Genomic DNA, 66035 nt, shown 5'->3' with positions numbered 1-66035 from the left:
GACAATCTTTGTGAAGTAAGAGTCTGTGTGTTTAAGGCAAGATAGAACCATATGCATTTAAATGTCCTACGTTTTGTTTCCATTTGGGTATTGTCCCTGGCTTTTCAGCTTGAAAACTCTCCCACAGTAAAGCAAATAAGCTGTCAACTTTGCAGCTGTGACAGAAAGACTAGGCCCAATAATTCCCTAGAGCTTGACCAGTAACTTAAACCCCTCAGGCACAGACTCATTGGTGGAGTATGACTAATGCTAGACCATTACAGGCCATCACAGGTCTTTAGCAGCACCTCCCTCTTTCCCCCAGGGTTTCATGTTTTCGTATACCCAATAAAGCAACACTTGAGGAAACTTTCTTCCTCCACTGACCTAATGGAACTAAATTAGGGATTGCCACATGCTTTCTGTATTTCATACTTGCTAACCATATGGTTTCTCTTGCAACTACTCAGGCAAAAGCAGCAGTAAATGATGTGTGCATAAGTGGACACAGTTTGGCTCAAATGAAACTTTATTTATAGATCAGACTTTAGACTCTGTCCTTTCAAAGTACACAAAATCCCTCATAGATCACACCAGAAGGATTTGATTTGTAGCTCCCACTAAGTGAATTGAACTTTATCTTAAATACATTAGTAACAGATTAAATCAACTGAAAAACTCCCATGAGCCTAAGCCTGAAATGACTTTCTTTGCCTTTATGAAAGAACATTAATGGAATTTTTGCCCAACCCCTCAATACAAATGTAAATAGTGTCAGTCACCTAAATTGTTAACCTGTACAAATCAACAATCCATGTACTATGGTGTAAAAAAACTGCCCTATGCGTGTATACTTTCTCTCAACAGTATTTTGAATTCGATACCAGTGGCTAAATTAATGGTAATAGCAGTATATCTAGCATACGCCCCATGGGGATAATGTGTAATGTCCTTTAATAAAATAATAATGGTGCCTTTGAAGTGAACCAGGGACATGTCCGTGGATATAAACTGTAGATGTATGAATGGTTTTTGAACTTGCACGCAATTCTAGTGCCACTCTAAGACAATTAGTTCTTATGACATGGTCCCACTCAATCCCTATCCCCCATGAAGGGCTAACTGAAAGTAAGGGTGCTGTGACAAAGTTTGGTGAAGAAAGCAGAGGATCCTAGCTATGAGAAAAATAGCATCTTTCTTGTCTTTCGTAAGCATCCTTGTCTCCAGGCCCTTGTTACAGGCCCTGGCAGCCTGTCTTTTGTCCCTACAGTTTTTCTCCTTTTCCCAAGAATGTTAAATAAATTTAATCATACTGTATATTTTTACCTCCTTGAATGAGAATTATTTCAGTTAGCATAATGCATTTGAGATTCATCCATGTTGGTGCATGGACATTTTATTACTAAGAAGCATTTACTTAATGACAATATGAACATCCATTCACCAGTTAAGGGATATGTTGATAGTCTTGGTTCATTGCTTTCACAAACATTTATCTGCAGGTTAAAAAAATCAAGCTTTAATAGCAAGGAAGGGAGAAGAAACAGGAAAGCTTCTCCCAACACAGTCAGGTATAGTTCTGCAGAATACGAGCAGATAAGATGGGTGCATTCCAAGAGAGCAAGGTCACTGCTCTCTGAGGAGTCTGAAGAGAAGGAGGGAAACACCAGGAGAGATCCTTTGGAGAGGAAGAAGTAAAGCTATCTCTCTTTGGTAATGGATGTAGGAATCCACTTAACACCTATTCTAAATGACCATTTAATTTAGCTTATTTTCAAGGTACAAGATCAGCATACAAAAATCAATTGTGCTTCTAAATACTGTCAATGAGCAATCAGAAAATAAATCTAACAAAAGTCTATTTACAAAAGCATAAAAATTATTAGGACTAATTTTAACAAGTGGAAGATTTGCACACTAGAAACTAGAAAATACTGGTAAAATAAATTTTAAAAGGTTTCAAAAAACCTGAATGAGAAGACTTGATATTACTAAGATGATAATACTCCTCAGATTTATCTACAGATTCAATGCTATCCCAATCATATTTTAAAAATCAAAGCAGGTTTTTATAGAAATTGAAAAATCATCCTAAAGTTTATATAAAAATGTGAGTGATTTAGAATAGTTGAAATAATCTAGAAAGTTAAAGGCAAAACTTGAGGACTCGCACTTCAGGGTTTCAAAATTTAGTACAAAGCTATGCTAATCAGGACAATCTAGAAATATAATTTTATAGGTATGGTCAATTAATTTTTGACAAAAATGCCAAAATAATTCAATAGTATTTTTCCCCAACATATGGTGCAGGGTATTTACACACCAAAGAATGAAGGTGGATCTTGCCTCATACCACACACAAAAATTAACTTGAAATCCATCATAGACATAAATATAAAGAGTTAACATTATAAAACTCTTAGAAGAAAATGTAAAAGTAATCCTTTATGACTTTGGTTAGTCACCAAATTTTGACGTATAACCCAAGAACAACAACAAAAATAAAATTGATTTGATAAAATTAAACATTTTTTATGTTTTTAAGGCCCTCATCTAGAAAATACATGTAACTCACAGATTAGAAGAAAATATTGGCAATCATATTCAGATAAGAGTATACATATAAATATAAGATAACTTATACAACTCAACATAAAAAGACAAATAATCCAGTTAAAAAATGGGCAAATGATTTCAATAGACATTTTTTCCCAAGACAATATATAGCCAATACTCACATGAAAAGATGTTGATAGTATGGAGCACAATAACTTTAGTCATAAAGGAAATGTACTATTGTAATGAGATACCATTTCATACCACTTGATGGTAGTGGAATTTGTATGGGTTTGGAATGTCTATACAGAGCCCTGGAAGCACACTGGGCTAAGCTTTGTGTTACTAACCTCGAGGTCAGCTGTTCAAGCCTACCCAGCGAGTCTCTGGGAAAGAAATATGAAGCAGTCTGCTCCCGTCAAGTTGTATAGTCTGGGAAATTCAAACGAGCAGTTTTAGGCTGTTCTGTAGTGTCACTGTGGATTGGAACAGATTAGATGGCAGTGGGGAGTACACGGGAGCCCTATGGTTTAGTGAGTTGAACTCCTAACAGAAAGATTAGCCTTTCCAGTCTACTAATCCAAGGGGGAGAAAGAAGAGTCTAGAAGGTAGTCTACTTCTGTAAAAACTTAGTCTTGAAAACCTCTAGGGCAGGTTTCTTCTGTCCTATAGGGTCACTATGAGTTGCTGTAAACTTCACAGTAGTGGTGGAGACCAAAAACCAAACAAGACGCATTGCCTATGTCCCTATAGCAACTCTATAGGACAAGGTAGCAGTGCCACCTTTGAGTGTCTGAGACTGTAACTGTTTAAGGGAGTCAAAGAAAGTCCTGTCTTTCTCCTTCAGAATGGGTGGTGATTTCAAACTGCTGGCCTTGTGGAGCACAGTCCAATGTGCAACCACTATGCAACCAGGGTTCTTCATCAATTATCCATGGATAAAAATAATGTGCTATATCCATAAAGTGGAATATCATTGGGTAACAAAGACAAATTAAATACGTGTCCTTGCTATATAGCCCAGATAAATCTGGCAAACGTTTGCTTCATGGCATGTGCAGTCACAAAGGATCACATATTCCATTTATAGGTGAATCTAGAACTGGCAATTCTATTACAGCAGAAAGATTGGTGACTGTTTAGGGCAGGGGAAGGGTCCTGGAGAGTCACTGCTGACGGGTATGAGATAATTAAACTGTTGTGAATTTATATTGTGGTGATAGCTGTACAACTGAATGAGCAGACTATAAACACTATTGAATTGTACATTTTATGGTATGTGAATTATATCAAAATAGCCTGGCATCATTGCTTTCCAAATGTTGCAAGTCTGAAAACCCTGTGGTGAAGCTCTGCTCAGAACACGCGGAGTCACTGTGCATTGTAACTGACTTGACCATTATGGGTGTTTGGATGCCCTCCTTTGCTAACCCACGTAAGTTTTTCCCCCTCTGAGCAACTGATCGGGCACATTTCTGGGTCTCTTCCTTCAAGACCTCATTCATATCATTTCACCTGAAATCTCCAACATGCACTTCACCTCCAAGACACAGGGAAACAAGGCTGTGCATTGTAGTGCAACGTGGCAGGTGTCTGGGGACCCAGATGCAACTCCATCCTTAGAGCCAGTAGCGCTTGATGCTCCAAAGCGTAACCTAAGTGTGATGTCAGATCTGTCAGAGCCCATTTGAAAAGCATTCGTAACTCCACAGCAGCCTTGACTCCCCCACCCGAGCTTCTTCCGTACACAGGAGGCTTTGCCCAGAGCACCGGCTCATTAGGAATTTGGACACACCCCCACCTTATGATAAAGCACATTGTGTATTTCTCAGCCTCCTTGCCTGTGGATTCTGACTCTGAGCCTATCTTTTCTGCTACTTCCACAATCAAAAATGTATGGGGAAGCATTTCTTTGCCTTTTCTTATTCAATTTCAGGCAATGGCCTTGCTTATCTGGAATATCTCCTGCACTTAGACAGCAGTCTGATTCGAGCTTCTGGTTAGCCATTATTCCCACACATTTTTAAGACAACTTGTAGAATATACTGAAAAGTCTACAAGATTAAACATGGCATTTTATCTAGAGCTTAGCATGTGTACATACTCCAAGCCATACATGGTCATGTAACAGCATCTTCTTATGCTGGCTCGTTAATTGAAATTGCCGTGAGGAATAAGGCGATTTTCCTCGCAACAATATCATGAGGCAAAGTATAATTTTTAGAAGTAAAAACTATGTTTAGGTTTCCTTATTTAGGAATATCTTACTGATTTTAATTTGTCCATTAAGAAGTGATGGTCACTTTTCTGTAGTTATAAGGCACAGTTTGCCTGGTAGCTTGCTTTATTCTTCCCTTCCCCTCACTTTGAAAACCATATATCTGTTGTCCACTGTCAGGTCCCTAAACATTGCAGTCCCTTCTCTGAGTTGTATGGATCTTAAGGCATTCTGTGTTTCCAGGGCTGGGCACACAGCAGGAATCTTGAAAGCATCTCTTGACAAGGTTGCTGAGAGCCTTAGTACATGTTCTAGAATGAACTTGACTCACTTGTCTGGCATTCCTCTCTGTGAGCAAAGACCAGCGTTGTTCACTGAATGTCTCTGGAACTCTACCTGCTGCCTTCTACCTGGCTCTGCTCCTCCCTTTAGTGGGGTTTGTATCCTCTCTCCTGATTCCAAGTAACCTCAACTGACATCTACGGCCACCTTAAACAACAGTCTTTGCTGTGCTTAAGTGGCCAATATATCTCTGGACCTTCAAAAATGAAGCTTTATGTCAGAGATAGGATGCATCAGATCTTAGTGAATGAAGGATTCCATATCAGGATCAAATGAATCCCAGTGGCATCTACTAGGATTGAGTCATTTGCCCTTCATGGCGAAAGAAATAGCCTTGTGTCCTTGTGGAGAGCGGGGATCATGGTCTTCTTTAGAAAAGTGAAGGATTTCTATACTCAACTGTCCAAGAGGGAGGTGCTTGTGCTGCCCTGAGGCGGCAAGAGTCTTGTGCTTCTCTTGGGGTCTTCGCAGGACTGGTGGCATGTCGGATCACAGATGCCCCGCCATGGATGCCCTGCCACAGTGGGCTCTTTGGTCATTCATTCCAGAGCTGCTCTATAGAGACTTGAAGCTTTCTCTGGAACCACAGATGTGGAAACTGCAAGGGCCATTGCTTCGTGGAGGCTCCTGCCAGTCAGTGCTGCCGGGGCAGGAAGTGGCCTAGAAGAGTCCTGTGGCTGTGAGTGAGGACATGAAGTGTGGAACTTGAGGTGGAGGGATGATGGGGATGGTGTCTGAGGTGGTCTCCTCTGACTCACTCTCTCTATCACTCAGGTCCTCAGCAAGTGATGGGATGATCCTGACCATATTTTCCTTAAAATGCACCTGCTTCTTCTTGGACAGGGTGTCTGTGGACTCCAGGGTGTCTGTGGACTCTAGGGTGAGTTCCATCATGGTGTCTGGGGGCTGGCAGGTGCCCTTTTTGGTACTCTTCAAGATGCTCTTCATATGTGTGAAGAAGGAGCCCGTCCCCTCCTTGATGACCCCATGGAAGGTGTAGGTTTGCTCCGTGTTCCCAGAGCCAGTAGCGCTCACAGTGTTGCTGCAGGGATCAGTGTAGCGCTCTGGGGAGGATGGCCCCTGAGGGGCTGCTTGGGTCTTCTTGTGCTTGCTCAGCAGGAAGTAGGCCAGGCCAGTGATGATGAGCATTGAACCTGGAAAAGAGTTGCGAGATCAGGGGTGCTAGATGGAGTGTGGACAAACCCAGAGGCACATCACCCAAGCCAATTTGTCAAAGGACCAAAGAACATGCTATTGTGTGTCCATAACCAGATTCCTCCCTTATGATATGGGTGCGTACATCTGTGCATACACACACACACACATACACACACATACACCTCCATCTCTCTCATAGACAAGACTTGGCTCCAGACCAGGCCATGTGAATAGCACAGTGACCACATGCCAGGGATCCTAGGCCCAGATTAGAAATCTGAGGAAAGTCTCTGTATGGATCCTGAGGCTCCCTTCTTAGTCCTCTGCCTGAGGTTCTGTTTTGTTGAGCATCCATTTAGTCCTGCTGCGTAGCCTCCTTTACCATGCTCAGTGTCTCCTGCTCAGGGAAGTTTATTGGACTGAACTTGTGATGTCTTCCATGTTCTAGCTTGCTTTCTGGACCCATTGCTGGACTTAGCTGCCTTCGATTCACAGGAATGAGACTACCCCATTCACTTCGGCCTCCTCCAGTCCTTTGGGTGCAGCTACCACAGTATTTGCTCTTGTTGTGGGCCAAGACCAGGACCATGCAGCTCTCTATCTCTTATGTGAGTCTTGCCCCATCTGAGAAAGACGAGGTGGAGGAGGTTGTACTGCCTGCCAGAGCCACCCCCTCCTGTGTACCTGTGGTTCTCCAAGGAACAAAGGGTCTGGCTCATTCTGGCATTGGCCATAGCCGAATCCTTCTTTGCCTGGAGGACTGGAGCAGAGACAGCGTCTGGGAGAGGTTGTGGCCAGCTATATGCCAAGAGGTTTCAGGAAGGATGAGGACATGCGCCTCTTAGTTCAGACTCCATGAATGGCCGGCCTCATGCACTTTAGATGGGCCATGAAAGGAGGGCTATTTTTAGAGAGATAAAGGAGGAAAGAGGAGCAGAGGTTTTAGAAGAAAAGCCCATGGAGAAAAATTAAGCAGGGGGAGCATTGGATTGAGGTTCTGGAGAACTGGTAAGGTTTGTAAGGGAAGTAAGGTGTACAGAGTGAGGTCTTTGGGGATCAGTCATGGTTAGTGACTGAAAAACTAGCTTGACTTGGTATGCACTGGGTAGACTAACAGGGTTTGGATAGAGAAGGGACTCATTTCAAGTCATCTGAAAGCTCTGACCACAGAGTGTGAGGAATGAAGAATCTCTCCATGTGGGGGAAGCCTTGTGACATTTCCACAAAGGTGGTTGCCTTTCAGGATGCCCTTGTCCCTCTGCCATGTTGGAGGGCATCTGCTGGCTTTTCATCCTCATGCTCCTGGCCAGGGTACTAGCAGAGTGTCTGATGTGGATGTGGAGCCAACTTCATAGCAGATCTGTTTCCCTGAAGGAGACCAGCAAAGAAGGCTGGTTCTTTCTACTCAGAGGTCACAAATTCCAAATGCCCATACCTGGAATTGTCACATGCCAGATGAGAACTGGATGGAGAAAACAGGCCACGGATAATAGCAGGTAGGCTAGAAATTTTTGGAAGCAGCCCAGCCAGTTGGCCTTCTTTCTTGCCCAGTAAGCCAGAGAGCCTGGCTGACACCTAAGGGAGGGAGTCACAGTGTTAGCAGGAGGTAAACATTCCCAGAAAGCCCTTGAAATACCAGAGATTATTTTTACTCCAAGATCTGCTCCAACTCTCCATGGAGGCCCTAAGCAGCTGAGGCTGAGCTCTTCTGTGATGGTGCACACTGTGGTGGACCCCGGGCCTGGAGTCCTGGGAGTCCCAGAGGTACTCACTGTGGGTACCATAGCTGGGGGCTTGCCAAGTCTCTGCGGTGAATCCACAACCTTCCTAAAAGCTTACATAGATCTGCACTTCTGGCCCAGAAAGAAGGAAATGGAATCTTCTCTTACCCTTTCTGTTGAGATAGTAGAACAGTGAATGGACTCAAGGCTCTCTCTTGAGCCAGAAGTGGCTCTATATGGTGTAAAATACAGGATCATCTGCTGGGAGGGTGTACAGATGGCACCCTACACAAGGGGTTTCAATATGTGGGGTTTCAGGGAGCTGAGACCCAATCTTGCCTCATGCCTGAGACCACATCTTTCTAACTTGCACAGAGGTGTGATAGGAAGTAGGTTTCACTGAGTGGGCCTTCAGGTTTCAAAGAAGGAAAATACCTGTCTCATCTTCATCTCCTCTGATCTGGCTTCAAGGGGACACCTCAAATTTGTCCAGCTACATCCCGACTATGCAAACTTTATAGGTTTGCTGGCTAATGTGAAGCCAGAGTATCTCCTGCCAGGTCTTATTCTTGCTAGCCAAACTCCAGGCCAGAGAGTGGGATGTCCCTAGTAGGTCAAAGGCCCACATTAGAGGCAGAATTCCTCACATCCCATGCCCTAGGAAGTCACAGAGATTACGTGGTAGTAGCATACGGGTAGCAGAGACAGGGAAGACATTTGTCTCAAGATTTGGTGAGCCTGGAAGGCAGTCAATGACCTTTCAAGGTGCAAGGACAGTTGGTTTGAGGTCTGGCTCTCTCACTGACTACCTGGTGACTTTCTGTATAGGTTTCCTGAGCCCTTGGTAGGACTGATACGAGACTATTATTGAGCTGTCCTATAGCATGATTGGTAACTCCATGGTCATTGGATCCTTATGATGGTGGGTACTCCTGTCCTTAAATGGAGTATGAGGCCGTAGTCCCTGACCTCTGTGGCACAGGCAGGTGTCAGAATGCACTTGAACTCAGCTCTCTTGTCCCCAGTCATAGCCTCTATGGAGTGTTTTCCAGGTTTGTAGATGGTTTGGACTTAGGCTCAGAGACTGGCTGTTTTTAGTGGGGGGTGAGGAGGGGTGGGGACTGGGGTCACATCAGGGATTGTGAATGGAAGCAGGCCCTGAAGGAAGATGTCAGTTCCCTGCTTGGTTGGAAGTAGGGACAGAGCATGGGTGAACCTAAGTTACACTGACAGCAAACCTCTGGGCTAGTGATGCATGGACCCTCAGGAAGGAGACACTGGGTTCAGAACAAGAGATTCCATGGGTCATGGTTTCACTCAGTATGTCTGAAGCTGAGGGGTGGGTGATGGGGGAGATGCTACTTAAGGGATACTTACTGGAAGCAAATGGCCAGCATCTGAGCCACGAAGTAGGCACCTTCACACACAGAGAGGGCAGTTCCTGTAAAACTGAGAGTGTAGACTTGTGAGTGTGACATGTAGTTGTCTCTTTACAGCCTTTGTGACCCCTTGGCCTCTGCAGCTGACTGCTAACCCATATTTCTTAGCATGGGGCCATACTTCAGCCAACAGCGAATATCTACCAGGTTGTCTGGGAAATCAAGACTCAAGCTAGACTGGTAGTAGTGCAAGAAGTGGCAGGGGAGCAAAACTGAGAGATAAATGAGATAGAAGATTCTATTGAGCAAGAGAGGCTACCTTCACCCCAGGATCCCAGTGAGGACCCTGGCAGGGGGTATACTCTGCCTTCTGGTATGACCTCTCGGCCCACTTGTGCAAACCTTGAAGCTGGATCCCCTCCCAAGTCCTTTTCTCTGCATTTCTCTCATGGTGCAATCTGATACTTGGATCTATGAGTACTGTTCCTTAAGTGCCTTTAACATGTCCCCATTCTTTTGGGCATCACTGGCATCATAGAAGGTCAGGCGATACTCCTTGGTCCCCTGGCCTCTGGGTTCCACAGTCTCTGTCTCCTCATTCTTCACTGTCACCACAGAGCTGAAACCGGAATCTGATTGTATTCTTCTCACTAAAGAGACCCTGAGGTTTCTCATGCTCCAATCATGGTGTAGAGACTCTTTAGCAAGAATCCACCAGAGAATATACATTCCTGGGCCATCTTAAAATTTTCATATCAACATTTCTGGGAATGAAATTTACACTTGTCCACAGAATGGGAATTTTCTGGAATATCTTTTATGAACCTAGAACTTCTGCTTTCCCTGACTACCCAGAAGGTACTGGGTGTGGCTTGTCCTTTGCAAAAGCTAGCCTCTCTTACAAAAATAAAAATGAAAATATACCCTTGTCCAAGTTATCTAGAGTTACTGTACTGGAAATACCACATGTGGATTATCCTCTCAGTAGCTCTACAGTAATACTTCATTTCTCTGTTGGTTCTCAGTTTAGGAGCAAGGTCTTTATCTCTTTTCAGCACCTTTTTGAAAAAATCATTTTACTGGGGGCTCGTACAACTCAGCACAATCCATATATCCATTCATTGTGTCACGCACATTTGCACATTTCCTGCCATCATGCTTTTCAAAACACTTTCTTTCTACTTGAGCCCTTGGTATCAGCTCCTCATTTTCCTCCTCCCTCTCCCACCCTCCCTCCTTCATGAACCCCTGATAATTTATAAATCATGATTATTTTGTCATGTCTTACACTGACCGATGTCTCCCTTCACCTACTTTTCTGTTGTCCATCCCCCGGGGAAGGGGTTAGGGGTTATAGATAGATCATTATGATTAGTTCCCCTTCTTTCCCCCCACCTTCTTCTTCTCCTCCTGGTCTGGCTACTCTCAATATTGGTCCTGAGGGGTTAAGCATAAGGGGATTCCTTATGTTTCCAGCTCTTTTCTCTACCCATGTATATGCTCTGGTCTAGCTGGATTTGTAAGGTAGGATGGGAGTCATGATAGTGGGAGCTAGGAAGCATTAAAGAACTAGAGGAAAGTTGTATGTTTCATAGGCACTAGACTGCACCCTGACTGGCTCATCTCCTCCACACGACCCTTCTCTAAGGGGATGCCCAGTTGCCTACAGATGGTCTTTGGGTCTTTACTCCACACTCCCCCTCATTCACATTGATATGATTTTTGTTCTTTCCTCTATTTCTTTCTATTTTCCTCTTGTCCCACTCTCATGCTCAGCTCTCATTCAGGTTTCAGCAATTCATCTCCGTTACATTGCCCTTGATCAAGCCCTACCAGGCCTCCTACATCTCCTCACCATTGATTTTAGATCACTTGTTCCCTTGTCTCTGGGTTTGTTAACATCCACTTCCTTTTCCCCGCCTCCACGTCTCCCATGTCCCCCCAGAACTGTCTGTACGGTTGTTTTCTCCTCCAGATTGTTTATCCCTTCTATCTTATCTAGATAGAACTGCAGAGATAATAATATGCACAAAAAAACCAAAACAGAGCAAAACAAAGCAACAAAAGAAACAAAACAACAAAACCCCAACAACAACAATAAAAGCCTATAAAGAGTTCAAGGTAGGTTGTTGACCTTTAGAAGTGTTTTCCAGAGTCTGATGGGGTGCCACGCCCTAGTTCCAAAGTCTATTTTTGGTATTCCCTTGGAACGTTGTTGCTCTGTTCCTCTTGCTATTCTGTTGCACCTCCTTAGTGTTTTGCCTCGGTGTGGTGGGGTCAGATTGGGTGCAAGTCCCACACTGTGTCTCTAGTGTTGTCCCCTGTAGGGCTATGGGCCAGTGAGGGATGTTGTGTCTCGTAGTGGAGCTGGTCCTATGGTCCTCTCTGTGCATTGGCTGCTCAAAGCAGGAATATCGTCCTCAGGGCTTGGTGGGCCAGGATGTGCTCTACTCTCTCTTCCTCCCCCTTCATTTGCTCCGGTGTGCTCCCATCAGACATGTTCCTCTCCCTGAGCTGTAACTTCAGTGCTGTCCTCTGAAGTGAATTTTCTGCGGTGCCCAATATTCCTTAGAGATTTTCATGTGTCTTGGTATCTATCTGCCCCTAGACAAGGAAATTCCCAGCACAGAGTCTCTAGGTCCAAACGAAGTGCTCTGCTTTTAGCTCCTCTGGGAGCATCTGCCTTGGAGCTCTCTACCTAAATTAGTCTGGTGTGGGTCTGAGTCTGAGTGAGTTTGAAGAATGTAGTAGGGGCTTATTGGAAGAGAAGAAGACACTAAGCAAATGTGGAAAGGAGATGCAGAGAAGAAAAAAGGGGGAAACAATTACAATTTAGTTCTTGGGGTGGTGCACTTAGCCATGAACCTGCTTGGGGCTGCAGATGCAGAGAAGCCAGGGACAGATTTGTTCAGGGGGATGTGCTACAATTGACTTTTGTTCCTGGGGAAAAGGGTTGCAGTGACTAGAGTACTCAGAGAAGACGATGCTGATGTGTGTCTGTGGAGCAGAGGCTAGATGGTGATAGAAGACAATAAAGTGAGGAAAGCTGCTCTTTGATGGGTCCTTGAGGATGAGTGGCGGTAGTCAGGGGCAGGGAGTGATGGATGGAGTGAGTGGCCACTCTATAAGAAATTCAAGAGCAGAGCATTGCTGAGGAATGAACCAGCTCACAGGGAGGGGAGGGGACACAAGATTAGAAATGTCTTGTGATATTTCAGCATAGAGTGACCAACCTGGCATAGTAACTCCCCTGACTCAAGACAGTGGTATAACAGGAAAAATAGGCAGAAAGTATTTCACATTAACTCCTCAGAGGACCTGCTTGTCACTTTAGGATAATCACTTTTGACTTCTTATCCAAGATGATATTAGGGATAGAATGGTGAATTTATCAATCATATGAAGAGGAGAAAGTCCTGGGGTGACTTCTAGACACAAGGGAGTGAGGGGATAGTGTACAGTCAGTGAGGACAGAGACACAGAGGGAGATCAGGGTGAGGAAACAATCTCTTCTAGCTAGTGGGCACTCCATGGCTTGTGGCAGACTTTCCAAGGTAGAATTGGACAGCAGGAAAGATCCTGGGAAGTTCTCTCTCTGCTTCATCTTCCTGCTGTCCAGTCACTTGGAGAACTGCTAGAGACACCACCGCCAGACCCACAATACTCTGCACCCACTGACTAGTGATGTTCTGGCATTCCACATTATTGCATGAGTCTGAAGATCAGCTTATTGATTAGTGTTGGACTGGGCTGGGAGGTTTCTTGATATTTAATGACTTGTTGATATGAAACTCTTTCTTACACATCCATGAGTGTCTCTGGATTTGCTTCTCTACTCAATCTGGCCTAACACAGAGAGTGACTAGTGGATTTAGGTTCTTGACCTAGTAACTTACTTCTGAGAATTAGGTAGTGAAAATCCTATGGATCACTTCAGAATATTGTCCAATATAGTCATGTCATCAGAAAGGATTAATTGCTAGAAAAGTTTAGTAAAATAGAGGATAAAGGAAAAGGAGAGAAACTCTCAATGAGAGCGACTGACATATTAAACAATGGATGAAACCATATTAATGATAATGAAGATGGTACCGAATCAGGGCATCTTTCATCCTGTTACACATGCAGCCATCTCCAGTCAAAGCCAAATTGATGGCCACAAACCACAATAATGACAATTCTGTGGCAGTGTGGACAATAAGCGAGAAAGGAGGAAAACGGTAGGTGTGACCCAGGCAAGCCAAATCACAGGCTAGAGGGAAGGACATTTTCAGCCTTGAGGTCTTCTGAGCAGGAGGATGTGCAGGGTGAAGGAAGGAGAGGATCTGAGGACACACTGACTCATGGCACTGCAGGATATGGAGTTTTGCCGGAGTAGGCAACACAGACAGTAGCCCTTTGGTCTACCTGGCCTGTCATTACATATCACTGCTCAACTAAGTGGTGCTGAAGAGAACCCGAGTTCTGCATTGCCAGAGAGATACTACTTTTAGCTCCACGGCCCTCAGGAGGGCTGCCGAGGGGCTAGGCCCTAGCCTGAGTGTTCCCTGTGGGATGGAAAAACCTAGCCCAGTGATTTCCTTCCTGCTAGGGAATTTTGACTTGTAGAGAAGACAAGGCATAGCCAGGGATCAGAGAGACCCACATTGAAGCTTATTGCTCCAGTGCTCTGTGATGTTCATGTGGTCTGAGGGGTTCTCTGAATGCTCTGATTTGTAAAAGTCGGACAACATATACTTCTTATAGAATGGTAGTAATGTTTAAATCACACAATATAAATATTTAACTGTGCACAGCATGTAGAGGAAAGCAAATATATATTCTCTTATTCTGATACTGCTCTATTTAAACTAGAGCTTGGTTAATATTTATTTAACAAAGGAGTGATTGAAAGGATAAGCAAATGGATAGAGCTGGATGAAATGGATGGATGAATGAGTTTATATATATATATATGGCTATAAGTATGGCTTAACAAAATAATGTATGATTGTATATATGGATAGGTAGGTGGATGCTTAGATATATAGAAAGATGAAAAGATAGGTATATGGATGGATTGGTGGATAGGTGGGTGAGCTGATGCATAAATGGATGGATGAGTGAGTGAATAGATGCATGGATGGATGGATGATTTGATTGACTGATGGGTGACTGAGCAGGTGGATAGAAGGATAACTGGTTGATTTGGGGATGGTTTGACTAAAGCTCAGGTCAGCCCAGGGGTTCTCCTAGAGACTTCTCAACTCTTTTCATCTCTGTGATAGGAAGGAATTGGCATGGGAAAGAGAGGAGGCCTCCTCTGATCAGTTCTGAGTAGAGAGGTGCTCCTACACGGCAATCATACTCACAGCAAATAGAAAGCCAAGCTGGTGAATTGTCCCTGGAGGAAAGTCTCGGTGCCCACGCCGATCAGCACTAAGGGAGAGAAGAAACAGAGTGTGTTCCCAGTTATTCCTTGCCATAGCATGGCCCATGAAGTACGCAACTTCACCTGGGGTGGGAGATCCTTTTTTAAAAAAAATCATTTTATTGGGGGCCCATACAACTCTTATCACAATCCAAATATACATCAATTGTGTAAAGCACATTTGTATATTCATTGCCCTCATCATTCTCAAAATATTTGCTCTCCACCTAAGGCCCTGGCATCAGCTCCTTATTTTTTCTCCTCCCTCCCTGCTCCCCCCTCCCTCATGAACCCTCGATGATTTATAAATTATTATTTTGTCATATCTTGCCCTGTCCGACAGGGAGATCCTTTGGAGGGTTCCTTGACAGTGAAGTGAGCCTTCCCAGGGATCCAGGTCAGAACAGGCTTCCTCCCCCCCAACCCCCACCACATAGCACTGGGAGCTGAGGCAGGGGAGGTGCACCACGAGAAGAGGGAACTTCTTGCTCCCTGGAAACCACAGACAGAACCCCATAGGTCTTCCATTCTGGGCTCCAGAATCTGCCTATGGATGAGAACTTTCCCTTTCCACCCCCTGCCTGGATCCACATTGTTACTGTTTTCACAACTTTGGGCTTTGTATCACTTGCTGATTTGTTTGCTACATCAACATTCTCGGCTTATTACTTTGTATAAGATGCTAAATCCTGTGTTGTTGTTGTGTTTTCTTTGTGAAATGACAGAATCCCACTTCTGCAAGGCATTCATTAAGGATTCGAATCCCACTGTCCTGTGAGATGAACATCTAAGCTTCCATTGATTGGTTTTGTCCCGGGCCAATTTCATCGCAGATGTAGGCTTTGTAGACTGACTTGCTCCTCATCCCTATTTTATAGGTATTCTATTGCTCCGAGGACTTATCTTAAGCCATCCCTGATAAAGACATCCCACAACGCAGGCTGAGGAAAAAGTCCAAGAGATGCTCCTGCACTTTCCAGTAGGTGGCATTGACCCCAACCAGATCTCTTTATATCCCGAAGTAGTTATGTCACCATAGTGATATAATGGGTTCCATATTTGGCTAGGCGCCTGTGGGTGGCCCTTTGTCCTTTCCACTCATGGCTTCCTTTTCTTGGGCTATGGTACTTTATTTCTTGGCAGAGATATTACACGAACCTCATCACCCAAATGTCCAAGGGCCTCCCTGCTCTCAGTGAATTGTCAACCCATTCGGAGTATGTGGCAACTGCTGCTGAGATGCTACCTAATGAGAAGCTGGTCCTCCCCCACTTGAGCTGGCGCCAGCACTCCTTACTTCTGGGGGATTTGTGGAAGTAGCCAGTGGGAAGGAGGCAGGAAGGGGAGTGAAGTTGAGCATTTCCCGCAGTGATGGATGGTTCAATTGCTCCCTGAGCTTCAAAGTTTGTCTCATCCTTCTCAGGTTCCAGCTGCTTTGCAGGTTCCCACTGGGGGAGGGGCTGTTTATGTCAGGCACACATGGCTCTGCAGTGTTGACATAATTATACTGTCCAAATTCACAAAGCACTTAATACTTATATACAATGATGACAAGTCCCAACTCCCCACAACAGCTCATGATACAGGGAGTCTTTGTCACAAAGGAAGAAATCTATATAAGGCTACAGTCCAGTTAATAGCTGAGTCACTTAATTTCTCTGAACCTCAATTGCTTCGTCGTGGTTACAAATGGTTATAAGGATTCAATAAGTGGTTTGATGCCAAACATGTCACAGTGGTTTAATAAGACTGTTTTTAAAATTTTGAGTATACAGATTCAGACAGGAGTGGGGAAAGTCTTCCACTAGGGCTCATGTTTATATGACTTGTGTTTTGTACTTCGTCAGGACTCTGTTCAAGTTTGTAGTCTGTAGTTTTGTGGAGTCCCTGGATAGTGATAAATAAACTCTGGCTGTGTCGTGGGTTAAATGTTAGGTTGCTAATGGCAAGTTTAGCAGTTTGAAACCACCAGCTGCCCCAAGGTAGAAAGAGGAAACTTTCTGTTCCCATAAAGGTCTACATTCAAAAACCCATGGGTGCAGTTCCACTCTGTCTTACTGGGTTGCTACGGGTCGAAACAGACTCGATTGCAGTGAGTTTGGTTTTGGGTTTGGGACAGTGATAATGGTTCGGATGCTTGTCTGCTAACCAAAAGATTAGTGATTTGAGTTGACCCAGAGGTACCTCAGGAGGAAATTCTATCAAACTACTTAAAATATATATTTATTGAAAACCCTATGGTGTATAGTTCTACTTCTGTACAAATGAGGCTGTTTTAGTGTGAGACTCCCAGGTAACTATTTTTGTATGTCAGATGACCAGTAGAGGGCAGTCTTGGGATTGAGGAACCTTGGTGTTTGCGCCACTTGGAAAGTTACTTTGATGCCTCTCGTGTGCTTTCGTGTGAAACAAGACTCAATGGTAAAAGGAGGGTTAAAAAGGCAGCACTGGGTTTACAGTGAATAAACAAATAAGCTAAACATGGTAACTGGTCTGGAATCGCAGTTCCATCTGTTACCACCCGTATAACCTTAGGAAAGTACTTTTGGTGTTCTCCATGACTAGGGAAGGGAGTACTGGTGACGTAGTGGGTTACGCATTGGTTTAATAGCCATAAAGTCAATAGTTCAAAACCAAGAGGAGAAAGTTGAGGCTTTCTACTCCTGCAAAAACTTGCAATCTTGAAAATCCACAGGGGGTCATTCTATTCTGTTCTATAGGTTTGCTATGAGTTGAAATCAACTCAATGACAGGGAGGGAGTTGAGCTGATGCCCAGGAAACAAGCCTGCACTTGTCTGGAGGAGAAGAGCTAGAGTAGAGAAGTAGAGATATGTGTATTAGAGTCAAAAGTATGGAGTGCTAGGCTGGGAGATCCTCAAAGGGACCCTCATCTACTTCTCCTGGGATGCTATAAGGTAACTTGACCCTGAGTCATCCGCTGTCTGCCTGCTTCTGCTTGTTCTGAGGCTCATGCTTTCAGTGCCTAACCATGCCAAGGTGAGGCAACTTTGATGGCTGCTAAGTCTTCCCTTTTGCTCCCAGATCTATCTGCCTGTGTGCTTAGCTCTCTGCCAAGGCCTACATAAGCTACATAGACATTGCTGACCAGCTTGTGGAGGTGACTTGGGACTAGGACCTTCTGAATTGAGGTCAGAGATGGGGTTTCTCCATGGATGCCCTTGATCCAACAGGAGCAATGAGGTATAGACCGAGAAAAGTGATACATGGGAAACAGCACCCCAAGATGTAAGAAAAGTTGACCAAGTACTCTGACATCAGAGGAAGGAAGGATTAATCCTGGGACTATCAGGAAAGACTTTGTAAAGAAAATCCAAACCAGGTGGACTAGAAAAATCAGGTAGGAAATGGACATTACACATGGAGAAAGCATGACATATCAGAAAGGGGACTCCCTATGACAGAAAGCTGTCCAGTCTAGAGCCGAGGGCACAAAGCCCATTGCAGGTTAAGGGGCAGTACAGTTCAACTGTGAGGTTCTTCAATACCAGACTTCACATGGTGGGTCAAAAGAGACCCAAGAATAGTTAGAGGCAGTGGAAGAATATTTTACAAAGTGGTATTTTATAAATCTCTGACTTCAAGCAGACTGGGTAAGAGTTTCTGTAAATATTTTATGAGACTGAGGACAGATGGGAGACAAGGGCAAAGGGCCAACACACAGTTCTGGATTTTCTTGGCCTCCCTACTCCTATCTGCAGTGTCTTCTGCATACATTAGCAGGTGCTAGATCCTTTTTTGACTCTTTCTTCAAGCAAAGATATGGACCATGCCCTGGTTTAAGGTTTGGTTGATACTCTCTACTTGTCTGCCAGCCTTGGATTGCAATATTTAAAGATCCCATGGGCAAAATATTGAATGATACAGGAATCATCAAAATAAAATAAAAGAAATCTATAAAGTCACAAAAGAAATATATAAAATACTAAAAGAACTAGTCGACATTCAACCATTTCAGGAAGTAGCATATGATCAAAGACTAATGCTACTGAAAGAAGATATCCAAGCTACACTGAAGACATTAGCCAAAAACATCACCCCAGAAATTGACAGAATACCAATTGAAATGTTTCAACATGCTGATGACACGCTGGAAACACTCACCCATTCCTCTAAATGTAGAAAACAGCTAACTGATCAATCAACTAAGAGATATCCACATGTGTACCCATTTCAAAGAAAGGTGACCCAACAAAATATTGATATTATTGAACATTATCACATGCAAGTAAAACTTTGCTGAGGATCATTCAACAATGGTTGCAGCAGTACATTGACAGGGAACTGCCAGAAACTTAAGCCAGATTCTGATGGTGGAACAAGGGATAGATGTCAGATGGATTCGTTATTGTTAGTTTTTTTGGTTTGGGTCTTAGTATATTTCTCTGCATATGAAATCCAGGATAGTTAAATCTAGAAACAGTAACCGGATTAATGATATCTTGGAGTATGGCCGGGGAGGTTGCGGGGAACTGGAGAGCTCCAAACAATGAGTACAAGAAAGAAGAAAATACTGTAAAATTGTGGTTATGATTGCATAACTCTTCTTGATATAATTGAATGATTGAATTGCATGATTTGTAGACTATGTGCCCATAAATTTTTAGACAAAGGAAAACACCCCAGACGCTATATCTTTTGGGGTCCTAAAGTATTGAAGGTAAACAAGCAGCCATCCAGCTGAGAAACAACAAATCCCACATGGAAGAAGCACACTAACCTTTGTGATCACAAGGTGCTGAAGGGATCAGTTATCAGTCATCAAAGAACAAAAAATCATATAATTGTGTGCTCACCTCTCCAATACAATCGCTGAAGACAAATGGGTGCATAAACAAATGTGGTGAAGAAAACTCATGGTGCCTGGCTATCAAAAGATATAGTATCTGGAGTCTTACAGGCTTGAAGGTAAACAAGTGGTCATCTAGCTCTGAAGCAACAAAACCCACATGGAAGAAGCACACCAGCCTGTGTGATCACGTGGTGTCAAAGGGATCTGGTATCAGGCATCAAAGAACAAAAAATCATATCATTGTGAATGAGGGGGAGTGCGGAGTGGCAACCCAAAGCCCATTTGTAGGTAACTGGACATCCCCTTACAGAAGGGTCGCAGGGAGGAGACAAGTCAGTCAGGGTGCAATATAGCAACGATGAAACATACAACTTTCCTCTAGTTCCTAAATGCTTCCTGCCCCCTTCTCCCCCACTATCATGATTCCAATTCTATCTTACAAATCTGGCTAGACCAGAGAATGTGCACTGGTACATGTAGGAACTGGAAACACAAGGAATCCAGGTTGGATGATCCCTTCAGGATTAGTGGTGAGAGTGGCAATTCTGGGAGGGTGGAGGGTGGGTGGGGTGGAAAGAGGGAATGAATTACAGGGATCTACATATGGCCTCCTCCCTGGAGGGCAGACAACAGGAAAGTGGGTGAAGGGAGACATCGGACAGTGTAAGATATAACAAAATAATAATTTATAAATTATCAAGGGTTCATGAGGGAGGGGGAGAGGGGAGGGAGGGGATAAAAATGAGGAGCTGATGCCAGGGCTTAAGTGGAGAGCAAATGTTTTGAGAATGATGAGGGAAACAAATGTACAAATGTGCTTTATACAATTGATGTATGTATGGATTGTGGTAAGAGTTGTATGAGCCCCCAATAAAATGATTGGGAAAAAAAGAAAAACACCATGGTTTGGGTTAGGTGCACCTTAGTCCTTAAAGTAATATCCTGGCTTTCAGCACATTAAGGAACTCTTGTGCAGCTGAATTACCTGATGCAATGTATTGTTTGGTCTCTTGACTACAGTTTCTGGGAGCATTGGCTGTGGAACTAAGCAAGAAACTTCAACAGTTTTTTTGGTTTGCCATGATGTTACCTATTGAGCCAGTGGTGAGGATTTTGGTTTTCTTTACATTGAGTTGTAATCCATACTGAAGACTTCTATTCTTGATCTTCATCAGTGTGTTAGTCAGGGTAGACTAGAGAAACAAATTCATCTACACTCATAAGAGAGTATAAGAGAATTTTATATAATGGGTAATTGTACATTAAGAAAGCATTCCAACCCAGTCCAGTCCAAGCCCATAAGTCCAATATTAGCCCATATGTCTGGCACAAATCTATAAAGTCCTCTTCAGACTTATGAAGCACAAACAATGACGCTGAATGCAGGACTATCACAGGACAGTGGGTAGAAAGTCTTTGGATCCACGGGCATTGTAAGCATCTCAGTGCTGGCAAGGGTCTCTATGTGGCTTCTCCAGGTCCATGGTTCTGGCTGAATCAGGGTAGGTCCGAGTGGCTTCTCCTCAGGGATGTCTCATAGGGAGTCAGCCTTGTGTCTTGTCAGGAGAGTGTCTCCAAGGGAGTGAGGAGAGAGAGAGAAAATGTCTCCTGTCTCCACTGAGGAAAATACAGGAGTTCCCAGAATTCTCAGGAGAAGGCCATGCCTACACAGAGGCCTCATTGGCTATGATCCTGTTGACAGACTACACTCTACCCCTTCATTCTTAATCCTCTCAAGTCTCAAATTGACACTAGATGATGTAACTACCAAAATCAGCAAGTGCTTCAAGTCCTCCTTACTTTCAGCAAGCAAGGTTATGTCATCGGCATAGCAAAAATTATTAATTAGCCTTCCTCCAATCCTGATACCACATTCTTCTTCATATTATTCACCTTTTCTGATTATTTTCTCAGTATACAGATTGAGTACGTATGGATACAACCCTGACACACACCTTTCCTGGAGTTTTTCCTTGTTCTACTTACATAATTACCTCTTGATTTATGTACAGGTTCCCTATGAGCAGAATGAAGTGCTTTGGAATTCCCATTTTTCTCAGGGCTATCCATCATTTATTATGGTTCACACAGTCGAAGTCCTTGGCATAATCAAGTAAATATCTTTCTTATATTCTCTAATTTCTTTTTTTTTTTTTCAGGCTCAATTCACTTTATTACATTTTGTATAAAATTGACTATGTGGTAGCCACAGCTGGAGCCTGGGTCCTCTGCATGGAGACTCTGGTGTGGGTCTTCACAAGATGGTCAGTGAATTCCTGGTAGGGAGACTTGGTGAACACGGTCTCTTTCCAGAGGTCAGGGGTCAGATAGCTGTACGTCTTGGAGATGGCATCAAAGGTGGCTTTGGCAAAGTTGCCCAGGGTGGCTGTGCAGCCCCTAGCCGACGTGTAGCAGTCATCAATCCCTGCCATCATCAGCAGTTTCTTGGGCACAGGGGCTGAGACGATGCCAGTGCCCCTGGGGGCAGGGATGAGTCGCACCAGCACAGACCCACAGCGGCCGGTCACCTTGCAAGGGACCGTGTGGGGCTTGCCAATCTTGTTGCCCCAGTAGCCTCGCCGCACCGGGACAATGGACAGCTTGGCCAGGATGATGGCCCCTCGGATGGCGGTGGCGACTTCCTTGGAGCACTTGACACCCAGGCCAACGTGCCCATTGTAGTCCCCGATGGCAACGAAGGCCTTGAACCTGGTGCGCTGGCCGGCTCGGGTCTGCTTCTGCACAGGCATGATCTTTAGGACCTCGTCCTTGAGAGCCATCCCCAGGAAGAAGTCAATGATCTCAGACTCCTTGATGGGCAGGGAGAACAGATAGATCTCCTCCAGGGACTTGATCTTCATGTCCTTGACCAGACGACCCAGCTTGGTGACAGGGAGCCACTCCTTGTCTTCGGCTTTGCCCCCGCGAGCCCCGCGGCCTCGTCCACGGCCCCGACCCCGGCCGCGACCCCGTCCTCGCAAGCCGCTGCCGAAGCCTCCGCAGAAGCCGCCGCGAGCTGCCGCTCCCGGGCCCCCGGGGCCTGCAGGCCCTCCCGCTGCACCGGCGTCATCCGCCATTTGGTGTTTTCTCGGAGAAGAAGCATATTCTCTAATTTCAACCAAGATTTATATGATATCAGCAATGATATCTTTGTACCACATCATTTTCTGAATCCAGCCTGAAGCTCTGACAGCTCCCTGTCAATGTACTGCTGCAACCTTTGTTGCGTGATCCTCAAGAAAATTTTGCATGTGTATGATGCCAATGATATGTTTCTATAATTTGAACATTCTCTTAGTTATCTTAATTTTTGAATGGGTACAATATGGATCTCTTCCAGTCAGTTGGCCAAGTAGCTGTCTTCATCTCCTGGCACAGATGTGTTTACAGTGCATCATCAGCTTGTTGGAACATTTCAGTAGATATTCCATCAATTCCTGGAGTTTGTTTTTGGCAAATGCCTTCAGTGCAGCTTGAACTTCTTTCAGTTACTGGCCTTGCTCAGTGACTCTGTTTTTTTCTATCTTCTTTTAATGCTTCCTGTATCATTCAATATTTTGTCCATAGAATCTTTCACTATTTCAACTTATATCTTGAATTTTTCTTAAGTTATTTCAGTTCATAGTATGCTGAGTGCTCTTCCTTTTCAGGGTTCTAATTCTGGGTCTTTGCACACTTTGTTATAGTATTTTATTTTGTCTTCTCAAGCTGTCCTTTGAAATGTCTTATTCCGCTCTTTTACTTCATTTTTTCCTGTGGCTTTAGCTACTCTATGAATAATAGCCAGTTTCAAAGTGACTTCTGCCATCCTTTGTGAGCCTTTCTTTTTTCCTGTCTTTTAAATGATCCTTTGCTTTCTTTATGAATGATGTCCTGGATGTCCTGTCAGAGTACACCGGTCTTCAGGCATTAGCGTGCAATGCATCAAACATATTCTTGAGATGTTCTCAAAATTCAATTGAGATAGGTTGTATTTTGGTTCTTGTGGATGTGTTTAAAAATTTTTTATCTTTAACCTGAATTTACATATGAGCAATTGATGATCTGTTCTACCATTAGCCCTTTCCCTGGTTTTAGCTTTTGATATTGAGCTTCTCCATCATCTCTTCCTACAGATGTAATCAGTTTGATTTCTGTGTATCCCATCTGGGAAAGTCCATGTGTAAAATCTCTTTTTTGTGTTATTGAGAAACGGTATCTGCTACAAACAGTTATTTGATCTTGAAAGTTTTTCTAACATCATTTCTATCACCAAGATTATTTTCCAATTACTGTTCCTTCCTCTTTGTTTACATCTTCTGGATTCCAATCACCAATAATTTTCAATGCATCTCGATTGCTTATTTGATCAGTTTCAGACTGAAGACTTTGGTAGAATTATTCAATTTCTTCACCACTAGACTTTTTGGTTGGTGCATAAATCGGAACAAAAATGGATTGGATTTCCTTTAAGAAGGATAGAAAAAACCTATCGCAGTTAGCATTGTACTACAAGACTGATTTTTTTCATTTTCATCAAAGAATGCAAAGCCATTCTTCTTGATTGTATCATTCCAGGTATAGTAAATCATCTGAAAATCATTCAAAATGGCCAATGCGAGTCCGTTTCAGCTCACTAATGCCGATATATTGATCTTTATGGATTCCATTTTATTTCTTATGACTCCAATTTTCCTAGATTTATACTTTGCACATTCTAAGTTCTGATCATTAGCAGAATTTTTCAGCTATTTCTCCTTAGATTGAGTCATGCCCCATACAGCAAAGATCCCAAAGGCTCCAATTCCACAGGCTTTACCCCACTCATGTGACCTTGGTCAACATCATTCTGAGAAACAGATCCTTCTCAGACATATTTTGACTGCTCTCTGACCCGAAGGGCCCATCCTCTGGCACTTCCTCCAATAGCTTTCTTCTTCCTCTCATTAGACCTTCAGTATCAAACAGAAGCAGAAAATTATCATAAATTGTGACAGAAGATGAGCCCATCAAGTTGGAAGGCACTCAGAATATGACTGAAGAAGAGCTGCCTTCTCAAAGCAGAAGCTAAAATAATGACATGGATGGAGTAATGCCTGCAGGTATAAAACCTTCTGGGACTTCATTTACTGTTGGAGCATGACTCAAAAAATGAGAAGAGACTGCTGCGAACAGCAAACTTGAAATACATGAAGTACGAATCTAAGAAAATTGGTAGTTGTTAAAAATTAAATGGAACTCATAAAATTTGATATTCTAGGCATTAGTGAACTAAAATGAATTGGTATTGACCATTTGGAATCAGAAAATAATATGGTTTACTATTCCAGGAAAGATATAATCAAGAGGACAATGCATTCATTGTCCAAAAAGACATTTCAAGATCTATTTTTTTAACCTCAAGCTTCATCTTGAAGTACAATGCTGTCTGTCTGTGATAGGATAATATCTATCCCCATATAAGGGCTCTAGTTAATAGAACTATCATTAAAATTTACATACCACTAAAGCTAAGGGTGCAGAATTTGAAGAATTCTACCATCTTCTTCTGCCTGAAATTGATGAAATATGTAATCCAAATATATTGGTAATAATTGGTGATTGAAACATAAAAGTTGGAAACAAATAGAAAGGAGTGGTAGTTTTGTAAAGTATGGTCTTTGTGATAGAAATGATAGAATTTGCAATATCAATGACTTATTCATAGCAAATACCTTTATCAACAACCTAAACAGTGACACTTATGGACTTCTCCAGATGTAAATACACAAAAGACAAATTGACTACATCTGTGGGAAGACAAAATGAAGAAGCTCAACATCAGCAGCTAAGACCAGATCAGGGGTCATCTGTGAAACAGGCCATCAATTGCTCATATGTAAGCTCAGGATAAAGCTGAAGGAAATTAAAACAAGTCTAAGAAAGCCAAAATATGACCTTGAGTCTATCCACCCTGAATCTTGAGAACATCTTACAAATATATTTGACACATTGAAACTAATGATCAAAGTGGATGTGAAATGACACTCTGAAGCTTGCTCTTAATCATAGAGTACCCAAGGCAAATTGAAGAAATGATGAAGCCAAAGAGGTGAACAGAAAATTTCAAAGGGCAGCTTACAGAAAGTCAGATCTTATAGTGAAATATGCAGAAACCTAAGTTAGAAAAGGAAGAGCACACTCAGCATATCTGAAACTGAGAGAACTCAAGAAAAACTCAAGCTTTGTGTTGCAATAGTGAAAGATTCTCTGGGCAAAATATTGAATGATGCAGAAGCATCCAAAGAAGATGGAAGCAATACACAGAGTCGCTGCCTCCAAAAGAACTCGTCTACATTCACCCATTTTAAGAGTAGCATATGAGCTCACAGCAATGGTATTGAAGGCAAACGTTCAAGTTGCATTGAAAACATTAGTCCAAAATAAAACTCTTGGAATTGATAGAATGAAACTGAAATGTTTCAACAGATTGATGAAGTACTAGAAGCAGTCACTCATTTACGCCAGGAAATGTGGAAGACAGTTACTGGGACAACTGATTGGAAAAGATACATATTTGTATCCATTCCAGAGAAAGGTGCCCCAACCAATTGCTCAAGTTACAGAGTATACAAGTATAGAGTATACAAGTAAAATTTTGCTGATGATCATCCAACAATTATTGCAGCAGAACATTGACAAGGAGCTGTCAGAGTTTCAGGACAGATTCAGAAGAGGATGTCCACCAAGGGTTATCATTGCTGATGTAATATAGATCTTGGCAGGAAGTAGACAATACCAGAAAGATGCTTATTTGTGATTTATTGACTATGTAAAGGCATTCAAGTTTGTGGACCATAAGAAACTGGATAGCCTTGAGAAGAATGAGAATCCTAAAACACTTCATTGTGATCATGCAGAACTTGTACATAGATCACAACAGTTGTAGAAACAGAATGAGGGAATACTGCATCATTTAAAATCAGGAAAGGTATGTTCAGGGTTGTATACTCTCACCAGAGAAGCTGGATTATATGAATAAGAATGTGAAATCAGTATTGGAGGAAGGCTTATTATCAACCTGCAGTATGTAGATGATACAACCTTACTTGCTGAAAGTGATGAGGACTTGAGGCACTTGCTGATGAAGATCGAGGATTGCAGCCTTCAGTATGATTACAACTCAATGTAAAAAAAAAACAACCTCACAACTGGACCAGTAGGTAACATCATAATAAATGGAGAAAGATTGAAGTCGCTAAGGATTTTACTTTGCTTGGATCCACATCCCATGCTCATGGAAGCAGCAGTCAAGAGATCAAACAATGCACTGCATTGGGCAAATCTGTGGCACAAGACCTTTAAAAAGTGCTGAAAAGCCAGCCTATTACTTTGAGGATTGAGGTGTGCCTGACCCAAGTTGTCATATTTTCATTTGCCTCATGTATGTATATATGAGACTTTGTCTCAAATCCTTTGAACATGTTGTCAAGAGAGAGCAGTCTCTGGAGAAGGCCCTCATGCTTAGTAAAGGAGAGGGGCAGTGAGAGGCAATGACCCTCAAAGAGATGGATGATGCAGTGACTGCAACAGTGGGCTCAAACATAGGATCAATTGAGAGGATGGCACAAGAGACAGGCTAGTGATTCATTCTGTTGTGCAGAGGGTCGCTACAGGTCAGAATGAACTCTACGGCAACTAACAACCACAACCACAACCAAGAGTTACAGTCTCAGGAACTCACAGGGGCATTCTGTCCTGTGTGATGAGGTCGCTATGAGTCGACATAAACTGGAGGCAGTGAGTCTATTTTTTTTTGAGGGGGGAATGTGGTTGTTAATCATTAGGTATGATCAGTCTGAATTTAGGCCATTCTGATAGGTACAGCATGGTATTTCACTATGGTTTTAATTTGCGTTTATTCATTGGTATTGGTACTGAGCATCCTTCCTTTTGCTTATTTGTTATTCACATCTCCTCTTGGTCAAATCTTTTAACTTTCAAAAATTAATTTTTTTGTTGTAGTTCTTAAAATATTCTGCATGTAAGTTCTTTATGAGCTATATTGTGGTAGTTACATAATCTGTTTTCAATTTGAGACTTAAGAATGAAGGGCTGGAGGTTAGCCAGTCAGTCAATCAGGTTGCGACTTGATGACCTCATTTAGAGGCACTAAGGAGATAAATAGCTCTCGGTAGGTGGGACACACACTCACTCCCTGAGAGACATTCCTGTTGAGAAGACACATTTGGGTGGGGGATGGCTAGTCAATGGGACTGACCTGGGGTCGTTCACCACGCCTCCCACAGGAATCCTTGAAAAGGCAGGAACAGAGAGGGAGAGGGGCTTGTCTGGTCTTTATTGGAGGAAAACTTGGGAGAGAGATCTTTGCATGACCCTGAGCAGTCTCTGCCAGGCCACGTGGTCAAAGGGAATCCTATGGGTGCCGCTTAAAACCTGAAGCTTCTTTTAACTCACATTAAATTCACTTGGATCATGAGCCAGGCTTCGACGTGAATTCTTTCTCGTGCGGAGCCAAGGACTGAGGTTGTAATCTAGCCCGGAGAGAGAGACCTTACACATGGTATATCAGATTTTATCACTGCCTTAATTTTTTCATAATCCTGATCAATAACTCCAGTGACCAACAGCACACTGAGAATTTAGGTTAGACTTCCCTAACAAACATCCCATAGTTCTTCTGGGTAGCAGACCCCAATTACCACTCTTAATAATTTCTGATTTAATCACAGCTTTTTAGCTTTTCCTCACAACTCTGATCAACTCCAGTATCAATTTGAATTCCTTGAATACTTAGGTTAAATCTTTCTAATAGAACTGTATTACTCTTTCAATAAGAGGCTCCTGCTTTTTAAAATCAACAAACTGCTGTAAGCGTTTCTGAGCCTTTTCTTGGTTGGTCAAACTTCCTGCAGCGAGAACAGAGGCTGGGGTTTTGCGAGTTTGGCTAGGTGTGGTCTCCTGCTGTGGGGCTGGGGGATACCTGCTATTTCTGCCATTCAAAGATTCTTTGCTGGGTTAAGCAGGGGCATTGCCCTCCAGGCTCTGTTGTGCGGAACTTGGATCAAGCTCCTTCCTCTAGCTCCCCGCTAGGAAGCCCTTGATAACTGTTCTTTACTGTTGAATCTTGAGCAACATTGAATCACCCAGTGAGTTCCCTTCCTACAGGAGGTGCAAAGTTCAGGTTCTTTGAAACCCGATCTCAATGGCCCTGGCCCATGCGCAGATGCAGGCCACAGCCCACCACTCTCTGAGGCCAGGGTGATTTGCCAGTGCTGCCTACACTCTATTTAAAGATGACCTGTTTTTCTGCAACTAAAGCACTTTCTTCTTGGTCTGGTGTAATTTGCCAAGGCAGCTGCCATGAAGTTAGTCTTGTATTCATCTGTCTCTACACTCCTGTATATTCTGATATAATCTAACAGCGTGCTCTGTTCCCAGTATGGACTCAAGTTATGTTTACAGTGTTTATTAGAGAACTCATTAGATAGCTTATGCAGTAGGCCTCTTATTGCCTGAATACTCTTTACACATTTGGAAATAGAATTTTCCAAACAGGACACAAAGTCATTCCATCATTTCGCTGTCTTATAGCCGTGTAACTAGGCTTTCTCTCTTCTGTTGGAATGACCTTTTCCCAGGCTCTTAGGCAGTGTTTGTACTATTGTCTGTTCAGTAAACTGTAGTTGAGACTCAACTGTGATATAATTCTCATCCCCTAGCAATCGATGAATTCCTAGATCTATCTCATCCTCAGCATTCTGAGTTTGTGAATGGGCTATAACATCCCACCACATATGATATTGTAAGAAATCTGCAGGGTAAAGACATATTTTCACCAGGGCTCTCCAGTCAGCAGAGGTCCAGCTCTCAGACTCTGCTAAAGTCCTTATCATGTTAATTAAAAAATGTGAGTCTGGGCCATAATCATTGACTGCCTGCTTGAGATCTGTTAGCAACTCACAGGGGAAGGCACTGTGAATTCCTGTGGGTGTTTCCCTAAGGCTCTCTGTTAACTAACAGGATAAGATATTCTAAATCTCCTTCCTCTGAAATCCCTCTTTCTACCCTTGAAAGCAAAGGTGATTTCCAATACTTTGCCTCTTTGCTTCTATTTCTGAGCTGGTCTTAACAGGTATATCTTGAAGTTCCATTTCTGGAACTTAATCTTCTATGTTAGCTCTCTTCGTTTGCAATTCTATGGAACTAATCACTCTATCGCCAGCACTGGCTTGGTTAATTGTTTTATAATCTCCAGTCTTTCCTACACCAAATTCCAGCAGGGGAGCAGATGATTTTACTATGATGTCCCCTCCTGACTCAGACTTAGTTTTTTCAGCTCTGCCTAAAATCTTCTCATCTGGCTGATACCCATTTTGCCTGCCTCTCACCAGATTTAAGTTTGGGTATCTTAGATGCTTCTCACTACTTTTATGGTCTTGTTTCTTTGCTTCCCCAACCTTTGAAAACAAGGGAGCTTCCTGGAATTGCTCAATAACCTCACTTTGGATCCTGGAATTCCCTCCCTGGAGCGCTCTATCACCTTTAGACCTTAGGCTGCAGTCCCACAGGGCATATAGGCTTTGGCCATGAAGAGGCCTTAGATGACAAATCAATCCCTGCGTCTTCAGTTTTTCTAAAGATTCATCACCTAAATCATGCTCATTCTGAGACTTTAGCTTGTTTTTCTAGATTTTGGATAGACACAAGACTTCTCACTAGACTGATAATCCTTATTCTCTTCCTCTTAAAAAGAGTTCTCTTCCTACTGCACTGTGATGGGGGAAAGGCCTGCCCCCACAACGAATCATGAGTTTGATAGGCTCAATTGTAAGGTTAAATATATATATAAAGAATATATATTCGAATAAAGTCATAGAGAGCATGAGAGGTAAAGGAGAGATTGAAATAATGGAGTCATACACATTTCATGGTAGCATGCTCACCTCAGCCTCACTTGGTGGTCCATGTGGAGAGAGAGACCAGAGGGTAGGAGAGAGGGGAAGGGGAAGGAGGTTAAGGTAAAGGGAACAGGAGAGCGAGGGCAGGGAGAGGAAGGGGGAGCCAACAAGACCTCTTTATTGCTAACCAAGCCTTATATATCTTTGGGGAGCATTCAAGCCCACTAATTACAGGTAAAGACATATGTCACAGGAAGGGGTTGTGCTATAGGTAATACAGTAATGTGAGGGGGGTGATCTAGGGGTTCATATGCTATTGGAAGAGAGGGGAAATAAGGGTATACATGTGACAAGATGGGCAGACCCTAGATTCATGATGACTGGCCTTACTTTGGATGTCACTGAGCAGGTTTGACTTGTTCTCTGGCTCATTATAAGAACCATTATCATTAGAGTGTAAACCTAATCTACAGGGACCAGACTGATGGTCACAAGCCTTTAGTGAGAAGTAGCCCATTGTCCTTAACAGCAGGGAGTGGGTTCTACTTGTGGTGGGACCAGACAGTAGTCTGGCAACTGACTGCCTTCAGGGAGGTAACTTGACAATCATTTACCATTAGCTTCAAGCAGTGTCCTGAGTCTAACATATATTTGGGGGAGATGACTTGGGAGAAATCTTTCTGTTTCCCACACACATGGAACTATGACAGAGCCCTGGACCTGAAGGAGCCACCTGGAGACCCCGGCCACCTCTGAGATGCTTCCAAAGCCACTGAATCCACAAGGCTTTCCACCCACTGGCCTGCGATCTTCCTGCATTCGGCATTATTGCGTGGCTGCGTGAGTCTAAAGAGGTATTTATGGACTATTATTGGATGTATGGACTAATATTGGACTTATGGACTTGATCTGGACTGGGTTGGGATGTTTTCTTATTGTAAAATTACTCTTTATATAAAGCTCTTTCCTGTACATATATAGATGTCTATGAATTTGTTTCTCTAGCTACCTGGACTAACACATATATAAATAAAAAAATACATTTCTCTGTCTATGGTTTGTCTTCTTATTCTTTTAATAGTGTATTTAGGATGGTGACAATTTTTATTTTGATGAATTTAGTTTATCAATTTGTTCTTTTTGAATTGTGCTTTTGATGCTATATCTAAGAAATCTTTGACTAACCCATCACTAAAGTTTTGTCCAATGATTTAGAAAAAGTTTATAGTTCTAGGTTTTACATTTTTGTATATAGTCAATCTCATGTAAATTTTTGTGTATAGTAAGATGTATAAATGTAAAGTTGATTTTTTTGGCATGTGGACATTCAGTTGATATAGTATTATTTTTAAAGAAACATATCCTTCACATATTGAGCTTGGATCATTGAGATAAGCCTACAGAAATCTATTTATTTCTTCAGTGAACACAGTAAGAAAACCACAAGGAAGAACAGTAGCCCTATTCTTCATTTTATCAATGCTTTTCAATATTGCTCTTGATGATTTCCTTTTCTAATTTTGCATTTGATTTACAAAGTTGTTTTAGTTATTTTTGGATCTTTGGGTTTCCACTTGAATTTCAGAAGTAGCCTCTCAATTTTATATATATAAAAGCAATACAACAACAAAAATCAATCTAGCTTGGCTTTTGATAAGATTACATTGAATCTATAGAGTAATTTAGACAGAATTGACATTTTAACAGGACATAGATCTCACACTATATCCAGAGAAAGGATTAAGGGAAGATTTTTTTATGCTTTCGTATTATCAATAGCATATTTAATATTCTTTCATTTTCCCACTGTTTATTGTTATTATATAAAAGCACAGTTGTTTTTTTATGTATTGGTCTTATTTCTTGTAACCTTACTAAACTCCTTATTAGTTCTAGTATCTTTTGGGGGATGTGCAGATTTCACCAGATATTTTCCAGAAGATAGTGTTATTTGTGAATAAATAATTTTGCCTCTTTCTTGTCAATCTGTATGCTTCTATTTCTCTACTTGCTCTATTGAATTGACTAGAACCCCTAATACAATATTGACTACAAGTGAATATTCTTATTTGGTTCCCAATCTTGGGAGAAAAACACCCAGTAAGTGTGTTTATTATATTAAGTAACTTTATGTGTTTAGTAAAGACTCTTCATTAAGTTGAAGTCCTTTCCTATTGTGACGTAAGAGCTTTTATTTTTAAAAAGTAGTAGATTTTATCAAATGCCTTACTGTATTTTCACCACCAGTCTCCTATCTGTCAGTTTGTCATACTGTAGTGGCTTGTTTGTAGCTATGATGCTGGGACTATGCTGCTAGTGTATCAAATAACAATAAGGTCACATACGGTGAGCAGGTTTCTAACGAGTTTCTAGACTTAAGACATACTAAGAAGAAAAGCCTAGGAATATACTTCCAAAACTTTATCAGTAAAACTCCATGGGCTTTTCTGCTTGTAAAAATACAGTGGTTTTTTTTTTTTTTAACACTGGATTTTGAAAAGACAATCCTTCCTTTATAGAGTGGACTTAGCTCCCTTGTTAAAGATGAGTTGAACATAGATGTGTTCGGTATTCTTAATTCTATTCCACGAGTCTTTGTGTCTATCAAAGGACTCCAGGTGGCTCTGTTAGCTAGTCAAACATGGGCAAAGTGAAAAGAGGTTCTAATGTTTCCCCACTTGCCTCTCCAGCACAAAGGCAGGTAAAGAGCAGATAAGACATATGCCTTTATCAAACGTGAAAAGATTGGGTGGGGATAAAGAGGATTTTCACAGCACCCCAATTGCCGAATAGACTCTTGGGTTTGCGGTCTGGAGTGCAGGGGTACAGGGACACAATGGAAAGAGGAGGTACACTACAGAGAACCAGCCAATAGCAGAAAACCAGTTGGAAACCCAGCCAATGTTGGGAGGTCCACCATTAGCACACTAAAACATTCAGCTCTATATTCTACCAGACCTTTTAGACTAGCTAAGGGCCTTTGGAGTTATTTTCCAAAATGCTCCCTTCGATAAACTCTTTCTGTTCAAACTTTTTCTCTGACTCTGGTCTGAATTTTGTCCCTAGTCTGATATCTTTCCTGCAAGTGAGACAAAAACCGAGGCATGAAGAGGCTGGACACCTCCAGTGACCTCCCAGTAACAGTACATTGGGTTAGGCTTTGTTAGCCCAGCCCATTAATTACTCTGAAGGAGAAAGAAGAAACTGTCTTCGGTAAAGATATACAGTCTCAGAAACCCTGCACAGGTTGCTATGAGTTGGAATCTCCTTTACAGCAGTTGGTTTATGTGCCTAGTGATTTACCAGTACCGGGCTGCTTTGATTACTGTATTATAGCTGTTTTAAAAGCAGGAAGTGTGAATCATTTGTTTTTCTCAATTTTGCTTTAGCTGGAGACTCTGATGTCTGATGGCAGCATTCCGGAGGACAACAGCAGACATTTCTTCTGATCACAAAGTTTACTCTGCCTCTCTTCCTGCCCAATTTCTCTGTGATTAAGTGACATCAGCTTGGCAAAGCTGGCACCTTGCCCATTGGAGTTATCCACATCAACCAGAAAGATGTGCAGGATTCATGTCTACAAAATTTATAGATGGCCCCCCAAAACATAATACTGTGGAATTTCCTTTGTCTTGGCTTTCTCTCTTACCCGTCACCCCTGCTTTCCCTGCAGGCTTCCGGCAGCAGAAGCAGTGCCTGTTGAACCAGAGCCTGCCACTCTTTCCTCTACAAACTCTACCGTGCTTTGTTAGTGGGTCTCATTTTCTCTTCCTTTCTGTAATTGCGGCTCTCGTGGTCTCTATACCTTTTAGGTCAGCTAATTCTCTGGCTTCAGACAAAAGGGCCAGCTCTACGCTTTCTTTATATGGCAATCCCAAACCGCTTTCACTTAATTTCCTGTTCCCTACAAACCTCACCTCCCTCAATAAATCTGTTAATCAAAGGTCTCACTCTGTCTCTGCACAACCCAACAGAGGCTTTTGCCATTTCACATAAAATTGAAAAGATCCTCATCAAAGAGGAGAAACACACAATGGAATTTCATATTCTCATGGACTCCAGACTTTCTGGAGCTATGGGTGATGGATGAACCCTTGACACTATTGCCCTGAGATCATCTTAAACCAAAAATATTCCCTGACGATTTTGAAAAAATCAAATGAGTTAGATTTTAGAGGCAAGGATGTCCAGACAATTTGACATATTTTGGACATGCTGTCAGGAGAAACGAGTTGCTGGAGGACATCATGCTTGGTAAAGCAGAGGGCCAGTGAGAAAGAGAAAGGTCCTCAAGGAAATGGACTGACGCAGCTGCAGCAATGGGCTCAAGCAGAGGCACACTTGTGAGGACGGCGCAGGACCAGGCAGTGGTTCATTCTGTTGTGCATCGGCCACACTGTGGATTGGAACCACCTCAGTGGCTTCTAACAACAGTTAAAAAGTCTGCTTTGAGCATTATGTTTGTTTAAGAATTACCTGATGAAAATGATAACAGGTAATAGAAATATTAAATCAAAAACATAAGGAATAGTGAGTTTATGTTAATAGAGGAGGTGAGAGATAGGAAATAGAGAGCCTGCGGGCAGAATGAGGGTGAAAGCCCTATGACCAGAAGCATTGGGGGTGGCAGGATCTCTGGAACGGTGATTTCAACAGCCTACGGCAATCTAATCTTAAGCCTGTGGCCATAAGATCCCTAGGCTGACTCTGAATTCCAAGGTCATCAAACCCAAGACTTTTGCAGACCTCTGTATGCTTACTTCCTTGTCCAGGTCCAGACAAGACCCAGTTGAGAGGAGAGAAAGAGCAGATGTGTTAGTGTGGGCTGACTAGATAAACAAATCCAGAGACACTCATGTGTATAAGAAAGAGCTTGATATAAAAGAGTAATTGTATATTGAGAAAACACCTCAACGCTGTCCAGATCAAGTCCATAAGTCTGATATAGCCTATAAATTCCTATTCAGACTCACACGATACATGTAGTAATACCGAATGCAAGAAGATCACAGGCCAGTGGGTGGAAGGCCTTGTGGATCCAGGGGCAATGGAAGCATCTCAGCACTGTTAGGAGTCTCCATTTGGCTCCTTCAGCTCCAGGGCTCTAGCTCCATCAGTGTAGCTCCATATGTCTTGACAAAGCAGAGTGTGGGCCTGGCCTCCAGTGAGCTATTTATCTCCTTAGTGCCTCCAAATGAGGTCATCAAGCTGATTGACAGGCTAAACTCCACCCCATTCATTTTTAATAGTCTCAAGTTAATACCAGATTATGTAACTACCACACCAGGTTTATGATTGGGCCTGAGAAATGTGACCAGATCTGGGAATGGTCCATTTGTAACCTGGAGATGCAGATAGGCCAAGTACCTCACACATCATCAAAACCCCTAGAGATTTTTCATTTGTGACAACTCACTCACGTTCCTACCTGCTACATCAGGTGCTTCTCTTTCCCTTTCAAATAAACTTGGCTTTCTGCTTGCCATCTTGTAATCCAAGAGTTCCTTCTTTGATTTGAGAGCTCTAAAGCCCCTGGACTCATCAGCTTAGTTACAACAGAGGAATAACGCATAAAGGAGGAGTAGAAAGCGTGCACAACTTGAAGAATATAGTCAGTGGCACTCAATTGTACATGTAGAAATGTTGAATTGTTGTATGTCTTTCTGAGTATATTCTCAACAACAACAACAAAACAAAATTTAAAGCAAAAGCGAAGCCTGTGGGGTTTGTTTGTTTTTAAACATTGATTCATTTGTTTCGAACTCTGAGTCACTTGATTAATCAGGAGGGATTAGTCACTGAAAGAGGACATCATGTTTGTCAAAGTTGAAGGCCAACAAATGTGATAAAGACCCTCAGTGAGCTGCATTGGAACCATAACCCCAACGATGGGCCTAGTCTTCAGGATGCTGGTGGACTTGATTTGACTAGAATTGGCGGATGATTATGAGGTTGATGTAGAACTAGCCAATAGTTTTCTCTGTTGTACATAAGTTCATTGTGAGTCAGTTGAATCAAAGACAGCTATCTTCTTTATATTTTCTTCAGCTATTAAGATAATATGGAGTTTCTCTTTTTGCTGTTTAATATGATGAATGAAATAGATTTTTATATATTAAAAAACCTATATATTTGGAATAAATTTCACTTGATGATTTATTATTGTTGGTGCATTAAAATTTTTCATTTCATAAAATTTGCTTAGAATTTTCCATCTATGTTCATAAAGGATGCTAATTTTTATTATATATTTATTATTAAATATATATAAAATATATAGATATTAGTGTTTGCATCCGATAGTGCTAGTCTTATAAAATGACTCAAGGTATTTTCTCTCCTTTTTAATTTCCTTGAAGCGTTTTTGTAGTATATGTATAACTTATTGTTTAAATGTTGGTAGAAATAACCCGAACCATCTGGGTTGATATACCTACATTTTGGCAATGACATCAGTTTATGTGGAGGGATCTATAGACCAACCGGTTTGTTGATACTATTGAGAATATTGTCTCTCATTTAGAAGAATGAGAGATTGTGAGACCCACAGGAGAAATTTCTTCTAGGTTTCCATTAAGGAGCATCTGTGGTCTTTGCTCCTTATTCGTTTTCTGTGTTCAGAAGGACTGTTGTAGCTTTCTAAGTGTCAAAATATACTGATCATCTTTTCACTAAAGGGTTCTTTTTACATATGCCAACCATATAACATGACCTATAGCACAATTGTCTGAGTTCCTTTTCTGCTTGGGTAGTGATTTCAAGTTGGGCTACTAAAGGCAAGGTCAGCGGTTTGGAACCATCACCCACAACATGAGAGAAATACAGGGCTTTCTTCTTCCACAAAGAATGATAATTTCAGAAACTCACAGGGGAGGGGCAGTTCTACCCTGTCCTATAGGGTAATTATGAGTCAACATCAATGCAATGGCAGTGAGATATTATTTTTTTGTTTATGACCCTCTTCAAAGAGTTTAAAAAAAATCAAAACAAACAAACAATCTGAGGTCAATATTTCAGTCCATCAAATAGAGAATATAGCTACTGTTTTCTTTGTGGCTTGATCACTACACCACTGTTGAAATAACCAGGTTCTGTAGGCTGGTCTAATGGCTCAAGCTCTAAATATGATGGAAAATGTAAACAATGTACGGTTTTTGCAGGCTAACTCCCTCCTTGCTTCTTAGCTTTATTGAACCTGTGTTGCCGTGCTCCTTTCCTAAACTTTCCTTATTCTAATCTCTCTCAAGAACTGTCCTTCATACCCATGCTTTGTTCCTTTTCCTGCGTCCCGCATATCACACGCCCCCCTCCACTTCCCAAATAACCAGAACCAATTGTTTTCCATTCTTGAGTGGTGTAAATAGTTATTGAACTTGGCTACTAAATATAAGGTAGGAGGTTCCAGTCTACCCAAAGTCACCTTGGAAAAAGACCTACTGATTTTACTTTTGTAAAACCAGCTATTAAAAATTCTATCAGCACAGTTCTACTCTGTACAAATCGGACCACCATGAGTGGAAATGGAATTGATGACAACTGGCATGACTTAGTAACTGATTACCTATGTTCTAATCAGTTTTCAGTTTTAGTCATTATTTACTCAGTCCTCATGGTCCTAGAGAGTTGATACAAATGCTGGCCCCATTTTACAGCTGTGAAAAGTGCAGCTTAGATAGTTGCCTTGGTTGGTTTGCTCAAAGCCTCACTCCTCCTGTAAGTAGGAAACAGGACTTAAACTCAAAACTGTTGACGCCTCGCCTCAGAAATGTCACCCTGATACACATTTATTAGCTTATCTTCTTTGCAGACGATATCCTTCTTTAGAGAGGTCTACCCAAATATGTCGACACTGTACAAAGCAGCAAGTCACAAAGTGCTTGCCAAATAAGTGCACCATGACGGGAGTTCCAGATTAAGAAGGAGGATGTTGGCGCAAAGAAATGAAGAAAAACAGTACTTGAATCAAATCATATCATCTTTTAGTGGTAGAAGTATAGAAAAGAAAAAGGATATCTAATTTACTTGCAGGGAAAATTGGACACTTTTGAAAGGAAAAGTCAACATCAACCAGTATCTGAAAACCCCATTTAGTCTTGCATAGGCAAAAATATCATCAGTGTTGTGTGTTGGATGCTTTAACAGGAAATAATCACAGGAAAACACTTAACAGGAGTCGATATTAGCACACGGGCCTAAAATGGTTGGTTTAGAAACACTTGGGAGTTTGTTTTGTTTTGCATGCTTTGAAAGTCAAACAAGGCATTTATTAACCTCTAAAAATAATGAAAACATGAGTTTTAAATGCTTCTCTGCTCTTATTCTATATTAATAAGCCAAGTATGGAGTGTGTCAAGGAATGGTGCCATTGGGAATGTATAGAGGTAAGCTAATGGGTTAAAAAGCTAGAACAAATTCAAGGCCAAGTGATTCCTGTTAGAGTCATCATACTTGCTTTGTGATAAAGGAAATGCTACATTAAAAGTAGGACTTGCTCACAACAATTTGGTCTCAGTCCCACCCCATTCCTTCTTGTGTCCTTGTGCTCCTTCTCTTAGGATTTGTGTTGCCAATTGCCCGTGGACATTCTGTTACATTACAGCTGTGTGGTTTGGCAGGCTACAGTTTCGACACCAGACCTGCTGTTTACTGTTTGTGAGATCTCTGCCAAGAGACTTGCACATTATGACCCTCAGCTTCTCATTTGTGCAATGAGTCTCCAAGAGGCATAGCAGAATAATGACAAAAATCCTTTGTCTTGTGTCTCTAGATCCATAAATGGAAGCTCCTAGTAATTCCCTCTGGAAATGTGTTCTGATTTGTCTGTTTGTCTTCAGAAGGGTCTTTGAGTAGGTCCTAGTAGTGCTAGATACAGAGACTGAATAGCTGGACCCTTGACTATCTGCTTCAATGTAACTGAGCCCATCCTCACCATAACCCTCTCTGCCTGTGTCTGTGATCAGGATAACTGATGGTGAGGACTTGTGATAGTTATATAATTTCATGTTGACTTGAAGTATAGGGGTGGAGTCTAGCCTGTCAATCAGGTCACGGCCTGATTGTGCCTCCTTGTGGTTGTGACCTCCTCATAAGGAGGATCCTGGCAATCTCCCCTCCCCTCTCTGCCTTCACCTTCCTACTGGCGAGCCATGTGGAGACCTGCACATGCCCTACAATACTTCTACTGCCATTGGATCCCTAAGACCTTGTACCCTCCAGCCTGTGATATCCCTGCACTCTGTACCATTGCACATGGTTGCGTGAGTCTGGAGAGGGACTTATGGACTAGTATTGGACTTGTGAACTTGATTTGGACTGGGCTGGGGTGTTGTCCTTCTATATAACTATTTCTTGATATAAAGTTCTCTCTTTATCAGTTCTGTGAATTGGTTCCAGTACTGTGTCTGAGCAACAGAGGTACTCAAAGATCTCATAACCTCCCTCTCTAACAGCATTGCTAGGGCAGGTAGGTAATGCAAGTGAGTCAAGCCAAACAAAGGTAAGACAATGCAGTAGGGAACTCTGATGACCTGAAATATACAACTAGTCAATATTCATAGGATTTTCTAATTAAAAAACAAAACAATCCTTCCACAGAATGTAGTCTGCCATGACTCGTTTACTCATGTGGCTTTGGAAATGCTCCATCAGTGCTTTCAAACCATTAGTGATGTGAAGCTGGACATGGCGTGGAGGCAGGAAAGAGCCATGGGGAAACTGGAATATGGAGGTGAGAGAAACTCAAAACAGAGTGTCCAAAATGAAATTGGGCACACAGTCCTAAGGAAGCTGCATACAAAGGGTGGGGCGGAGGGAAAGAGACCGTCATCAGTGAGCTTTGCAAGGCTCTCTGAAGGCACAGTCATGGCGTCTTTGACTTCCCTCACAGCTCCAAAGCAGAGCTGGCTGATCCAGGCAAATAACATCCCAGGTGACATGGGGCCCATGCTTTCTCTAGCCTCTTGGAGATAGTGGAATGAAATGCCACTTTAGCTTCTCCATGATCTCTGCAAAGTGCCAGCCTCTTTCTCTCTAGATGCAGCACCCTGCAAATGAAGTTTGGACTTCTCAACAAAAGATTTCAACAAAAAAGAGGCTTAGAGGAATAAGGAATTTGCAAAGCTTACACACTGGAAGCAGGCCAGGTGGCCAGTGATGCTGGAAGAAACTTGGGATTTGCCCCAGAGGACCAAAGCCTCTCTCTGAAGCGTCCCACTTCCCACTTCCAGCCCAAGCTTTAGAAAACCCAAGCAAGGTTATTTGAAAGCTAGCTGTTAGGATAAAGCTTGTGGTGTCCTTTTAGCCTGGATCTTCCATCACAATCAACAGCACTCTTCCTCCAGCATCAATAGCAGCCTTTTGTGCAGAGGGACCTAGTTGTGGTTAAGAGAAGGGCTATGTTTGGGGAAGGAAGGGCTGCATATTCTTCCACTGGCTGAGATAACTCAGACTCCCAAACTGTCTTTAGGGACTCCATTAGGAGGATAGAGATACCATCTTGAAACAGCCTTCCAACTGGAGGTAGCTCTCAGCTCTGGTGGAGTGCGACTGCCTCTCATTCATTGAGGTGGGATGATGGGGGAGAGTTACCCCAATATCTGATGCCGAGAGAGGTATATTTTACATATTGGAAACCAAGACCTGGTGGGGTGTGGGTAAGGTGAACGCAAAGTCAACAGGGGTATTAGGGACTCAAGCTGCTAGCAGGATGAGCTGTTGGGGATCTCAGAAGTCATTCTCTTATGTGTAAGTGATGATGTGTTCCGAAAGGGGCTGAAGGTGATCCTCTATCCTGTCCATCTCTCAGACCCTCAAGAGAACACTTGAGACCCCTCTCTGTGCAGGCTAGGCAGAGCTTTCTACCTGTGATGCAGAGAAGACTGTGTTCAGACCCTGGCCTTACTCAATAAAGAATAGCTCTCCCTCTGACTGGCAACATGACCTGAGTAAATTTCCCTTCCCTAGTTAAATCTGTAAAAGGTGAAGTGGGACCCTTCTAATCCTACAATCCCTTCATCTTCTAACCAATAGCTGAGATCAGGGGTGGGGCCATATATACCATAAACTAAACTCACTGTCATATATACCATATATGGTATATATGTGCCATATATACATACCATATACCATAAACTAAACTCACTGCCATCAAGTTGATGCTGACCCATAGCAACCCTATAGGACACAGTAGAATTGCCCCTGTGAGTTTGCGAGAGTATAACTTTGTGGCACTAGAAAACCCTGCCTTTCTTCCTCGAAGTGCCTGGTGGTTTCACACTTTGGACCTTGTGGTTAGCAACCCAATATATAATGACTATGCATCAGAGTGCCTCAGGCTATATACAACATGAAAAATCATTAATTTCAGCTAACATCACATGCCTCACCAAAGAAGTAGTTCCAACCCTCACATTAAACCCCCCAAACAAACTCAGCTCCATTGAGTCAATGCCAACTCCTAATGACTCCATAGGACAGGGTAGACCTGCGCCTGTAAGTTTCCAAGACCGTAGTGTTTTATGGGACTAGAAAGGCCTGTCTTTCTTCTGAGGAGTGGCTGGTGGTTTTGAACTGCTCACCTTGCCATTCGCAGCCTAGTGGGTACCGCCAGCAGGGCGAATTGATTAAATGTTTGACCAGCATGACCTGTGAATGATGTTCTACATATTAAAATGGCTCTTGGCAGGAAAAGTTCCCCCATCCTTGGCCTAGATGCTCACAAGCAGGGTCAGTGACCCCAGGCCAGAAAGCCCTGGGAAAGATGTCTATTTCTACTGAACTTTGGAGGGTGTCTTGGTAACTTTCCCCAGAGGCTTACACTCTCAGTTACATTGAGCTACCTGTGTTCATGAATCCTTGATCCTCCCAAACAGTCTGGACTGTAGGTCTAGTGATTTTCCTTAGACAGATCAGAAAGTCCAGAAGTAAAGAGCCAAGGGGCTCTCCCACTAAATGACAGCCTTGGGACTGGAGTCAGTACTGTGTAAGTTAAAGCTTGAGACCATTCCCATTGGGCATTAGCCACATATAAGCTTTTGTCCAGTGAGATGGAAGGGTATTAATAGGCACTGGAAGTCTCTTCCTTGTGTAGAAGAAAGAGCCATGTTAAGAAAGGCCAGCCTAGGGACCATTCCCCTCAAAACCGCAGTGGGCACGTGACAGAGACATTTTTGTTAATTGGGTCAATGGATGGATTAGGGAAGCCTGCAATCTCCATGTCCAGCCCTTCACTTCATCTCACCTGAGTAGAGGTGCTCTAGGTGTTGGGAATTTTTTCTTCTTGAAACAGTACTTTGGTTTCAGTAAAACAAGTTGAGCTCAGTTTACCATTTTCATGCCTGTGACGAGAGACATCCAGTTCTCATGTTCGCCCAGCATTCTACCTCTCCCCTTCTAGTGCCTGTCCACACTTCATTGACCCATTTTCCTGATTAGGACACTGAAGTTGGGGTTGGGCATGCAAAGACTTCTGTCAAACAGAGTTTCTGTGCTAGGCGCACTAGTCCTACCCCAAGCCCACTTGCATTCTGCCTGCTGCTCCCTGCAGAGGCAGGGAATGGGAAGGAACATGGGGGAGAGGTGCTTTCAGATATGTCCCCTCAGCCAGCTGCCCACCACACTAGGGGAGCCCTGTCTACAGTGCCGAGCATACAGGAATGGCAGGGTTACATGGGGTCTTACCTGCAGCAGTGGTGATGCCTAGGAGCCTGCAGGTATATTCCAAGCCAGTCCAGAATGCCTGGAGCTTCATGGTGCTGGTGTAGCAAAGGTAGAGTCCCAATAGGTCAGGTGGCAGAGTCTTGAGCCTGGGATGCTCCTGACAACTGTCTGCAGGCAGAAGCCTTTAGCTGCTTACTCTAGAGCCGTGAGCCCCAGGACTCTTTCTTCTTTAATGGGTCTTGTCCACTGCAGTCTCACTGAGGTGTAAATAGGAGTCACCTTTCTGGCCTTACTACTATGCCCTTGCCAGGCACGTAGCTTAATCATTACCTGGAATAATGCCCCCTCTGCTCTGTGCAGCCCTCAGCACTGAGCACTGCCTGAGATCAGGCAGGCTAGGGCTGGGTTGGGGCAGCTCAAGCAAGCAGGGCATTAACTATTTCTGGCAAGGAAGAGAATGCTCAGGAAGGATCTAAGGGCACTGCCTCACTTGACAGTACACTGGAAAAATCATCTCTCTGAGGAGAGTTTGTTTTAGAGGTGATGGGGTGCAAGAAGGTCTCTTTTTATGTGTTTGGATAGAGAAGGATGTGTCTTTAAATTACCCATGATAGCAATTTTTGAAATGAATTCCAAGCTTTATAATTCTGCTTAGAGGTAGCTTAGAAAGTTTTGCCAATCTATGGAAGACTTGGACTCAGACCAGAACACAGTTATCCCCGGGGCCAACACAAATGGACTTTGCTTCATCCTCGGCATATGATAGGTCAGGAGGGTGTGGCTACTATGATTCTTTATGAAGGGACTTGTATGCCAATAATTAACTGGATGACCTTGAGGAAATCCAGAGAAATCTGTAAGCTGTACTTAGTAACTTGTGCAGAATATCAATGAGAATGTTTGGCTGGACTGGTGGTTCTTAAAATAGATTAAGCAGAGCTGAGGCAGCAAAGCTCAAGCTTCAAAATTGAATAATGGTGAATTTTTACTAATTCTTATTTTAATAATAGACTTATCAAAGTTTAGATTCCTTCCAAGATATTTTTCTGAAAGTCTATTGCTCCTTTGTTCATGTAAGGAACCCTGGTGGTGCTGTGAGCTAGGTGTTGGCCTACTAACCACAAGGTTGGCAGTTTAAAACTATTAGCTGCTCCATGGGAGCAAGATGATGCTTTCTGTGCCTGTTAAGATTTATTGACCCAGAAATCCTGTGTAGGTTTGCTAGGAGTCAGAATGAATTTGATTATGGTAGTCTTTTTTTGGGAGTGGGTTTAATTTATATGGAATATATCTTCCTCTCCACCCCTAGACCCCCAAACTCAACCCCCCCCCCCAACAAAACACCAAAGCAAACATACAAACTAGGGGTTGGGGGACTCCTTATAGTGATGAAAAACCTAAATGTTTCTTTTTTATTTGTTGAAAATACAAATATACTCATAATTAATAGACTTTTTCTATTACCTTCATTTGATCAAAATTTAATGGCATTCCCTAAAGACTACCATTTAAAAATGTTTTTAATTTCTCTCCATGAACAAGTTTTAAACTTCTATACTGATGTGTTTTTTAAGAATAAGTTTTAAAAATGGATGAATTGGCATATTCTTTCCCAGTAGGAGGATAAATGAAAAAGCATTTCCACAAAACACAGAAATCTTTATCAAATAAAAATATGAAAGCTCATAGCTTTGGATTTTAGACATCCTCCATCTAAATCTACGCACTTCAGAAGATGGCATTTCTATCGCTCTAAGCCTTCCTCAAAGAATTCTGCATTCTTTTATTTACACCATATCAAAATGGAAGGTGGCATTGTCAACGAACTCAAATAATATTCCTTTTAAATGTCCTTTGAATTTGGGGAACAGAAAGAGGTCTGAATGGGGCAAGGTCAGGGAAATAGGACAAATGAGATAAGACTTCCCAACGAAATTATTGTAGGATGGTCTTTGCTTTCCTTGGACAATGAGTAGATGCATTTTGTGATGGAAAAAAAAAAACTTCAGTCCCATTTTACTAATGCTTTACTCAGCTATGCAGTTTTTAATTTTTCAAAGAACTTCTTAATAAGCTCTGTGATTATTAAGAACTTCTGATGAAGAGCACAGCTTTCCCCCAGATCCTGGATGCTTCCTCCCCCCAACTACCATGATCCGAATTCTACCTTGCAGGGCTGGATAGGGCAGAGGTTGTACACTGGTACATATGAGGGCTGGAGGCACAGGGAATCCAGGGTGGAGGATACCTTCAGGACCAAGGGTGTGAGGGGCGATGCTGGGAGAGTGGAGGGTGAGTGGGTTGGAAAGGGGGAACTGATTACAAGGATCCACATGTGACCTCTTCCCTGGGAGAGGGACAGCAGAGAAGGGGGGAAGGGAGACTCCGGATAGAGCAAGATATGACAAAATAATGATGTATAAATTACAAAGAGCACATGAGGGAGAGGGGAGCGGGGAGGGAGGGAAAAAAAAAAAAGAGGACCTGATGCAAAGGGCTTAAGTGGAGAGCAAATGCTTTGAGAATGATTGGGGCTGGGAATCTATGCATGTGCTTTATACAATTGATGTATGTATATGTATGGATTGTGATAAGAGTTGCATGAGTCCCTAATAAAATGTAAAAAAAGAAAAGGAAAAAAAGAGAAAGAAAAGAAAATGATTAGGGCAAAGAATGTACAGATGTGCTTTATACAATTGATGTATGTATATGTATGGACTGTGATAAGAGTTGTATGAGCCCCTAATAAAACGTTTAAAACAAAACAAAACAAAAAAAGAGAAAAAAATAAGCTCTGTGATTATCCTGTGTCTTTCAAAGCAATCTATCAAGATTCCTCTTTGGAATCCCCAAGTGAGTCATCAAATCTTTTTAGTTGATCTCTATCTTGAACTTAGCTGACTCAGCAAATCTCATTAGAAGTCCCTATTTCTTGGACCTCCCTCTCTAGATCATATTGGTATATCTGATATTTTTCCCCTGTCATAATTCATTTTATGAGATTGTCTTCGTTCGCTTTACACTTTCTGATGTGAAAATCAGCTCTTTGGGCTAGCTGATCTTTACGTAACACATTTGACCTCCTAGAGCCCAAAGCTTGCTGAAGCCAAGACACTCTCACAATTGAAATTGTCAAATCATGTGAAACCCTAACTTTAGTACGTGTCACACCAATCGATGGTAATCCCTCTCTTGGTTCCTCTTCCCAACTTTCCTTAAAATGTTTGCTTCATGTAAAACCTGATGTTTTATGTGGGGCAACATATCCACAAAACTGTTACAAAGATTCAATGATTTGGGAAGGTATCCACTTGAGTTTTGTGAAATAATTTATGTTAATACTGACTTTGAAATGTTTTTTTTTCTCTTGCGCACAAGTACCCGTTTTTTGAAGGCACCCTAAGGAGTGTATGGGTATTACTGAGAGAACATGTATACAGCTATCAATGGATCAGAGTTATGTTTAAACACATTTTGTTTAGAATGAATCTACATTATGAGTCTGGGCATGTATGAAACTATAGTTGACAACTACAACAGTCTGTCTTTCCTCCTTTGAAAGAGCAGCTAATTTTGCTTGCTTCCCATAATGCTCATCTGCTCAGAAGAGGCCACTTTACACCCCTTCATGGGCGGGAGGTTGTTGAATCTAATGGTCATAGTCATGATCCTCCCTTTCTTGGGTTTCGGAACGAGGATAGGACCCAATTCTGGTCACATACCAGGAAAGAACACATGCTGATACACTTCTGGGAAAGTATTCCTCACTCTCTTACAGACCACCTGCTCTCTCTGGACACTGCAGTGTTCGGATGGGCAGGTGTCTTGTGACAAGACAAGGAGCATGGAGGTAAAGGGTTCTACGTTTGTATAGAGGCTCATGTGTGAGATAGAATATAGCACTGACACCTAATAGTATGATGGAGCTCCTGAACTTAGCAACACACTCAACCTTAACAGCCTAGTTGTGAGGAAAGACAGTTTCCTGTAGTTAACCTGGCTGCCATGGGGAAGGTTGCTTTGTTAATCTGCTTGCCAGAGCACTCAGCTTTACTTGCTCTGTGGGCTGGCAAGACCCCTAGGCTCTGGTTCCTGTTTCTTCTACTGCAGCTCCTCTGTCACTCCTCTGGTGTCACAGCAGGGACCTTCTGATGTCAATGTTCAGGGGTCCTGAGTCTAAAGGATGTGCTCCACCCCTGGCCATTCTCTTTTGCTGGTAGTCAAATCTCCTTTTCTGATTCTGAGATGCCTCATTTTCAACTCAGCAGGATGGCAATCACAATGAATTTTCCTAACAATCACACTCATAACTGAATCCTGTGAGACTCTACCCTGACCTCCTTAGCCAGCCTACAGGAGAATAAAGATCATTTGGTGGGAGTAACAAAGGTTATAACTAGAAGAGCCCTATTCAATAATTCACTCTATTGCACTTGGGTTTCCATCTACATCGAAAGTACTTTGCCTAGAATAATATATTATGCCTGAACTGAGTCCTTGCCACAGGCTTTCCCTCAGGAAATGCCTGTGCTCCTGGCTCAGGATGTTAGAGACTGAGAACCAGAGAGACTGAGTATCCTTCAAGCCTGCGCTCCTCCTTATTCACTGAGGTTGGCCTCCTGAGAGGAGTTCAAGTGAGAGTTTTGAGGGGTTAGTGGAAGGAAAGTAGGGCCTGTTGCAAAAATAAAACATAGAGAAACTTTAGAGAGTGCCTCTCTGTGAAAAACTGCACAGACCAGCCTGGGTAAGCTGTGAACTTTCTAAATTATTAAACCCATTTGTGGACCTCCTTGATGGAAGAGAAATCCCTCATAGTTAGAGGCAAACATGTCACATAAATTCCTAAGATAAATCGATGGATAGTTGTAATGGTATTGACTTCAACCCATTGCAACCTTATGTACAACAGAGCAAAATGCTACCTGGGCTTTCATATCCCTCATGATCTCTATGGCTACTGTGCAAGTCCAGTTCAGCTAGGGTCTCCCATGCCCTGGCTGGTCCCACATTGATCAATGATAATTTACTTCTCCAGCGATTGATTCCCCCTGAGAACGTTTCCAGACAGAGCTGGACAGCATTCTGTTGTGATTCATAAAGTTTTCACTGACTAATTTTAAAAATTAGATCATCCGTCCTTTCTCTGTTTTAGGCTGGAAAGTCTGCTGAAACTCACCCATTGTGAGCGACCTTCCTGGCACTTGAAACACTGGTGGCTTAGTATGTTATGTTGGGTTCTCTAGAGGAAAACTTCTTAAACTATGGCTCCTGACCCTATTAAAAGCGGGAGGTCACAAAATATTTGGCAACTATAAAATGTTTCTGGATGCACAATGACCAAAAATTAATTCTAAACCAAATGCATAATGAATCTGAGATGTTTCTAGCAGTGCTTTCCCATGTTACAATTATCATGGGCACACAAGGGGCCAAAAGTGGAAAACGTTTAAGAAGGCTGACTCGAGAGCAGTGAAACCAGTAACACTTGCATATGGATTAGAAGGACTTGGTAGTCAGAGAATGGTCCATACAGTTGCAGAGTGGGCAAGTCCAATCTCGTTCAAGCCTCTGAGTCAGAGGTCCTTCTTCACTCATGCAGCTGCTCAAGTTGGGGAACCAGGAAGCAGGAAGATGAATCAATAAGCAGGAGATGACAAAGGAGAATGAAGCAAGAAGACCATGGTAGTAGATGCAGGGGCAAATCAGCAGGTCAGGTGTTAGGCTCTGATGGTTCCTAGGGTTGACTGCCAATACAGCAGGCTTCTTCCAGCTCCCAGGACCAGGAGGGCACGTGGCAGGCTGCTGGCCTAGGTATGAAGTTAGATGCAGGATCCAGGCCAGCAGGAAGAAAAGGAAGGCAGGACTCCATAATGTCCATCTGTACATACAAAGTAGGGTACACCTTCAAGATTGTGCCTGAGTAACGAGTTGCACCCACCCTAATCTTTCCATAACTGCTTGCTACATTATGGAGGAGGCCTTACTGTCAACCTACTGAGGGTTCGGACCCAGCCACATTGACTACAAACCTATTGCACATAGCTTTGAGCATCACAACAACACACAAGTAATTATAGTATGGAAGACTAATGGATGGTAGAAATTCCTAAAAGTCAGAGAAAAGATGGTCAGGAACTTGGATTCTAAGATAGAAGCTGGTTTAAACGGTGGTTAAACATTACAACTGTGGTGATGTAGTCAGTCACAGACTTGGAGAAAAAGTAGAGGGGCCATTTCCTTCAAAGATCAGTGGGATGGTCCAGGAAGTTCCCAGAAAACATGGGTAAATTGAGGAATGTGATGCAGAACCTGTCAAATGCAGGTGGGGAAGGACTACAATGATAAGCCAATCTCAAGCTAAAGCAGTATGTGCGAAAGAAGTTTCTAGGTCATTGCTGCTGTGACAAGGACATTACACAGAGAAAATACAAGTGAAATTCCAATCACATTCTAAGTAGTTCAAGCTTCATTAGTGGGTGGATGTTACAGTGGAAGCTTTCAACTCAAAGCGCGGAATACTGTTCTAACAATTGGCCTCCCGACACCTGGTGGGCCAGTAGGCTGATAGCCACAACTCCATGGTTCAAAACCACCAGCTTCTCTGAGGGGGGAAAAAAGTAGGCTTTCTACTCCTGGAAAGATTTATAGTATTAGGAACCTACTGGGACAGTTCTACTCTGTCCTCTAGGGTTGCTATGAGTTGGAATTGACTTGAAAATGAGTTTGGTTTATTGTTATTTTGGAGGTGATAAGCTCCCTGAACCCTGTAGGAATTTTGAATTGAATTGGGTAGAAACGCTATGTATTCGCCACTGATTGGATGACGCAGACGCGGAGTCTTTGATTCTGTTGTTGACATCTATTTGATTCCATATTTGCAGAGATGTATGATCCATCGGACTTTCCATGGGTGTGATCTTTCAGAAGCCGATTGCCAAGAATTTCTCTCAAGTCACCTCTAGGTAGACTTGAATTGTCAACCTTTCACTTAGAACCCAAGTATTTGACGATTTGCATCACCCCAAAACACTGGCTGAGCTGGATGGAATCAAATAGACCCCGTCTAGTTCACATTCCAGGAAATGGCAGCTGATGATATGGGCTAACCAAGAATGAATTGTAGACAACCTGGCCTAGTTTTGTTACTCCAGCAGCTGTTCTTTGTGATGATAGGGCTGAATGGTGAGTTTATTTAATATGCTGCTTCATTTTTATATCCTCTAAACAAAGTCTCTACGTGCTGGACTTATAGGAATGCAGGCTAGCTCAATAAATTCACAATAATATTTCCAGCCACTTGAGAGTGAGTTTCCTGCCTCTAGGACGTGTGGAAAACAGCAATGATGTCAAGGACTATTATAATGAGTACTCATAGCTGAACATTAACTACATTCCAGGCCCTGTGCTATGTGCTCAGAATACAAGCTAGCATTGTTCTCATGCTACAGAGAAGGAGGCAGAGCCAGATGCAGCAGCATGCACTTACTTAATATCACACAGGAAATAAAGAAGCAGGTCCAATGATTCCAGCCAGGTTTCCAGCTTGACGCTTTCTTTGCTTATGGACACCTCACTGATCATGCTGCAAAGGGCAAAACCATCCCAGTAGTGAAAGGGCAGACCACTCCAGAAGACTTCTTATGTAGATTAAGCGTTGGTTTCCACAGCTGTTCTTTGTCGGGGAGGCAATGGTAGATTTGCTCATGGCTCACCAGCCCCCTTCTCCTGATAGTGGTCAATTGGAAACAGTGCCCCAAGCAGTCTGACTACCAGCCAATTCCCTCTGTGCTTGCTTAGACATTCATGTTTGTTGCTATAAATAGATACTCTTAGACATTCTCTACCTTACATGATGGCCATAAATTGCATGCCAGTAATAACAGCAACATTTTCAAATGCTTGGAATTGTTCTGGGGAGCTCGATGAGTAAGGAAAAGAAGAAACGGGCTATATGATAATCATCAGCCAGTGGAGGTGAGGAAGTTGCCACACAATAGTAAGGTCAGCATTACACAGTGCAAGTGCTTGCACCTAGAGGCAGAGCGATGAACTATTTTAAGCCTCTGACCTCGTCAGCTTCCCTTTCCCACTATACTTCTCTTTTCAATGTCATTAGAAGAAATTCAAAACACGCAGACCAACATCCTTCAATTTCTATCACACCCCTTCTGATAGGTAGGCTTATTGTGCCAACCTGGCCAATAAACCCATGTGTGATTAATAAGGTTGCAGTTTAATTGAAGGGCAAAGAGATAAATGGTTCCGTGAGCCTCGCCTTTCTTGCTCTCTGATGATAGGACCAGTGTGCCGCTGCCTTAGCTAGTTCTCTGCCTCAATTTGCGAGCTATACTACTGGTGGGGTAGTGACACTACCCAACCCGTGGACCATGTCACTATAGTTTGAAGTTCCTTTGAAACTTGCTTCACCACACTGCTCTGGTGTATACGTCACTTGAGCTGGGGATTGTTGAACCATGTCATCTGGCTGACTGTTAGTGACCCACCCTGCTGTTTGCTGCCTGTGGCTGGACTGCCTGTGTTGCTCTTTAGAAGACTTATCTGTCTGCTTCCTTGACTTGGACCCAGCAGCCCTGGCGAGTTGAATGACTGCCAGTATGTTAACTGTCTCACAGAAGTGAGTTGAACTTGGCCCTCTGTACTGCTCTGTGGACTAATTAGCTATTTACCTCTTCATTTTGTATATATCTATCCATATATATGTGTATGTATATATATTCATAAGTGTCCTGGTTTTGTTTCTCTAGAGAACCCTAACACACCTTTTATAACTACATCCTTATTTTATCTGTCCTGTCGTGTTGGAACATGGATTCCCAAACTTATTTGGCCTACCACCCCCTTTTCAGAAAAAAAAAACAACTCTGCAATTAATATTTGGGGGCTATAACTCATAATCCAGCCACCCTGGATTATTCCAACACCCACCAATTGTCAGTATAACACACTTTTGGAAATATTACTGTTTATGTTTTGGGGGACCTTGTACCATCAGCTACACTCCCTATCATGTGTCTGCAAAGTTTCCTTTCCACATCCTCCTTCCATTCCATCAACAGCCAAAAATCAGGGTTCTCAAGTTTTTCAGTGTCCCAGCACCCAGGCATGTTGGTTGGTATACAGCAAAGTGAGACTTCACAGTGAAATTGTCCTCCTCTACACAGCCAGTACTGTCGAAAGTGGTCTACATTTACCACTCCCTCCCAGGTCGTTTCATGTTCACTTCTTGCTTTTTTTAAGATGAGACTTGAACCTGAGTTCACCTCGCTGTGACCCTGACAGATTGTTACTGCGAGTCAGGGTTTGTATCTTGGAGCAGTGCAGCCAATTCACTCATTCCATGCTAGGAAACGAGAAGTTTGTTAGAAGGTGACACCACAGGAGATACCAACAACAATGCAAGCTGTCTTGATAGTGTCCCTTTTGAAATCACAATATATAGACTTTGTATTCTTTTTTATTTGGAATGCACACCCCAGGGAATCACAAATAGATGTTTTATTTTAAGTCAGTTTTCAGGATAATCATGAGAAACAATTGTTGAACACAGATAAGCAGACAGAATTATAAGGTTATTTTAAATGTTAGGTCTGTCTCAAGATGCCTTATTTGAATAATAAGAAAGCAGGAATTCATCTTTTGGTCATTAATAATCAGGCAAATAAGGGGGCATTCTCAGAGTTATTTGGCCCTTCCAGGAAATAGCTACACCTGATCTGTTAGCCTCTGAGCAATGTAGCAAATTAGCAAATTCCAAAGAGATTGAAGTGGGGAAAAAGGAAATCATGGTGGAAATTAGGCTAACAACAATATGAGTTATATATTGTTAATTGTGCAAAACAAATCTATTATTGAGAAGAATAATATCATTATTAATATATACTATAATTAACATTATATAATATAGTTACCAGTCTATTTTTTCAGCTAACATGCACTGTCTAATTAATAATACTGTGGTTACAGCTTATTACAAAAATGGTTGACCTTTCCTTACTCAGAGAGTCTCCACCAAAACAGAAGCAGTTTTCTAAGATCCCATGGAGCTCTCTGCCAGCACACTTTTCAAATTTCCCATTTTCCTTTTGGGATTCGACTACCCTGCCATTCCCTCCTCCTGATTTGACTGACCTGCCTCAGACTTTGGGATTCTATAGGATTTGACACTCTTTTAGTTCCAGCAGGGGCTTTACCACTTCCATTCTAATAGCATACCTTTTCTTTTCCTAGAAAGTCTCTTTCTCCCTTAGGACTCAGCGATATGGAGTCCTCGCCTCTCTCTGGACTTCATGGCTACCACAGGTAGAGAGACTGCCATGAACCTTGGGCGAGGTGCATAGTGTCTCATCCCTGGCTTGTCCGAGAGTCTGATCCTTAGAGAGCTAGACCTAGGGCTGCTATATCAAGCCCATCTTGAGCACTGATTTTGTCCCTGCTAATAAGGTTCTGTGACTCAGAGCATTGCAACCAATTATCTCCCTCCAAGTTGAAGAGGGAACGAAAACGTTATTAGAAAATAACAGGAAAGCAGGCTGTCTTTATGGCGTCCCATTTGAAATCACTATACATAGAGATTACAAACACATATGCTTTGGAATGCACAGCCTAGCAAGTCACATGCAGATGTTTTATGTTAACTTAGGCTTCAGGATAATTATAGGAAATAATTGTTGACCATGAGCAAGTAGGGAGAATAATAAGGGTCTTTTAAATCTTAGGTCTGTCTCAGGATGTCTCAGTTGAGTAAGCAGATAGCAGAAATTAGCGTTTCCATCACTAATTATTATCAGGCAGAAAAGAGGGGATTCTCCGAGCTATTTGGTCCTTCCATCAGACATCTACACCTGTGTTAGGCTGGGTTAGGTGTCTAGAGAAATAAAACAGGGATACTCATCCACGTATAAGAAAAGCGCTACTCAGAGAGGCCAGCTCCTCTCCTCCTGATCATAAGCCCTGCCCCTACTCACCCACTCAGTTCCCCTACCTCTCTGACCACCTGGGGCCCCTGAGTGGAGGATTGATTATGTGGCCAGCCTGGAGTGGAATCCCTCACAGTACAAGCAGTGTCATTTCCCACTTTTTTGATCCTTAACACCACACCCTGTGAACAAAGGAAGTGAGTCTCCAAACCAGGGACACATTTTTGTTATTGTTGTTGTTGAACGCATTTTTTGGGGGCTACTGTCGTCTTTCTCTGTGATATAGTAAGTTGATTAATGATTCTGTCAGACTCATAGGGATGCTCATCTGAGACAGCAACCCAGGCAGCTTGTTACCTGCTCAGGCAGACAATGCCCATCCCAGGCAGATTCTTTCTTTGAGTTAGAATACACCAGTATCACATACACCTAATATTAAAGGAATCAGGTTTGCCCTAAATCAAGGGCAAGCTTTTAGATCCTGGTCGCTACAGCTCCTTATTTAATGCAGGGTGATCTGTGTCTTGCATATAAACCTGGCTGCGACACTCTCTCATACAGGAGCCGGTGGGACCAGACACTTCTATCGCACTCCTTTATCCCAGAGCAGAACATGGCATTAAGTTCTGCTCCAGAGGGAAAAAAAATCCAAAGACAAACTGAGAGAGGAGGTAAAGACTTTTACCTTTCAGAAGTCCCAAGCCAACACAGCCACATATTTTCAGTTTCTTTTGCCCCTCAGCCCGTACATGGTCTTCTCGTTATAGCACAGCTGAGCAGTGTACAGTTTTGAACCTCCGGACACAAACCTACTCCTGCACTCATCTTCCAAACAGGAACAGGTGGGACAAACCCACAATATTCCTTTCACAAATAACATAATAGGATACCACTTGAAAAATAGGAAAACTAAGAGAGAGGTCCTCAGTCAGGAGCAAAGGATTTTTAACTTAAAGAACTACTCACCTCCCAAAACATGTCTGTATTTCTTTTGTCCATCAGCTTGTGTGTACTTCTTTCACTATATCATAGGCTGATCTGTGCACTAGCTTACACTCTGCCTACCCATCTACCACTACCTCTAGATCTTGCTCTCCCTTCCCTGGTGAAACACACTTTCTCATTAACTAACAAGTACCGATCTACCAATTAAAATCCTTTCCCCAATATACAAAAAGTTATTAGATTTATCCTATCACATATGTCTTACTTTTGTTCTTCTACCCCCATTTGTACTCATCATCCAAGTTGAACATTTCTCCCTTATCCACCCAGTACAATGTTCAGCTCCTACCAGACCTTCGTACTGTAATCATAAGAGCCAACCCACCTATACAACCCAGAAGCTTACACACCATGTAGAGTAGTGGTCCTCAACCTTCTAATGCAGCGACCCTTCAATACAGCTCCTCATGTTGTGGTGACCCCCCCAACCATAAAATTATTTTTGTTGCTACTTCATAACTGTAATTTTGCTACTGTTATGAATTGGGCGACCCCTGTGAAAGGGTTTTATGACCTGCAAAGGAGGTTCGACCCCCAGGTTGAGAACTGCTGATTTAGAGTCACACCACCATCCACCCAAACAACAGTTAACATCTGTAACCACAAAAGATTATGAAAAACAGAAACTAACGACCAAAGGTCATCCAAACCCAATGGACTACACTGAAAAAGAATCCCTGTAACTAGTAGAAAAAAATAATATAAAATAATAATGTTTAGGGCCCTACAAGATTTCAGGATCAATCTGAAAACAAAGAAAGAAATTGAGATACAAAAACCTCATATGTCTGATTTTAGTTGTGCAGCTTCACTAACATTGCCAAGGGTCCCTGCCAGAGTTTCCTCTGTTGCTGCCTCCCTTGCTCTCAGAAATGACTTTCTGAATTTTTTTCTGTCTTCCTGCTGGTTGGATGCTGCCCAGCCCCCCTTCGCACTCCCATCAGACAACCTTACCCACTCCCTGCAGCTGAACATGCCATGAGTGTACAATAGTGAAGAGGAAGCACCCTCCCCCACCCAAACAACCAGCCTTCACTTGACCACAGCCTCTGCAGCCTGTCCTCGTTACTTGGAGAGTAATGGAGCCATTCTCCCATTTTTCATCAGTCCCTGCTACACCTGAGCTCAAGGTCTGCATTTACCACTCTTCAGACCCTCTTGGAGCCCCAGTGTGTCTCAGCATCAACTTCTGTTTCTTGTCTTCTTTGAGGTGGACTCTGCTTACCAATATATTTATTTCCAAGGGCTGCATAATACACAGTTACCAACTGGGTGGTTTAAAACAACAAAAATGCATTCTCTTTCTCTTCTGGCAGCCAGAAAAAAATTTTAATCAAGGTGTCAGCAAGCTTTGCTCCTCTGGAGGCTCTAAAGGAGAAGCCAACCCTGTTCCCACCGAGCTTCCAGCGCTTGGCTGTAGATGACAGAAACTAAACAATTAGATAACAGAAATAATAATAATTTTTTAAAACTATGGTACAAGAATTGAGGAATAGAATGGAAGAAGAAGAACATTGAATCAGTGAACTTGAAGACAACCATGCAAAGTACAGCTGATAAAAGAAATAATCAACCCCCCAAAGCAAATGCATCAGAAGAATGTCTGAGAACAAGGTGAGGCATCATCAAAAGAAACAACCTATGTCTCATTGGCATCCTAATAGAAGAAGAAACAAAATTATAGATAAAACAGTATGATAATTCATGGAAGAAAATTTCCCCAATAACACAAAGAAGGAGAAAATAACTATCCAGGAATCCCCAAATAGGATAGATCTCGGGGGTGGTGGGGACAAAAACAAAAACACCCAAGACAGAGCAGTCAAATTATCCAACATTAAGGTAAAGGACAGAATCTGAGAGTAGCTACGGGGGGGGGGGGGCAGGAGGTGGAGGTGGAGTCACCTACAAAGGCAAATCAGCCAGGATAAGCCGAGACCTCTCATCAGAAACTATGAAGCAAGAAAATTTTGAACTTTGAAAGAAACAAAACAAAACAAAACCTGTCACCCAAGAATCCAATATCCAGCAAAGTTATCCATTAAATACAAAGGAGAAATAAAAGTATTCTCAAATAAGAAAATATTTTGAGGATTTCCAAAAATAAAACCAGCATTACAAAAAATATTAACTGGATCTCTATGGTCAGAAAACCAGCAACAGCAGCACACAAACATGAGACCACCATTCAGAAATCAATACACTGAACATAACACCCAAAGCCGTATAGATCTAGAGAGGGAACAAAGACACATATCTATCTATCTATCTATCTATCTATCTATCTATCTATCTATAGTATAAATACAAAAAAACCATGAAATGGCAGCAATTAATCCACATTTAAAATGACTAACATTGCATATCAATGACATAACACACCCATCAAAAGGCAAAGATGTCAGCCTGGATTAGGAAAGAAGACTCATGCTGCCTGCAAGAGATACACCACAAACTCACAGACCAAGGCAGACTTTCAACATCAAAGGATGGTGAAAAATACATCAAGCCAGTGGCAGCCAGAAAAGGTAGGAGTGGTAATATTAATCTCTAGTAAAATAGACTTCAGAGTAAACAACATAATCAGAGATGAGATTGGACACTAAATGATGAGCAAAGAATCATTAAACCAAAAATCCCCTCAGGACCAGTGGTGTGAGTGGCAATACTGGGAGGGTATAATTTCAAGGATCTACATGTGACCTCCTCCCTGGGGAACAAACAACAGAAAAGTGGGGGAAGGGAGACGTGGGACAGAGCGAGATATGACAAAATAATAATTTATAAATTATCAAGGGTTCATGAGGGAGCGGGGAGTGGGGAGGGAGGGGAAAAATGAGGACCCGATGCCAGGGGCTTGGGTGGAGAGCAAATGTTTTGAGAATGATGAGGGCAGCGAATGTACAGATGTGCTTTACACAATTGATGTACGTATGGATTGTGATAAGAGTTGTATGAGCCCCTAATAAAATGATTAAAAATAAATGAGGAGCTGATACCAGAGGCTCAAGTAGAAAGCAAATGTTTTGAGAATGATGATGGCAACAAATGTACAAATGTGCTTGATACATGGATGTATATATAGATTGTGATAAGAGTTGTACTAGCCCCTAATAAAATGCTTGGGGAAAAAAGAAGAAAAAAAAGAAATTAAGAAGTTCCTTGAGACAAGTGAGAATTATAACACAACATACCAAAACCTATGGGACACAGTAAGAGCACTTCTCCGAGGTCAGTTTATAGCAGTCAATGCACACAAAGAAAAGGAGGAGAAAGCCATTATCAACACTTTAACACCAACACCGCTCTACAACAATTTGAAAAAGGACAACAGCATAAATCCTCCAACAACAGCAGAAAAGAAGTAAGAAAAATTAAAGCAGAAATAAATAAACTGGAAAACAGAAAAACAGTGGAAAAATCAACCAAACAAAAAATTGGTTCTTTAAACGATCAACAAGATTAACAAAATGCTCGCAAAATTAACAAAGGAAAAGAGATATGCAAATATATAGAACTAGAAATGAAAAGCCTGACATCACACAGCATATCCAAATGAAATAAAAAAGAATAATAACACAGTACTATGAAAGTCTGTACTCCAACACATTTGATAATCTTGAACTCATGGGCAATACCTAGAAATATACCCACTACCCAAATAATGCAGATGGATGTAGAAAACACGAACAGCTCTATACAAAAGAAGTAATAGACAAAGTCATCAAGAAACTCCAACCAAGAAAAGTCCAGGACAAGATAGTTTCACAGAATTCTTCCAAGTATTCAGGGAACAACTGTCACCAAATCTACACAGACTATTGATTACCTTGACTATATATTCCAGAATATAAAAAGGATAGCAAACTCAAACCCATTCCATGAAACTAGCATAACCCTGATTACAAAACATGGCAAAGACTCAATAAAGACCGAAAAATACAGAGCAATATCCCTCATGAACATAGATGTAAAAATTCCCAACAAAACCCTGGAGAATTGGATTAGTCCAGGTTGACTAGAGAAACAAATCTAGAGACACTCAAATGTGGGTAAGACAGAGTTCTATATCAAGAGCAATTATATATTAAGAAAACTTCCCAGCACAGTTCAGATCAAGTCCATAAGTCCAATATTAGCTCTTATATCCAATACTAGTCCATAAATTCCTTTACAGACTCACACAGCACATACAATGATGTTGAATGCAGGAAGTTCACAGGCTGGTGGGTAAAAGTCTTGTGGATTCAATGCCGTTGGAAGCATCTCGGCACTGGCTCCTGTCTCCACATGACCACGGCCACAAGGAAGCATCAGGCTATGACCTGATTGACAGGTTAGACTCTACCCCTTCCTTCTTAATATCCTCAGGTTGACACGAGACTATGTAAATGCCACACCAAGAGAATCCAATAACATATTAAAACAATAATTAATCTTGACCAAGTGAGATTCATTCCAGGGATGCAAGGATGTTCAATATTAATAAAATGAGTAAACAATAACTATCAATGGAATGCACTGCATAAACAAGATTAGGTATAAAAACCACATGATCACATCAACAGATGCAGAAAAGCATTTGACAACATCTAACCTCCATTCCTAATAAAAAGATTCAATAGGATATAATAAAAGAGAAATTCATCAACAAAATAAAGGCATATATGAGAATCCAATAGCCAATATCACCCTCAATAGGGTAAAATTGAAAGTATTCCCCCTGAAACTGATAACGAGACAAGGTTGTCCCTTATCACCACTCTTATTCAGCATTGCACTGTAAGCCTTAACTAGAATCACTGACAACAAAAAGAAATCAAGGGGATACAACTTGGTAGAGAAGTGAAACTCTCACTATTTGCAGATGATATGATTTTATATAGAGAGTACCCCAACGTCTCCATAAGAACAGTGCTGGAAATAATTGATGGATTTAGTAAAGTAGCAGGATGTAAGGTTAACAAGCAGAAATCAACCATATAGAAGTAAAGCGAGCTCTGAAAAAGACATCAAGAAAACCATACCATTCACAATAACCATACAAAAGATGAAATACCTAGAAATAAATCCAGCCCAAGAAACAAAAGACACATACAAAGAAAACTACAGAACATTATTACAGGAAACCGAAGAGAATAACCCATGTTTGTGAATGTTGTTTTTGTTGTTAGATTCCATCTACTTGGTTCCAACCGATAGGGACCTTGTGCACAACATCATGAAACTCTGCATGCACGGTCCTGCACCAAGCCTGCCAGTGTCCCTATGCCTGCGCCCATGGTTGCAGCCACCGTGTCAGTCCATCTCTTTGAGGACCTTCCTTTTTTTGATGCCCCTCCATTTTACTAGGAATCGGAAGAATTAATACTGTGAAAGTATCAATACTATGTAAAGCAATCTGCAAATACAATACAATCACACTCTGAATCCCAGCGTCATTGTGGCAGTTACATAATCTCCTGTCAATTTGAGTGGAGGGGTGGAGTCTAGCCTGTCAATCAGGTAATAGCCAAAGATGCCTCTGTGTGCCATGGCCTTCCCCTGAGTATTCTGGGAACTCCTGTTTTCCTCTTTGGAGGCGAGACATATATTCTTCCTGTTATACATTCCTATTGACAAGCCACATGGAACCATGCTGAAGGCAGCCAGAGCCTTGGAGATGTGACAACTGCCACTGGACCCACAGGACTTTCCACCCACACTGGCCTGTGATGTTATTGTATTCAGCATCATTACATGTACTGTGTGAGTCTAAAGAGGAATTCATGGGCTAATATCGAATTTATGGACTTGATCTGGACTGGACTGGGTTGTTTTATTGATGCATAATTATTTCTTGATATAAAATTCTTTCCTATACATATATGAGTCTCCCTGAATTTGTTCTTCTAATTTACCTGGGCTAACACATTATGGTACCTTGGAAGTGGGGTACTAGAGAAACAAATGAAGTTGGAGAATGGATGCTTGGTTACCTCTGTTGTGGGGCACAAGTATAATTCAACTGGGTTAGGGCTAGAATAGGCTGTGGAAAACCAAAATTTGAGGTAGCCCTAAGTTTCGGTTTCTCGGAAAGGGCCTAAGGTTCAGTTTCAGGTTCCTGGAACAGACTTAAACCACCGCCTGATGTAGCCTGACTCACGCTGACCAATGGGACACAGTGTCCAACAGGTGACCACCCACCATCGGCAGACCAATCAGGAGGACACACGCGACCCTACTGGCCAGTCACTGAGGGCCAAGACTGGCACCAGAAATATTCTCCAATAAATTTAAAGAATAATAACCCTGGACTGCCCCTTGCCCCCTAACCCTATAAAAGCCTGGAGAACAAAGAACTTGGGGCTGCTTCCCTTTGGATGTTGGTTCCCCACTGCACTGGGCAGTGGAGGGAGGAAAGCCCTGGCTTGAGCTAGAAAAATAAAATTCCTTTTGCCGTGTTTGCATCTCAACTGGTCGTAATTCTTCCGTGCGTCCAAGGTGAACTTGCATTCCATTCCCCAATCTAACACTATATCATGGTAGTTTTTCCTCTTTAGCTAGCCAGAGGTCAGATATGGCCATGCTGTGTACTGGGTTGTTTTCTGAAAAGAATATGGGAAGTTAAAGTTTTGATTATTTTGTTTGGTTGTTGTTTTTGGTTATTCCCATTTGAAAAGGTGAAAATGAATGTGATTAATGTATATTTTGAGCTCAGTGCATGAAATTGTCCCTTGAATTTCTCAGAGACCATTCTGCTTAGTGTAGATAGCTGCCAGAAGGTCAAAATGACCGACAGAAGGTCCTGACTTGATGCCTAAGGCCATATTTTGAATCAATGGAATAGTTTAGATAAGGATTAAGATAAAATAGAAAAGGATTGAACTTGACTGTTTTAAGAAAGGAGTTTAGGATCTGACGGTACTAGGTTCATACTGCTTTCTTTTGACTATTGTTATTGATATAATATTTAACAGAAATGATTATTAGGAAGTATAGAGAATTTGTAAGCTCACTGTTTAGCCAGCAATTTGAAACTTTAAATGGATCTAGGACACACCTGCAAAGAAGACTCTGGAAAGCTAAGCCCCACCCATTTTCTTGAGTGCTAAGGACATTTGAAGGTGAAGAGACTTCCCTAGGGGGCTGTTGACAGCAGATTGTTAAAAATAAAAAAAGGAACACCCTCCCCTTTTTTTAAAAAAAAATTTTGAACTAGTGGTTTGTGCCAGAAGCTGGAAAAAATTTGGAGCCATGGAGAAACTCTCCTCTATAGAACTGAAAGTTAAAGAGAACCTGCGGGCAGCCTGAAATGCTTGCTAGGTGACCACTTGAATTCACTTGTCTAGTGGGAGAAATGCAACAATAAAGAGATGGGTTGATCGGGCCACTGACACCTGTGGACCTGGTTCACAGTGACTAGAAGAGAATATGAGAGTGGGTTGACTGGTCTGAAGTTTATGATCTAGCCCAAGGGGCTGGAGTTCTTGAGAATTTGTGATGCTACCTATGGTCTAAAGGTGAGGTGATCAATGGGCACCCTGGGGAAGCTAAGTGAGGTGGTCAAAAATGAGTGGACCAGAACCTGACCAGGTAAAGAAAGTTATTTGAACCTGGGCACTGCTACATATTGCTGCTGACTTTATAAATGGCCTGTTCTGATTTGACTTTGCTTATGATTGCAGACTCACAAGGTTCCAAATGGAATGAAGGTTCTGCATATCAAAGGATATGCTTGTCTCCTCAGAGCACTGGGTTGATATATGTGGGCAGTCTATAAATTGGATACCCAAAAAGGGTAGATAAAAGCATGAAGCATCTGTCTCACAAACTTTCATAGGTGGGGAATATGCTCATAGCTGAATATTAGTTAATGCTCATAACATTAATCGCAATTGTTTTGTTCACTTATAGAATACTATGTTTAAATAAGGCTGGCACATATTGAATTGTATGCATTTTAGTTTTATTCTATTAAGTACAAATATGATTTTTTATTATGGTTTTTCTTAAAATATATATACATGGCTAAAGAGTTGTGTAAAAGTGACAAGTTGACAAGAGGTGGTCTGTGGTAGTTACATAATCTCCTGCCAACTTGAATGTAAGGGTGATGTCTAGCCTATCAATCAGGTCATAGCTATGATGCCTCTGTGTGGGCATGGCCTTCTCCTGAGGATTCTGGGAACTCCTGTCTTCCTCCCTGGAGGCATGACACACATTCTATTTGGGATTCCTGTTAACAAGACGGAAATATGCTGATGGCAGCCAGAGTCCTGGAGTTGGAGGAGCCACATGGAGACCCATGCTAGCACTGAAATGCTTTCACTGCCACTGGATCCATGAGACTTTCCACCAACTGGGCTCTGATCTTCCTGCATTCGGCACCATTGCATGTGTTGCATGAGTCTGAAGAGGAATGTATAGACTGGTATTGGACATATGGTCTAATGTGGGACTTATGGACTTGGTCTGGATTACGCTGGGGTGTTTTCTTAATATACCATTACTCTTAATATACACAAAGCTCTCTCTCACACATATGAGTGTCCCTGGATTTGTGTCTGTAGTCAACTCAGACTAACACAATCATCCTTTAAATAAATGGAAATATCAATTTTTAACTTCATATTGAGAGAGAAGAGGCCTAGGATAAGCAAAAATCTTCTCAAAAAGAACAAAGTATGAGATCTTCCACTACCTGGCCTCAAAACTTATCACCCAGTCGTAGCAGTCAAACTGGTGTCCACTTACTTAATAATTTAATCTGTATAAGTCAATAATTTGGGTAATGCAGTTCACAGTCAGCCTGAATTTGTATAACCTCTTTTTCTCAACTGTGTTTCAAAGTCTTTACCATTGACCAAATTAATTACACTATCAATAGAATGACCTTATGCCTCAGGGAAATGATTGAAAATGTTCTCTAACATAAAGTGACAATGAACCAGAGACATATAAAAAAACATTGGTATGTGAATGAAGTTTGGACTCATATTTAATCTTAGCCACATCTAAGAACAATTAGTTCTTATGACATGGTCCTAATTGACACTTGCCCCCATGAAGGGATAACTGAAGATATGGGTGCTATAGTAAAATGTGGCGAATAAACTAGATGGTGCCCAGCTGTTAGAAAAAATAGCATCTATGGTCTTAAAGGCTTGTCTACAAACAGCAGCCATATAAGTCAGGTGCCAACTAAGTCCACACAGAAGAAGCACACCAGGCGGTGTGAGCCAGAGATTGGAAATAATATAATCCATATCCAGAGAGGGAAAGGTATCAGATTGTGACCCCTTGCTTTGTAGAAGGCTACAGATGACAGTGGAACCCTGTAGTCCATTTGAAGTATCCACACATAGATAAAGCCCCTAGTGAAGTCCCTCTGACCATAGTGAGGGATGTCAATAACCTTGTTACCAGATAAAAAGTATTGTAGAGACAATTATAGTAGATACAGTTAGGTTAAAATGTAACATCAGATTTGATTCCCCTGCTGAATCATTTAAAAGTGATATCAGTTTTTTTTAAAAAATGTAGGAGAAATAACAAATGAATTAAGGCTCCAGTGAATTCGCTCAGACCATAGATTAGGGAGGTGACATACAGAATATGATAAGTGATTATAGAAGTGGATTATGGCACATGTATTTGATTTTCTTTTTGACCCATTTTAAAGCTGTCCTAGTTTTTAAATTTTTCTGCTTTGCAACTGAATTTTTCTGTATTTTATTTTGATATTGTTATTTTAAAATTACTTAGTTTTGTTTTTGTATCTTTTCAGTAGACAAAGTCCAGGATGGGTGAATCTCCGGAGATACTAATTGGATTAATGGTCTTGGGGGCATGGTAGTGGAGGTTGAGGAAAATGGGGAGCTAATGAGAACAAGAAAGAAGAAAATTTTCTAAAATTGATTGTGGTGGTGATTGTACAACTCTTCTTGATATGATGGAACTATTTAATTGTTTTATATATGGATTATATCCTAATAAAACTTTTTATAATAAATACATTATATTTCAGAAAAAAGGAGCTTTATGTCAAGCAGTAATTTTATACCAAGAAGGCATCCTAGCCCAGTTCATCTCAAATCCATAAGTCCAATTTTAGTCCATAATTCCATTTTCAGATTCATATAGCGACATGTTGGTAACACAGACACAGAATGGTGAACCTGGAAGCAGTAGGAACACAGGCTGGTGAGTGCAGAGTCCTGTGGATCCAAGGTCAGTAGAAACAGGCAGAGTGTGACAGCTCTCAGGGTCAGGAGGCCAGATGGACTGTTCCTCAGCTGGCAGAGTTCTAGTAGGCAGGAAGCTGGAAGGGCAGAGAGAGGGCAGTTCCCAGAGTCCTTGGCTCTTATACAAAATGCCAAACCCCAAAGTGGTTTTGTCAAGTTACCACTGAATTGGTGGGTTTGACTCCACCCCTAATCAGGAGTCTCTAGTTTACAAAAAATCATCTACATACCACAATACCCACCCTGTTAACTTCTGAGTAATCTAGCAAGTGATGAAAATTTCAAAGGGACTGAGGTGAGGAACAATGAAAGCATTGAGTTAAATATTTTGAGCTTTAAGCTTATAACTGATTCTGGATCCAGTGACCTTATATCTCTGCTCATTAAATTCCACTGTTGGTGAACCTTTTTAAAGTGGGTTAACATAAATGTTTTATACAAAATACGGATTTCAACACAATACAAAGCCGTTCTTGATCTTTCAGAAACTGAATATACAAACCAAGTATTTTTCTTCAAAATATTTTCATGGGCAAGGAATTAAAAACTATTTTAATTATATACTGTGGTCACAATTTTGCCTTAAAAATTGTTGGGAAATTCACATAAGGTCTCTTGTAAACATAAATCATATGTTACTTACTGTCTTATGTCCAGAGGGGAAAAATGTTATCATATGGATTTTTATCATACAAATGTTAACATACAGATAACTTACTTGGAAGTAGGCAATTAAAAATGCAGTACTTTTCTTTA

At 41.9% G+C, this 66035-nt stretch overlaps 1 protein-coding gene and 1 pseudogene across 1 annotated transcript; both read right to left on the bottom strand.

The window, feature by feature from the left end:
• Positions 1-5755: 5755 nt before the first annotated feature.
• On the bottom strand, positions 5756-43202 carry TMEM72 (transmembrane protein 72). Its single transcript, XM_075565033.1, has 5 exons — positions 43133-43202; positions 14705-14771; positions 9352-9423; positions 7689-7828; positions 5756-6249 (listed from the first exon to the last, which is right to left on the bottom strand). The coding sequence occupies exons 1-5, from the start codon at positions 43200-43202 to the stop codon at positions 5756-5758; spliced, it is 843 nt and encodes a 280-aa protein (XP_075421148.1).
• LOC142462362 (small ribosomal subunit protein uS5 pseudogene) lies at positions 21720-22669 on the bottom strand (annotated as a pseudogene).
• Positions 43203-66035: the final 22833 nt, after the last annotated feature.

This window comes from Tenrec ecaudatus, chromosome 12, assembly GCF_050624435.1.
Source record: "Tenrec ecaudatus isolate mTenEca1 chromosome 12, mTenEca1.hap1, whole genome shotgun sequence".
NCBI lineage: Eukaryota > Metazoa > Chordata > Mammalia > Afrosoricida > Tenrecidae > Tenrec > Tenrec ecaudatus.
The sequence above is the reverse complement of the archived record's forward strand: the minus strand, read 5'-3'. Positions and strand labels throughout refer to the sequence as shown.

Bases quoted from the DNA above. Each gene is read 5' to 3' on its own strand.
- TMEM72 (XM_075565033.1), bottom strand. From the start codon at position 43,202: ATGAAGCTCCAGGCATTCTGGACTGGCTTGGAATATACCTGCAGGCTC. The intron at 14,772-43,132 runs GTAAGACCCCAT...TCTCTCCCTTAG, and splicing joins AGGCATCACCACTGCTGCAG to TGCTGATCGGCGTGGGCACC. The intron at 7,829-9,351 runs GTAAGTATCCCT...TCCCTCCCTTAG, and splicing joins ATGCTGGCCATTTGCTTCCA to GTGTCAGCCAGGCTCTCTGG.